Below are 72,089 nucleotides of genomic sequence, written 5' to 3' on the forward strand. Positions count from 1 at the left end.
GAAGCACTAGAATGCTGTTCAGCTCTAGCTAACTGTGGTGCTGGGGATTTAACCTGGGACCTCAGAGCCTCTGGCATGAAAGTCTTTTGCAGAATCGGTATGTTGTCCCCCCAGCACATATTTCACTTTATTTATTTATATTTATTTATTTATTTTCCCTTTTGTTGCCGTTGTTTTTTATTGTTGTTGTAGTTATTGTTGTTGTTACTGATGTCATCATTGTTAGATAGGACAGAGAGAAATGGAGAGAGGAGGGGAAGACTGAGAGAGGGAGAGAAAGAGAGACACCTGCTGACCTGCTTCCCCACTTGTGAAGCGACTCCCCTGCAGGTGGGGAGCCAGGAGCTCCAACCCGGATTCTTATGCAGGTCCTTGCACTTCGCGCCACGTGCGCTTAACCCACTGCACTACCGCCTGACTCCCTATATTTCGGTTTCTTAATGTCGTATCAGAGAATGAATCCAGGGCCTTGCACATGTGGGATATCCCTGCTGGGTGACCTACCTGACCCAGTTTGTTCATTGGTTATTCCTTTGAGGCGGCAGAAAGAGGGAGAGACATCACAGCACTACTTCATCATTTGTGGCGCTTCCCTGGTGCCATCTATGTTGCTTTCATGTGGTGCTGGAGGTGGAACCCGCAGCCTCATGCACAAAAAGGCATACTCTGCTTGCTTGACGTGAGGTATTCTTTCTTTTTAAATGTCTGTCTGTTTGTTTACCAGAGAGTACTGCTTAGCTCTGGCTTATGGTAGTACAGGAGATTGAACCTGAGACTTCAGAACTTCAGGCATAAAGTTTCTTTGCATAACCATTATACTCTCTCCCCAACCTCCACTCTCCCTTTCTAAATAAAAAAATGAAAAAGGGAAGTCAGGGGTAGCAGGTGGCGCAAAGCGCAAGGACCAGCGTAAGGATCCCGGTTTCAGGCCCCGTTTCCTCACCTGCAGGGGATTTACTTCACAGGTCGTGAAGCAGGTCTGCAGGTGTTTTTCTCTCTCCCTCTCTGTCTTCCCCTCCTCTTTCCATTTCTGTCCGTCCTATACAACAATAACGACATCAATAACAACAACAATAATAACTAGAGCAATAAAAACAAGGGCAACAAAAGTGAATAAATAAATATTTAAAAATTTTTAAAATGAAAAAGTCCTGAACCCAGGACTTTTGGTGCTTCAGCCATGAATATATTTTCATAAGACCATCACGCTATCTCCTCAGCCTCTAGTTTTGTTTTGAGAGAGAGAAATAGAGAGAGAGAGAGAGAGGCATCAGACGACCACTCTGCCAGTGATCCACTCATTGATCCACTCTACCATGGATCAAATCCAGGTCTGCATGTGTGCTAGCCTTACACTACTACTGAACTCACTCTCCTCACCCCACCTCCATTTCATTTTCTTAATAGTGTGTTTTGATGAAGTCTAATGTATTAATTTTGTCTGATTGTTTTAAATTCTACTTTTGGTAGCCAGCTAAGAAGTATTTGCTTATTGCAGTCCAGGAGGTAACACAGTGGATAAAAGTGTTGGACTCTCAGACATGAGGTCCTGAGTCCAGCCTCTGGCAGTGCATGTCCCAGAGTGATGTAGTTTTTTTCTTTTGTTTTTCTCCAGGGTTATTGCTGGGGTTTGGTGCCTGCACTATGAATCCATTGCTCCTGTGACCATTTTTTAAAAATTTATTTGGGTAGGACAGAGAGAAATTGAGAGGGGAAGGGAGATAGAAAGGAAGAGATAAAGATAAACACTTGCAGACCTGCTTCACTACTTGTGAAGCAAACCCCTTGCAAGTGGGGAGCTGGGGGACTTGAACCAGGATTCTTGCTTGGGTCGTTACACTCCCTACTATATGCGCTTAACCTGGTGTCCTACTATTACCCAGTCCGCAATGTACTGGTTCTCTTTCCTCTCTCTTCCCATCTCTCTCAAAAATAAATGAATGAATGAATGAATGAATAAATAAATAAATAAATCTTTGCCTCTGTTTATACCCAGATCATAGAGATTTTTACCATGATTATGTTTAAGTTTTATAGTTTTAGCTTTTTAAAAAATTTTTTGTGGACTGGGATAGATAGCATAATAGTTATGCAAATTGACTCTAATGCCTGAGGCTCCAACAGTCCCAGTTCAATCCTCTGCATTACTATAAGCCAGTATATATGTTGACGAGCTGAATAGTTCCAATAGTAATGGAGTCGTAGAAGGTGAAGAGGCCGTGTGGTAAACGTCCGCAAGACACGATTTGGCATAGATGGCTCGGCCGTGTTTAGGATGGAGATTATAGCATATTAAATTGAATCCACTGATGGTGAATCGAGCAGCTTCATTGACTGCTATATGTGTTTCTTGTAGGCAGATAACATCTGCCTGATGCTGTATCGCCAACATCTGCCTGATGCTGTATCGCCAGCTGTATCGTTTACCACATGGCCTCTTCGACCTTCTACGACTCCATTACTATTGGAACTATTCAGCTCGTCAACGTATATAAGCCTCCCAGTGCCTCATGGGATAATGAGGTCCTGCCTAGCCCGAATCACCCAGCCGTTTACGTTGGAGACTTTAATAGTCATCACCAAGACTGGGGATATTCCTCCACTCGTGCTGACAGCTCTATCTTAGCCGACTGGGCTTCAACGAATGACCTCTCCCTATTATATGATCCCAAACAGCCAAGCTCTTTTCACAGTGCTAGATGGAATAAAGACTCGTCACCTGACCTGTGCTGGATTAGCACAGTCAACGGCCAAGCCTTTCCCTCTACGAGACAAGTTCTCAAGATCTTCCCGCACAGTTATCACCGCCCAGCTATCATCCACATTGGTCTCCAGCTCCCACTGATTCTGTGCTCGGAGAAACTAAGATGGAACTTTCGGAAAGCAAACTGGCGTCTGTTCAGTGATCTTACCAACAAATCTATTCCTGCAATTCCAATTAACTCTATCCCCTCTGAAGATTCTTATAGGCGCTTCCGCCAAGCCATCTTCAAAGCAGCTTCCCAAGCCATTCCTCGTGGGAGACGTGCTAACTATACGCCTTGTCTTGATGCTGAATGCAAGCAACTACTAAAGCAGTATGATGAGTCGGGCGACCCAGATGTGGCTGACCATCTCATTGCCTCCCTGGATGCAGCACGCCAAGCCCGCTGGCAACAACTCACGGAAAGTCTGAACTTCACCCACTCAAGTAGGAAGGCCTTGAAGCTTCTTCACAGACTGGGTGCCGGTAGCCAACCCCCTCCCGTCTCCCATCCTCCCGTATCTCCAAACTCAGTGGCCAGTCACCTAACTCAAGTTGGACGTGCTAAGATCGACCCAGTCTGGAAAAGAGAAATTTCCCATGAGTGGTCATCCCACTTCCGGTTATCTGGTCCATCTCCAAAACTCTCTCCCTTTACTCTATCTGAACTAGAAGACGCTTTGAAGAGGGTTAAACCAGGAACAGCTGCTGGCTATGATAACATCACCCCAGAACTCATTCTTAACCTGGGTCCCGCGGCAAAGAAGTAGCTCGCTTCATTCCTGTCCCACATCTTGGAATCTGAGTCTATGCCCAAAGTTTGGCGTCGTGCGAAGATAATAGCAGTTTTGAAACCAAAGAAAGACCCAACACTGGCCGCCAGCTATAGACCAATTTCTCTCCTCTCCGTGTGTTACAAACTCCTTGAGAGGCTGCTTCTGTCACGTATTTCTCATCTTACAGAGAAATTCCTATCACCCGCCCAGGCTGGTTTCCACCCAGGAAGATCTACCTGCTAACAAGCCCTGGCCCTCTCAACTTACATTGAAAATGGATTCCAGAAGAATTTAAAGACGGGTGCTGTCTTTGTTGATCTCACGGCAGCCTATGACACGGTCTGGCACCGTGGTCTCCTAGTCAAGATCTCAAGATGCCTGCCTCCATGGGTGGCCAACACTATATCGTTTCTTCTCCAAAACAGAAGATTCCGGGTGCATCTGGGTGACAAGTCTAGCAGATGGAGACCTGTCTCAAGTGGCCTCCCCCAGGGCTCTGTTCTGGCTCCTATGCTATTTAATATTTACATCAATGACCTCCCAGAAACTTCTTCAAGGAAGTTCATCTACGCCGATGACATCTGCTGTGCAACTCAGGCATCCAAGTTCGACATCCTCGAGGAAATACTCACGAAAGACATGTCTTTGATATCTGATTACTGTAAAAAATGGTGACTAATCCCTAGCACTGCAAAAACGGTATCATCTGTTTTCCATCTACACCATGCCTCGGCCTCACGTGAGCTTAATGTGCAGCTTGGCGGTACGAGAATCCGGCATGATGCCCAGCCAGTCTATCTTGGCGTTACTCTCAATCGCACTCTGTCATTTCACGAACATCTCATAAAAACTGCAGCAAAGGTGGGTGCGAGGAATAACATCATTGCAAGACTGGCCAGCTCCTCATGGGGCGCGAGCACTTCCACACTACAATCATCCTCTCTGGCATTATGCTATTCCACTGCAGAATACTGTGTCCCAGTATGGTTCCGTAGCCCCCATGTCCACTTGGTCGATTCCAAATTATATTCCTCCATGAGGATAATTTCTGGAACCATCCGTTCCACCCCGGTTCCATGGCTGCCAGTTCTTAGCAACATCGCCCCGCCAGATATTCGTCAGGATGCGGCATCATCTAAGTTCATTTCCCACGTCTACGCTCGACCAGACCTGCCAATATACGTGGATATCTTCTCCCACCCTGTCCAACGCTTGACGTCTCGTCACCCAATCTGGTCCCCTACGCCTACACTGAACTTCTCTGTTCCAGTCTCTTGGAAACAGAGTTGGCAGTCAGCTGAGGTAAAGAACAAACACCTCATCACAGACCCCTGCAAGCGTCAACCTGGCTTTGACCTAGCACGTTATGATTGGGCCCTCCTCAATCACTATGGAACAGGCCATGGCCAGTGCGCGGCTATGTTCCATCGCTGGGGAGCCAGAGACGACCCGAATTGCCCCTGCGGCTCCAGACAGACTATGACCCACATAGTCAACGACTGCCACCTCTCCAGATTCAAAGGAGGTCTCCAAACTTTACATCAGGCTCAACCTGACGCTGTTGACTGGCTATGGAAGAAGGGCAAACACTAGAAGAAGAAACTATAAGCCAGAGTTGAGCAGTGCTCTGTTAAAGAAAAAAAGACTAAATTAAAAAAAAAAGAAAATTATTGCCACCAGGGTTATGGTTGGGGCTTGGTGATGGCACTACAAATCCAATCTACTGCTCCTGGCAGCCATTTCCCCCATTTTTTCTTTCCATTTTATTTGATAGGACAGAGGGAAATTGAGAGGTAAGGGGAGATAGACAGATAGATAGATACCACTTGTGAAGCATCCCCCTGTAGGTGGGGAACAGGGAGGGACTCGGACCCAGGTGCTTACACATAGTGATATGTGTTCTTAACCTGGTGTGCCACCACCTAGCCCCCTGGTTCTAACTTTTATCCAGTTTGAATTTCTCTCTCCCTCTCCCTGTCTCTCTCTCTCCTTCTCCCTCTCCCTCTGTCTTTCTTTCTCTCTCTCTCTCTCTTTTTCTTTTTACCAGAGCACTGCTCATCTCTGGTTTATGGTGGTGCAAGGGATTGAATTCGGGAATTTGGAGCCTCAGGCATGAGAGTCACTTTGCATAACCATTAAGCTACCTACCTCCTGCCCTGAATTCTTTTGTGTGTGCTAGCACATCGATGGTGAAATAAGAATCTAAATTGATCTTTTGGTTTGTGAATACCCACTTGTCCTGGCACCACTTGTTGAAAAGACCGTCATTTCCATGCTCTCTAGTCATCTTTGTTAGAAATCAGTGGGCCATAATATATGACTTTATCTCCTTGGTAGCTAAATATATATATATATATAATATAATATATATAATAATATATATTATATATATAATATAATATATATGATATAATATATAATATAATATATATATATTTAGCTACCAAGGAGATAAAGTCATATATATATATATATATATATATATATATATATATATTTAGCTACCAAGGAGATAAAGTCATATTATTAGTCATAAACAAATCATATATATGATTTGTTTATGACTAATAATATATATATGATTTATTTATTACTTTACTTGTGGTCTCTCTGTTCTATCTATATTTCTATCTTTATATTAGTATCAAGCTGTCTTAGTAATTGTGACTTTGTGATGAGTTTTGAAATAAGGTAGCGATACATCTTCCAAAGACTTCTTTTTAAAGGTTTTTTTTTTTTTTTGGCTATTCTGGATCCTTTTTGTTTCCCTATGCATTTAAGGATCAGCTTGTAAATTTCTGGGGACAAATGTCTGCGAGAATTTTATGAGGATGCCATTTGATTTACAGATCATTTTGGTCATACTGTCTTAAAAATATTGGGTCTTTTCATTCATGATATTTCATGAATTGCTCTCCATTTATGCATATGATAAATCTTTCTTAGCAACTTATTTTTTAATTTCTGTGTATAAATTAAAAATATTTATTTGTTTATTTTTTTTACCAAAGCACTGGTCAATTCTGATTTGTGGTTGTCCTGGGGACTAAGCTTGGAACCTTTGGTGACTCAGGCATGAAATGTTTTTACATAACCATTCTACGCTACCCTATTTATTAATTATTATTATTTACTTTTTAATTTGACAGGACAGAGAGAAAATGAGAGGGAAGGAACAACAGAGGGAAAGAGAAACAGAGACACCTTCAGTACTGATTCCACTGCTTGAGAAACTTCCCCCATGCAGCTGGGGACCAAAAGCTTGAACCTGGCTCCTTGCACATGGTAATGTGTACGCTCAACTCATTGCACCACTACCTGGGTATTTATTTATTTATTTATTTATTTATTTAATGAGAAAGAGGAGGGGTGAGTGGAACCAAAGCACCACTCTGGCACATGCAATGCTGGGGATCGAACCTGGGGCCCCAAATTTACAAGTCTGGTGTTCTTCCACTGAGTTAGCTCCCTAGTCACCGTGTATTAGTTTTTTATTATAAGTATATAAATACTCTTTGCTAAATCTGTCAGTATTTCTGAGTGTTTTGGATGATACTGTGAATAGAATTGTCTTTCTAATTTCACTTTTTTTCATTGCTAGCATATATCCCAGAAGCCTTTTTTTGTGGATTCCATTCCATTCTATTGTTTATGTTGATGATTTTCATTTGTCAAAAGTGGTCAGTGTTACTTCTTCCTTTTTTGTCTGGATACCTTTTGTTTCTTCTCCTTTCTGATCACCCTGGATTGGACTCTCTAGTTACAGTATTTAATGCAAGTAGCAAGACTGCACATTCTTTTCTTTATTAGCTATTGATTTACAAAATTATAAGATAACAGGATTATAATTCCATACTGTTCCCACCAGAGTTCTTTGTCCCCATTCCTTTCATTGAAAACTATTGCAGTAGTTCTCCCAAGGTCACAGATAAGGGTTGATAGATATATTCCAATTTTTATGCTTCTAAACTTTTATTTATTATTACCTTTATTTATTTATTGGATAGAGACAGCCAGAAATCAAGAGGGAAGAGGGAGATAGAGAGGAAGAGAAACACAGAGACAACTGCAGCACTGCTTCACCATCTGTAAAGCTTTCTCCCTGCAGGGAGCTGGGGGCTTGAACTTGCGTCCTTGCACATTGTAACATGTGCACTCAACCAGATGCGCTACAACCCAGACCCTATATTTTAATGTGACTATATATTTTTTGTTTCTTACCATTCCTGTCATCAAAGCTCTGTGTCCCTATCCCCATCAGTAACCACTATAGTTCTCCCACAATCTTAGATATAGGTTGACTTTTTTTCTTTTAACATTCATATGCTTAATTATCTATATATATTTTAAAGATTTAATTTATTTAATAATGAGAAAGATAGGAGGAGGAGAGAGAAAGAACCAGACATCACTCTGGTACCTGTGCTGCCGGAGATTGAACTCAGGACCTCATGCTTGAGAGTCTGATGCTTTATCCACTGTGCCACCTCCTGGACCACCAATTATCCGTATTTTGCATATGAGTGAAACCATTTTGTAGTCCTTTACCTCCTTACTTCACTAAGCACGCTCTTCTCCAGTTCCATCCATTTTATTCCAAAGGACACAATATCTTTTTTTTTTATTGCTGACCAATATTCCATTGAGTATATGTACAGTAACTTTATTTATTTATTTATTTATTTTTAGATAGAGACAGAGAGAAATTGAGAGGGGTGGAGGGATTGAGAATGAGAGTGACAGAAACACCTGCTTCACCACTTAAAGAAGTTTTCCCCCTGCAGGTAGGGACCAGGGGCTTTAATCCAAGTCCTTGCACACTTCAGTGTGTGTGCTAACCAGGTGTGCCACCAACTGTCCCCATCCCATATATTTTTTATTTTTTTAAATATTTATTTATTTATTCCTTTTTGTTGCCCTTGTTGTTTTATTGCTGTAGTTATTACTGTTGTTGTTATTGATGTCATCATTGTTGGATAGGACAGAGAGAAATGGAGAGAGGAGAGGAAGACAGAGAGGGGGAGAGAAAGATAGACACCTGCAGACCTGCTTCACCACTTGTGAAGCGACTCCCCTGCAGGTGGGGATCCGGGGACTCAAACCCGGATCCTTACACCGATTCTTGCGCTTTGCGCCATGTGTGCTTAACCTGCCGCACTACCGCCAGACTCTCTATCCCATAACTTTTAAAATTCAGTTATCTGTCAAAGGGCATTTTAGTTGTTTCCAAGATTTTGCTATTGTGAATAAAGCCACTATGAACATGGGGGTGCATATGTCCCTTTGAATCAGTGTTATTATATCTGGTGGATAAATGCCTAAGAGTGGAATTGCTGGATCATAAGGTATTTCCATTTGTATTTGTTTAAGAATTCTCCATACTGTTTTCCATAATGGCTGCACCAATTTGTACTCCAATCAGCAGTGTAGTAGAGTTCCTCTCTCTTCACATCCTCTCCAAAACCTATCTTTTCTTGTTTTATTGTTGGAGTCCATTCTCACAAGTATGAATTGGAATCTCAGTGTGGCTTTAATTTGCATTTCTCTAATGATGAGTGAATTGGGGAATTTCTGCATATGTCTGTGGGCCATGTGTATCCTTTTTTTTTTTTTTTTTTAGAGAACAGTCTATATCTTTTGCCCACTTTAAAAATATTTATTTATTTATTTATTTTCACTTTTGTTGCCCTTGTTTTTATTGTTGTAGCTATTATTACTGTTGTCATCGTTGTTAGGACAGAGAGAAATGGAAAGAGGAGGGGAAGATAGAGGGGGAGAAAAAGACAGATACCTGTAGACCTGCTTCACTGCTTGTGAAGCAACTCCCCTGCAGGTGTGGAGTGGGGACTTGAACCAGGATCCTTACTCCAGTCCTTGCTCTTGGCGCCACATGTGCTTAACCCGCTGTGCTATGGCCTGACTCCCTTTTGGCCACTTTTTATTGGACTGTTCCTTTTCTTTTTATTGAGCTGTTCTTAAAAAGACTTTTTAATCTTTGACTAACTAGTATTTTTAACATTTATTTATTTCCTTTTTGTTGCCCTTGTTGTTTTATTGTTGCAGTTATTATTGTTGTTGTTGGATAGGGCAGAGAGAAATGGAGAGAGGAGGGGAAGACAGAGACAGTGAGGGAAAGGTAGACATCTGTAGACCTGCTTCACCGCCTGTGAAGTGACTCCTCAGAAGATGGGGAGCTGGGGGCTCGAACCAGGATCCTTATGCTGGTCCTTGTGCTTTGCGCCATGTGCACTTAACCTGCTGCACTACTGTCCCATTCCCCACTAACTAGTATTTGATAGTACTGATCTATTAATCCCCTCCCCTTTCCTATTTTGTTGTTTTTTCTTATTTCTGTTGTGCTCTTAATTCGATTCTACTGTTCATCTCCATTAGAACATGTAATCCTTTGCTTCTTCTTTTCCCATGGGACCCCTTTCAGCAGTTCCTGAAAGGTGGGGTTGATGGTGACAAATTCCTTTAGTTTTTGAATATTTTTTATATTTTATTTATTTATTTATTTAAAAAGGGAGACATTAACAAAACCGTAGGATAGGAGGGGTACAACTCCACACAATTCCCACCACCAGATCTCTATATCCCATCCCCTCCCCTGATAGCTTTCCCATTCTTTATCCCTCTGGGAGTATGGACCCAAGGTCATTGTGGATTGCAGAAGGTGGAAGGTCTGGCTTCTGTAATTGCTTCCCTGCTGAACATGGGCGTTGAGTGGTCAGTCCATACTCCCAGCCTGCCTCTCTCCCTCCCTAGTAGGGTGGGTCTCTGGGGAAGCGGAGCTCCAGTACACACTGGTGGGGTTGTCTGTCCAAGGAAGTCTGGTCGGTATCCTGCTAGCATCTGGAACCTGGTGGCTGAAAAGAGAGTTAACATACAAAGCCAAACACACTGTTGAACAATTATGGACCTAAAGGCTGGAATAGTGCAGATGAAGTGTTGGGGGATACTCACTGCAAACTGTTGTGTACTTTTGCTTCAGGTATATATTTTGCCCTAGTTTATGAATACATGTGAACACATGCTCTATCTCAGGAGACCTGGTCTATATCTAGGTTTGGGACTTTGTTAGGAAGTGAACCACATGGAATGGAATTAGAGAATACTATGAAAGGAAAGGTCTCACCCAAGTAATGAAGCTGAAGGGTTGTCATTTCATACCTGAAGTCTCTGGACACAGTCTGAAGTGAAGCATGCTGAAGTGGCACTCGTTGCATTGATTAGGTTGTGATCGGTGGATGCAATATTATTTGATATGAATTGAGAGAAGCATGCAGGAAAGTGTGCCCCACCCTAAGGTTCCAGGACTGGGGGTAATATAGGTTCCTTCTGTGTTAGGATTCAAGAAGACAATGGATAGCTATTGTTATCATCACATTATTTGGTAATTGGGTTAACTTTGAAAAGTCCCTTTGTTAGGATTTGCTGTATAATACCCAACATCTTGTATATAGCTGTGCCACTGGTTGCTTCTGTTCTCCCTGGTCTAGTCTTTTGAGAGAGTCAACATATCAAAGATTCAGCCTATGTATTAAAAAGATTCAGTCTGTGCTTTAAAAAGTTTGAGACAATCAATTTTCCCCTCGCATATTAATTAAATAGTGATTTATATGACTACAATTTAATAGGAGTGTACATAAACACCATTCCCACCACCAAAAGACTGTCCCATACCCCCCCCATCACCCCGGGAAGCCAAATGTCCACCCTCCCCCTTACCACAGAGTTTTTACTTTGGTGCCCTACTCTAGATTTAGTCAAATCCTGCTTTTAGTTTCCCTTTCTGTTCTTCTCAACTTCTGTTGATGAGTGGGATCATCCCATACTCATCTTTATCTTTCTGACTTAGCTCACTTAACATAATTCCTTCTAGCTCCATCCAAGATGGGTCAGAGAAGGTGGGTTCATTGTTCTTAATAGCCGCGTAGTATTCCATTGTATATATATATATATATATATATATATATATATATATATATATATATATATATATATATGCCATAGCTTTCTCAGCCACTCATCTGTTGTTGGGCACCTGGGTTGCCTCCAGGTTTTAGCTATTATGTATTGTGCTGTTGCGAACATAGGTGTACACATGTTTTTTTGGTTGGGCATTATGAAATCCTTGGGGCATATCCCAGGAGGGGAATTACTGGGTCATACAGAAGGTCCATATCTAGCCTTGTGAGAGTTCTCCACACTGTTCTCCAGAGAAACTGGACCAATTTACATTCCCACCAGCAGTGCATAAGGATTCCTCTGTCCCCACAGCCTCTCCAGCATTTGTTGCTGCTATCCTTTTTGTTGTATGCCATTCTCACAGGGGTGAGGTGGTATCTCAATGTTGTCTTTATTTGCATTTCTCTGACAGTCAGTGACCTGGAGCAATTTTTCATGTTTGTTAGCCTTTTGGATCTCATCTGAAGTGAATGTTTTATTCATATCCTCTGCCCATCTTTGGATGGGGTCATTTGCTTTTTTGTTGCTAAGTTTGCTGAGCTCTTTGTATTATTATGGTTGTTAGTCTCTTGTTTGATGTATGGCATGTGAAGATCTTCTCCCATTCTGTGAGGGGTCTCTTTGTGTGATAGTTTCTTTGGCTGTGCAGAAGCTTTTCACTTTGATGTAGTCCCATTGGTTTGTTTCTCCTTTAGTCTTCCTTGCAATTGGGTTTGTTTCATCAAAGATGCCCTTTGGTTTAGGTGGGAAAGTGTTCTACCAATGTTTTCCTCTAAGTATTTGATAGTTTCTGGTCTAACATCCAGGTCCTTGATCTGTTTGGAGTTGATTTTTGTTTCTAGTTTTTGAATATTTTAAAAGTCCTTTATTTCTCCCTGACATTTAAAGGACAAATTTGCAGGATAGTGTATATGTGGCTGGCATTTCTTATCTTTTAGTATTTTGAGTATGTCATTCCATTCTCTCCTTACCTCTAGGGTTTATGGAGAGAAATATGATGAGAACCAGATAACTTTACCATGTCACTTCTTTCCTTTCCCTAGCAGACTACAAAATTCTTTCCTTTTCCTTAAGTTTTAATAGTTATACTATGGCATATCTTGGTGTTGGTCTTTTTGCATTTAGGTGACTGGGTGTACAGTCTGCTTCTAGGTAGTTTATGTTTTGAGGATTGCCCAGGTGAGGAAAATTTTCAGCTATAATTTCTCTGAAATAGCCTTTGTTCCCTTCACCCTATCCTTTACCTTAGGAATTTCTTTATTTGGAGTTGGGCAGTAGCGCAGTGGGTTAAGCGCAAGTGGCGCAAAGTGCAAGGATGTCATAAGGCATTTCTTTATTTCTTTAAATTCTCTTATTGGGGTATTAATGGTTTACAGTTAACAGTAAAATACAATAGTTTGTACATGTGTAACATTTCTCAGATTTCCACATTTCCAGTCAAAGGAATTTCTATCACTCTTACATTTGACCTTTTGATGGAGTATGTTGTTTCACAGAGGGTTGCTGTTTTTTCTAAACCTTTCTTTCCCATCATCTTTAAATTGAAAGAGTGGGCTGACTGTATCTTCTATTTTAGATATTCTTTCCCCTGCCTGAGTGAGTCTACTTCTGAAACTGTTTGCTTGAGCTTGTACAGTGTTCAAAGTGTCTTTCACACCCTGCAATTCTATTTCATGTTTTTCTTTCATGCTTCCTAACTGTTTAGGGAATTCTGATTGAAGTTATTTCATGTTTTATAATTTATTTTTTAAAATATTTTATTTATTTATTAATGAGAAAGATAGGAGGAGAGAGAGAGAAAGAACCAGATATCACTCTAGTACTTGTGCTGTTGGGGATTGAACTCGAGACCTCATGCTTGAGAGTCCAATGCTTTATTCACTGTGCTACCTCCAAAACCACATGTTTTCTAATTTCTAGGAGAACTGTTTAGAATTCTTCTTTTGTGTTTCCTAACTCTTTAACGAAACATTCTTTTAACTCTTGAGTATGCTTCTCAATACTGTGCTTAGACTCTTGGAGAAACTTCATAATGAATTTTCCGTCATTCTCTGATAGTCCCTCTATATCTAAATTTTCCTGGAGTCCTTCTGTTTCATTCTGTCTTTCTGAGTTGTCATGTTCTGACATATGTTTTTGCTATTTCTCTGCTGTTTGTGGATTTATTATGCTGCTTATTGCTGAGCCAACATGTGGTACTATTATTATAAATACTAGATTTCACTTTGTTTATATATTAGGGGGGTGGTATTATGCTTCTTGTTATTCCCTTGAGTTGTTTTATACTCTATATCATGTGCATATATGGCTTCTTTGTAGAATTTCAGTCTGAATTCAAGCCATGGGGGTTTGCAACTAGGTGGCAATTGTGTTTGAAGAAGCAGAGTTCAGTTTACTGTTTGGCCACCAATTACCACCTATTACCTTTTAGCTTCCAGCTGTTGCAAATTACCTTCCTGTATGTTTGCCTTAGTTTGGGGGCAAATCAGACTGGTCAGGCAAATCTGCTGCCACTGTGGTATGACCCCACTACCTGTTCAGCAGACTCTCACCCCTGAGGCCATGGGCCAAAGCTCGGAGGCAACCCCCACCTCACAGTCAGCACCATGAGCAGCCTTGACTGCTGTTGCTCAGATACAAAATAGTGTTGTCTGTATGTTGTCAGAGCTTCTAGCCTCCGTGTGCTTGGTTTCAACCCTGTGCCCTCTCTCACCCTGACCATGCACACCAGCACCCACCTGAAGTCTCAGTGTCTGCACATATCCCAGATGCAGTTTAGTGAGGTTTGTGGATTCGATGGTTGTCAATATTTGTTGTTCTGGGAGGACAGTGTTTGTCGTCACTGTTAGTCCACAGCCACGGCTAGAAGTCCTAGAAGTCCCCTGACTTTCCTCCTTCCTTCCTTCCTTCCTTCCTTCCTTCCTTCCTTCCTTCCTTCCTTCCTTCCTTCCTTCCTACCTTCCTTTCTCTTTCTTTCTTTCTTTCTTTCTTTCTTTCTTTCTTTCTTTCTTTCTTTTTCTTTCTTTTTTCCTTCCTTCCTGCCTGCCTGCCTGCCTGCCTTCCTTCCTTTCTTTCTTTCGTCATCACCAGGGCGACACTACCTCAGGCTGACTTTTTCAGATACAGAAAGGAAGACATCACAGCATTGAAACTTTCTTCAGTGCAATGAGTGGGGGCCAGGCTTGAATCTGGGCCACTTACATGGCGAAGAAGGCATGCTATCCAAGTGAGCTGTTTTGTTGGCCCTTTTGTAGACCCTCCTATAACACTGACCCAGGCCAGTGAAATAGCACACTTGCACTTTGCCATGTGCAAGGCCAGGCTTGAGCCCTGGCTCCACCACATTGAAGAAAGCTTTGGTGTGGTGGTCTCTTTCATGCATTCCCTCTGCCTCTGTTGCTCTTTGTCTCTATCTACCAAAAATAAAGCAAAAGAAATGAGTCCATTTGTAAGGGCTCCCTTATGACCTAATCATCTTGCCCTTATAGGTAGAGATGTTCACTTTTGGGTATTAGGATTTATTTACCTGAGCCAAATGTGAATTTCATGTGTGTGTGTGTGGGGGGCAGGAATGTATAATCATTGAGATCATAGCGCCACATTTCAGCTATTGTTGCTACTATGAGGTTGGGTGTATACCTGTCTGTTGGACTCCCTTATTTTAATTCTTTTGGCTTTATATACCAAGAAGTAGAATTGCTGAATTATATGTAATTATGTATAAATTATTAGGAAACCACCTAATAGTTGTACCAGTTCCCATTCTTACCAGCAATACACAAGAGTTCCATATTCTCTACATCCTGCCATCATTGGTTGTCTGTTCTCTATCTCTCCATATATACTCTGCGTATCTATATATTATAGTGCATGTATCTCAATATAGATCTCAGATAATATATAGTAATTATATACAACAGCCAACCTCATGGGTATTAAATTGTTTGGTGATCTGGTCCTGGATCTTAATTTATCAGAGTGGCTGAGCTAATAAATGGATATTGTTTAGAGCTACTAAATTTGTGGTAATTTCCCATGGTAGTAGAAAACTACTGCATTGGCACAATCACTGTAGCCCTCTTATGATTACTGTATGTCTACTATATAATTTCCTTTTTTTTATTTTTTGCCTCCTGGGTTACTGCTGGGCTCAGTGCTGGCACTATGAGTCCACTGTTCCTGGTGGCCACTTTTCCCATTTTATTGGATAGGAAAGAAATTGAGAGAGGAATAGGAGATAGTGAGGGAGAGAGAAAGACACCTACATTTCCAACTATGACACCATCTCCCCAGACAGTAGCTTAGGTCACCTGCAAATTAGATGTCAGGTGCAGGCAAAAAATAGTTGAGTCATGGGCCCCTTGGAATATACCTAAAATAGCTTCCAAAATGGAGACCCCAAATCTTCACCTGCAATATTCCAGCCGTTAGGTTCATGATTAGTCAACAATTTGTTCTGCATTATATCTTAACTCTTTTTCAGCCACCAGGTTCCAGATGATATCATGATGCCAAACAGAATTCCCAGGGCAGAGGACCCCACCATGTGTCTTGGAGCCCCACCTCCCCAGATCCCTGCCCCACTAAGGGAAAGAGAGAGACTGGCTGGGAGTATGGGTTAACCTGTCAATACCCATGTTCAGTGGGGAAGCAGTTACAGAAGTCAGACTTTCCACCCTCTGCACCCGATAATGACCTTGGGTCCATGCTCCCAGAGGGTTAAAGAATAGGAAAGCTATCAGGCGAGGGAATGGGATATGGAGTTCGGTGGTGGTAATTATGTGGAATTGTACCCCTCTTATACTATGGTCTTGTCAGTGTTCCCATTTGAGGAATAAAAACTTAAAAAAAAAAGACATCTGCATACCAGCTTCACCACTTATGAAACATCCCCTCTGCAGGTGGGGAACAGGGATCGAACCTGGATCCTTACAGGGGTCCTTGTGATTAGTACTATGTGCACTTAACTGGGTGCACCACCGCCCATCTCCCTACACTATATAATTTCCCATGCTTTCAAATTCGTTTTATCTTCAATATAAAGTATCTGCTCTAGGTAGCATTCAGTTAGATCCTGCTTTCTAATCTGATGGTCTCTTTTAAAAAGCATTCTGGGCAGGGGAGATAGCATAATGATTATTCAAAAAGATTTGTGTCTGAGGCTCCAAGATCCTAGGGTTCAACCCTGTACTGTCATAAGACAGAGCTAAATAGTGCCCTGGTAAAAGAAAAAAACATTATTATTTATATGTTTATTGATGAGAGGGGAGAGGACACTATAGGGAATCACTCTGGCGCATGTAATGCCTTGGATCGAACTCAGGACCTCATGCTTCCAAGTCCAACATTCTAGATACTTACTGTATCACCTCCTGGGCCACAAAAATATTATTTTTATTATGATTTAATACTGGTGTGCAAAATTGTAAATTTATATGGGTATAGTTCTGAACCCGCCACCAAAGTTCTGTGCCCCTTCCAGATAACCAGCATAGTTCTCACAAAGTCCTTTCTAGGCGTAATCACCTTAAGTTCCATCCCCTTTGCCCCAAAGGACACAATATTATTTCTTTTTAAATTGCAAAGTAGTATTCTATTGAGTATATAACCCATGACTTATCTATCTAGTCATCTGTCCATGGACATTGAGGTTGCTTCCATTCTTCAGTCATTGTGGATAATGCAGCTTTGAACATGGTAGTGCATATATCCTTTTGACTTAGTGTTTTCATGTCATTTGAATATATGCCTAAGTAAGCTGCTAGTTTATTTTTTCTCATTTTTCTCTTTATTGGGGCAGGATTAATGGTATACAGCCAACAATAAAATACAGTGAAAATAAAATAAAAATAAAATACAGTAGTTTGTACATGTATAACATTAACTGTTAGTTTCTTATTTTTTTACTGTAGCTCTTAATTTACATCAGGTATAATTATCAGTGTAATCTAAACATAATTATAACTGCCACTTTGCTATTTCCTATATGTGTCATATATTTCTCTCTTCTGTTTCTCTTGCACTGCTTGCTTTTGCATTAGCTAGAGATTTTCTGGTGTGCCTTTTTAATTCCTGTTACTTAGTCTATTTATTGAATTGGTTTCTTAGCGGTTGCTCTGGGAATTACAATATACATCTTAACTTAAAACAATATACTTCACATTAGTGTTAACTTCTTTCCGGTTGTATACAGCAACTGCTCTAATATAGCTCCCATTCCTATCCATTGTGCCACTTTAGCAGATACATTACATCTTTATATATTCTAACCCCAACAGTATTTTAATAACCATCATTTTATGCAGAAGTCTTTAAAATCAGCTGTGATAAGAAAAGAAAGATATATTCATATTTCATTTTGTTTTCTTTTGTAATTACCTTTACTGGTGTTCTAGTTCTCTGTGTGGATTTGTTATGATTTCTTTTAAGTCTGAAGTACCACCTTTTAAATTTTCTTATAAAGTCAATCTAATGGTGATAAGCTCTCTTTTGAGATTCCCACTCCTGCTTCCACCCCTAGAAAAGTCTTTCCTAGAGGCAGTTTTCATATTTTAAGTTTTTCTTTTTTGCATAGAATTAGTTTTTAATAACAGCATCATTGAGACATAAATCACATAAATACAGTTAGCCCACTTAAAGCATACAACTCAGTGTTTCTAGTATATTCACAGCATTGTGTAACCATCACCGCAACAACAAGTTTAAGCATTTTAGAGAATTCTCATCATCTTCAAAGAATCTTGTGCAGTCAGCCCTATCAGCCTTTCTCCTAACTGGTCCTCTAAGTCCTAGACAACCAACCACATATCTATTGTCTGTCATTATGAATTTACCCACTCTGGGTATCTCATATAAATTCAATTATAAAGTGTGTGGTATTTTGTGACTGTCTTTTTTCATTTAGGGAATTCTTTTGTTTATTGTTTCTTTTTATTTATTTTTAATTTTAAAAGCTGAAAGAGAGAGAGAGTGGGAAGGGAGAGAGAGAGAGAGAGAGAGAGATTGGAAATAATGTGAACCATAGCATCTCTCTGGCACATGTGATGCTGGTAATTGAACTCAGAACTTCACGCTTGAGAGTGCAGTGCTCTATCTACTGTGCCACCTCCTGGGCCACTGCTTCTTTTTATATATTTATTAATTTATTATGAGAGAGAGAATGAAGAAGGAGAGAATAAGAGGACCAGAACACTGCTCAGGTCTGGCATAAGATAGTGCTGGGGGTTGAACCTGTGGCCTTTGGTGACTTAGGCATGCAAGTGGTGCTCTAACAGACTGAGGAGATACCCCTAGCTCAAGGGTATTATTTTCAACACTCATACATGTCAGAGCATAGTAGAACTTTATTCCTTTTAAATGCTAAGTAGCATTTCATCATTTTGGTACAAATCATTTTATCAACTTATCAGCTGGTGAGTATTTGAGTTGTTCCACACTTTTCCGCTATTATGAAAAATGGTTTTTCACTTCTTTACTTATTTCACTTAGCATAATCACTCCCAGTTCCGTCCATTTTGTCCAAAAAGATAGAATATCATCTTTTTTTTTTAAATGGGAGAGTAGTGTTTCATTGAATATAGATACCACAACTTCTTTATCCAGTAATTTGTTGATGAACATTTAGGCTGCTTTTAGCCCTTGGATATTGTGAATAATGCAGTTATGAACATAAAAGTACATATGTCCTTTCTAATTAGTGCTCTAGTGTCCTTTGGATATATGCCTGGCATGGTGTTTCCACTTTTTCTTTGTTTAAGGTCTTTCCATACAGGCTGTACCAGTTTGCATTCTCATCAGCAGTGTACCAGATTGGATAAACAAGTTATGGGAGGGGCCAGGTAGTGGCACACCTGGTTAAGTGTTCACATTACAGTGTACAAAGACCCAGGTTCAAGCCTCTGGTCCCCATCTGCAGGGGGAAAGCTTCACGAGTGAAGCAGGGCTGCAGGTGTCTATCTGTCTCTTTCCTTCTCTACCTCCCCCTCCTCTATAAATTTATCTCTGTCTGTATCTAGTAAATAAAAAAATATTAAACATAAAAAATAAGTTATGGTATATATATATATTTAATCTAATTCTGCTTTCCAATTAAAAACAATATTGTATCAGCAAGAAAAAATGATGGAAGGTGAAAGATGACTCCTAGATAGTTTTGCTCTTCTGTGGCATATAGAATACTGAAGCAAGGGAGTTGGGCAGTAGCACAGTGGGTTAAGCGCACATGGTGCAAAGTGCAGGACTGGCTTAAGGAACCCGGTTTGGGCCCCTGGCTCCCCACCTGCAAGGGAGTGCTTCACAGGTGGTGAAGCAGGTCTGCAGGTGTCTATCTTTCTTTGCAGTTGTCTGTCTTCCCCTCCTCCCTCCATTTCTCTCTGTCCTATCCAACAACAAAATCAACAACAGCAGCAATAATTACAACAATAAAACAACAAGGGCAACAAAAGGGAATAAATAAATATTAAAAAAAAGAAAACTGAAGCAAATGCACTTATAAAGTCAATTGTAATCGAATTATCTCCAAGATTTTATGAGAACTTTGGTGATTGTCAGAGGGAGGGCACAAGACCTTGGTGGTGAATATGAGGAGATATATTTATGTTAAAATATAATATATTAGCATATATATGTAGAATATGCCTGGAAGATCTTGTGATTTTGTAAAACATTGTTGAACCCCTAACAATGAAGTAATAAAATCTGTGAAATAATAAAAACCATTTGAGAAACTAACAAATTGTTTTACCAACAGACTACCATTTTTACAATCCCATCAGCCGTTTATGAGGATTCCAATCCTCCACATCTTTTTCAACAGTGGCTACTATTTATGTTTTTGGCTGTAGCAATATTTATTTACTGACTGGCTGATTGTTATCACTGGGATCTCATGGCTCCCAGCTGACTTTTCAGATAGTAAGATAGAAACAAAATAGAGAGACAGAGAGAAAGACACCACAGCAACAAAGTTTCCTTCAGTGTGATGAAGGCCATACTCGAATCTGGGTCAAATCCATGACAAAATAAGTCCACCATTGCCCCCAACATACATACATACATACATACATACATACATACATACATACATCTATCTATCTATCTATCTATCTATCTATCTATCTATCTATCTATCTAATCTATTCATCTATCCCACAGGTGGGGACTGAAGGCCTGAACCTGGGTCCTTGTGCATGGTAATGTGTGTGCTTAGCAGGTGCTGTCCAGTCTCCAGTATTTTTTGTTTTTTATATTTTGTAATACACTTTTGACATTTTTTCAGTTTCAAATTAAGATTGTGTTACTGGATTTTTCCTTATTAATTCTTAACTTAAAAATATTGATATCAGTACATATTTCAGTATTAAACAACAAAGGACCCTAAGCTATCATTTTTTAAAAATTAAAAAAAATATTTATTTTGAATAGAGACAGAAATTGTGAGGGGAAGGGGAGAGTGCTGAAGAGAGACAGACACCTGCAGACCTGCTTCAACACTTGTGAAGCTTTCCCCCTGCAGGTAGGGCCTAAGTTATCATTTTTGCTTTAGTCATTGCAATAAATGATTGCATTTGCTTATAAAAACTCACATAAAAATTTATTTTCAGGACTTAGTCCTGGATTAAATTTTTGCTTTTACCTATATATTCCTACTAAAAATATGAGAGTTACTTAACTCATTTCTTTCTTTGTACTAGCTGCTCAGAAGCTTAACGTTAGAGGTTTTCTTATTCATGGAATCTCACAAAACTTTTATTTTCCTACCTGTAGACTTTGCAAAAGCCAACTTACATTCCTTTTAGAAGGAAATTAAATAAAAGATTACACAAACCCATAAATATTTTGTCAGTTTTGTTGCTCTCTATACCTAGTAGCTAAGAGTAAACATTTCCAGTGCTTATTTTTTATTATCTTTATTTATTTATTACACAGAGACAGCCAGAAATCCAAAGGAAGGGGGAGATAGAGAGGGAGAGAGTCAGATAGACACCTGTAGAGAGTCAGATAGACACCTGTAGAGAGTCAGATAGACACCACTCACGAAGCTTTCCCCTTGCAGGTGGGGAAGAGTAAATATTTTCAACTCTGTAAGTGATGAAAGTGAGCCAGTGAAAAGTGATTTACTTCAGATCAGAAACAGAAATGGAAAAATTGATATCACAACAGATTTTGAATCCCCATTTCAGTTCTTTATAGCAATATTCCATCACTCTGGGACACACTTTCTGACACCTAGAAAGTGTTCTAAAGTAAAATTTTGCAGAAACACCACTTAAATGTGATAGAAACCTCATGACAAAATGATCAAGTAAGATACCAGTGTAGTGATTGCGACAGTTTGAAATGTTTTTCAATGCAATCTCTATGGCCACTTCCCTATACATTTATTTATTTGTACCTATTTATTCATCACTGATGATTTTTGATGATCATACATATTAGTAATATTCAACTTATCAATTTACTGATAATGCTAAGGAAGATGGTACAAGCATCTAGTATTTGCTTAATAATATGGATTATGGTCTGGTATCTGTAGTCAGTTTGGTTAAAAACCTGGAGAATATTTTCAAGCAGTTTACATGTAATTTATAGGAAGTTACTTTACATTTCACTGCATTTCTTTCTTTCTTTTTTTTTTTTTTTGCCTCCAGGGTTATTGCTGGGGCTCGGTGCCTGCACTACGAATCCACTGCTCCTGGAGGCCACCATTTCCCTTTTGTTCCCCTTGTTGTTTATTGTTGTTATTATTAGTCATTGCTGTCATTGTTGTTGGATAGGACAGAGAAAAATCGAGAGAGGAGGGGAAGACAGGGGGAGATAAAGACACCTGCAGACGCTTTCCTGCTTGTGAAGCGACTCCCCTGCAGGTTGGGAGCTGGGGGCTCTAACCAGGATCTTTATGCCGGTCCTTGTGCTTTGTGCCACATGTGCTCAACCTGATGAGTTACTGCCCAGCCCTCCACTGCATTAAATTTTAAAGTAGGACATAATAATAATTTGTCTATATGATATTTATACGTTCTTCCTTAAAGGAAGCAAAAGTCTACAGAGAAACTATAGAAAAGTGTGGTCCAGGAGGTGGCGCAGTGGATAAAGCACTGGACTCTCAAGCATGAGGTCCCAGGTTCAATCCCTGGCAACACATGTACCAGAGTGATGTCTGGTTCTTTCTCTCTCTCCTCCTGTCTTCCTCGTGAATAAATAAATTCTTTAAAAGGGAGGGTGAGTTGTGGTACCTTGTTGAGTACACGTATTACAATGTGCAAGGACCCGGGTTTGAGCCCCCATTGTCACCTGCAGGGGGAAAGCTTTGTGAGTGGTGAAGCAGTGCTGCAGGTGTCTTTGTCTCTCTCCCTATCTCCCCTTTCCTTCTTGATTTCTGGCTGTCTCTATCCAATAAATAAAGTAATAAAAAATTAAGAAAAGAGAAACTATAGAAAAAATGTTTCTTATTCTTTACTGTTTCGAGATTATGTTTAAGTGTTAGATACTAGATGTGAACACTATTAGGTAGAAACTACATTCCCCATTGGGTAATTTCTGGCAATTCAAGTTCTAATCATTTTACTTATGAAGTAGAGCACATAAAGTATACAGACATCCCAGACTTATGTGACAGTTACAAAAACAGTGTAAACATGAATGGGAGAATTCAGTAAATTTTAGAAATGCCTTCAAAGACTCGTTTTCCTATCATCATCCTATCTCCACTTTTAGACATGAATGTTTTGTGCACTTGCCAAGTCTGACCCAGAGTTTGTCACTATGAATAAACATCACAAAAGGATGCCTCATTGTGTGCTAAGTGACATTATGCTGTAATCAAAGAAGTAATAGTTTTGTAGAATGGTAAGAGACCCTAGAATCTGTGTAGTTTGCCTCAGTCACTTTATAGATATGAGAAATAAAAATGTGAAGGAATTTATCCAAGCTCTCCTCAGTTCATAGCCGAGTATACTTAAAACCTAATCCATTCCCGACTGAAGGCTTTTAGTTAAAGTTTAAAATGCATTTGATTTTCTACTTTGCTTAAACCTTGGGCTTAAAAAAAAAACTGAACATAATATGGCTGAAATCAGCCAACAGCTGACTAGAAATCAAATATAATAACATTATTATCAGAGCAGAGCATGAATATATTACTAAAAACAAGTGTAATGATACCAGTCTACAGGTCTGCTAGGACATTTTTGTTGAACACTAAGACTGTTATTAGCTATTGTAAGGTCACTAAAATTACTTTCTAAAATCATTTTTTGCAACTAAAAGAAAATTACCTTCATGCAAAGGAACAAATAGTGGGAAGATGAGCTTAAGAGATTTAATAGCTCTTTCTTACCTATTTCATTCCCTGAAAAATATGTTGAACATTAACTTCACAAGATGAATAGTCCATATGATAAAAGGGAAGAAATAGAAATCTACCCAATTCTGTAATCACGGATTGAGTTTTGGAAGATGGTTTGCTCTTGTACTCTTTTTTGCTGAACCTTTTTTGACATTTGCTGTCTTCTGATGAAGTGGAGTATATGCTCCTGTTCTCAGTGGATTATCTTTCGTTCTGTGCAGTTGATCCATCTGATGCCTTTTAGAACTGTGGTGTGAGTCTGTGAGATGAGCTATTTCAGCTAGACATATACGTCGTTCATCATCTGCCTTGTGGTAGGCTTTTGATTCTTGTTCCAGTTTAAGTGCACAGTTTTTCACTTGATATTCAAGAATCCTTTTTTCTTTTTCTAACTGTCTAAGTATTGAAGTTAAAGATTCTGCCGTCATTCTCTCATAGACACGAATAGAAGATAGTCTATCTGAAGGATTTCCCCGCATTTTTTCCATTTTTTCTTTGAAAGCAGCAATTTGCTTTTCTAGTAGTTTGTTTACTTCGAGTTGTGTCTCATAACGGACTTTCCACTCATTGTTTTCATGTTGAGCTTTGATTTTCGTTTCCAGTTCTGCTATCTTTTGTCTTATTTCACGTATTGAAAGTTGTACTTTACGTTTCAAATGGATTTCTTTCTCTAGCTCCAGTTTAAGGCGTTCTATGCTCTTATTTTTGAAGTCATCCCTTCTTGCATCCCCCATATTTTATGTCCAGGGCTCTCCCACACCCTTCTCTTCAGCACTTAAAGCAGAGGATTTGAAGGGAGACCCAGAAACTGGGAAGTAATAAGTGTTGTTTGTTATGAGTGGTTGCCATGGAGAACTAGCCCCTAGAATTCTTGGCTGTCAGCATTATTTCCCTCGGCACTTTGAGTATGTCATGACTGCTTTCTGATCTGTTTCAAGTGAGAAGTCAATTGTTAAGTCTTATTGTGATTCCTGTGTATACGACACCTTAATTTTCCCTCTTGCTGTTTTCAAGTTTTTCTCTTTGGTTTACAGTGGTCTATGATCTTTCTAGCTATGAATATTTGCTTTTTGTTCTGTTGGAATTCACTGAACTTCTTGGTTATATCAATTCACATTTTCCATAAAAGTACATTTGACCCATTCTTTCTTTTCTTTTTAAAAATATTAATTTATTTATTCCCTTTTGTTGCCCTTGTTGTTTTATTGTAGTTATTATTGATGTCATCATTGTTGGATAGGACAGACAGAAATGGAGAGAGGAGGGGAAGACAGAGAAGGGGAGAGAAAGACAGACACCTGCAGACCTGCTTCACCGCCTGTGAAGCAACTCTCTTGCAGGTGGGGAGCCGGGGGCTCAAACCAGAATCCTTAAACTGGTCCTTGGACTTCGCGCCACGTGTGCTTAACCCGCTGCGCTACCGCCCGACTCCCCTAACCCATTATTTCTTCAAGTATTTATTATATTCCCATTTATGCTCCCTCTTTTCTGGGACTCTTCTTATGTACATGTAGTGTGTCTGATGGTTTCTCTCTGGCCTGTGAGGTTCTTCAGTTTTATTCATTTTTTTCTCCGATTTGTTAAATTGAATAATTACTATTGATCTGTTTGAGTTTGCCGATCCTTTCTTCTGCCAGCTCAAATTTGATGTACCCCTTGAATGAATTATTTGTGTGTGTATGTCTGATCTTTTTTTTGCCATTTTTTCCTTTTATTGCCCTTGTTGTTTATCATTATAATTATTATTTTATTGCTGTCCTTGTTGGATAGGACAGAGACAAATCAAGAGAGGAGAGGAAGACAGAGAGGGGGAGAAACCGACACCTGCAGACCCGCTTCACTGCTTGTGAAACGACCCCCCCCCACCCCTACAGGTAGGGAACCAGGGGCTCGAACTGGGATTCTTATGCCAGTCCTTGTGCTTTGCTCCATGTACGCTTAACCCGCTGCACTACCACTTGGACCTCATGTCTGATCTTTTAAGATCAGAATTTCCTTTATTTTCTTTGTTATACTTCATATTCCTTTATTGATATTATCTATGTGGTAACTATCACCATATATTACTTTTTAAATTTTTAAAATTATCTTTGTTCATTGGATAAAGACAGCCAGATATTGAGAGGGGAGGGGGAAATAGAGAAGAAGAGAGAGAGAAACCTGTAGCCCTGTTTTCACCACTCATGAAGCTTTCCCCTTGCAGGTGGGAACCAGGGGCTCAAACCTGGGCCCTTGCACACTGTAACTCATGCGCTCAACCAGGTGTGCCATCCACCCCCATGTTTCTTTAATTCTTTTTTTGTTTGTTTGTTTTTCCCTTTTGTTGCCCTTGTTGTTTTATTGTTGTTGTAGTTATTATTGTTGTTGTTATTGATGTCATCATTGTTGGATAGGACAGAGAGAAATAGAGAGCGGAGGGGAAGACAGAGAGGGGGAGAGAAAGATAGACACCTGCAGACCTGCTTTACCACCTGTGAAGCAACTCCTCTGCAGGTGGGGAGTCGGGGGCTTGAGCCGGGATCCTTACCCTGGTCCTTGCACTTTGTGCCACCTGTGCTTAACCTGCTGCACTGCCGCCCGACTCCCCTTTAATTCTTTTTTAAAATGCATTTTAATTTTTATTGTATTTTTATTTGCTTATTGGATAGAGACAGCCAGAAGTTGAGAGGAAGGGGGAGACAGAGAGGGAAGGAGACAGAGACACTTGCAGCCACGCATAGTCTCTTTTGGGAGTTTTGGATGGTCTCAAGGTCAGTCATGATTGAGTAGATAACTGAGACCATTTCTGGTCTCTGCTGAGCATATCTGTAGCCCTGTGTAAACTCATGACCTTTTAAATTTCTTGAAACAGAACTGGTGAAATCAGTCACTTGGATATTGCACTGCTTTGCCATGTATGCAACCCAGGTTTGAGTCCGACCCTCATTGCACTGAAGGAAACTTTTGGTGTTAAGGACTTTCAATCTCTCTGCCTCTCCATCTCTCCCTAAAAAATAAATAAAATAAAATTTAGAAATAAATAAATTCCCTGAAGTATAGGGAAACTTACTAAAGTCCCTTGTAAGCTATTTTGTCTTCCAGATAAACTTGCAAAAGTTTTGACTGGTCTCTTGCTTTTGCTAAATAGTATCCCAGGCTTAGGCCCCGAAAATTCACTTGCCCAAGCGATGACAGGTATGGAACTTTGCTGCAGCACTTCAAAATTTCAAATTGCATCAGCTCTCTTCAGCTACAGCAAGACTTCCAGCCTTCAAGTCTCCTCTATCATGGAGCTAGAAGTATGGAAAAGGCTCCAAGTCAAAATTCTATTTAGATGATGTTGTTCTGGCCAATGCTCTAGAGTTTCTTTTATACAGATGTTTGAGTGTGTCATGTGCCTTTTGTGACTTCCTGGGGCTTTGAAATGGTTGATTTTGAGAATTTTGCTCAGTTTCTTTATTATTTGTTTGATTTGATTTGATAGGACAGAGAGAAATTGAAAGGGAAAGGAGAGATAGAGAGGGAGAGAGGGTGGGGGTAGATAGCATAATGGTTATGCAAAGAGATTCTCATTCGTGAGGCTTCAAAGCCCCATGTTCAATTCCCAGCACCAGCATAAGCCAGAGCTGAGCTGTGCTCTGGTAGAGAGAGAGAGAGAGAGAGAGAGAGAGAGAGAGAGAGATCTGTGGCACTTCTTCACTGCTAGTGATGCTTCCCCACTGCAGATGGGAACCAGGGGCCTAAACCTGGATTTTTTTTTTTTTTTAACCAGCACTGCTCAGCTCTAGCTTATGGTGGTATGGGGAATTGAACCTGTGACTTTGGAGCCTCAGGCACAAGAATCTTTTTGCATAACCATTATGCTATCTACCCTCAGCCCTGAACATGGATTCTTATATATGTCCCATCTTTTTTATTTTTTAGTGGGAAGAGGATTTGCAAGGTCTTCACTGGGCCACTCCAGAAGTCCCACCATACCTAGTTTTTTTTTTTTTTGAACACCATTTGCAGATAAAATCCAAATGTCTCTCATCTGGCGCTTTCAGTATATTCCTAAGGTTGTGCAGCCATCATCAGAATCTATGTTTAGAACATGCTTAGTCAGCTCCCTCCAGTCAATGCTTAGGCCTGTGGTCCTGGGGGCAGAATCAGTACAGGGCTGGGCCTGGATAGGGGCAAGAACTCAAGAGTAGCCTAGTTGTGTCCTATGGGTAGGATCCAGCTGTCCTTCTCCTGACTCCCCTACACCTTCCCAGTTAATTATTTAACAAACATAGTTTGGGGGGTCGGGCGGTAGCGCAGCAGGTTTAGCGCAGGTGACGCATAAGGATGCCGGTTCGAACCCCAGGCTCCCCACCTGCAGGGGAGTCTCTTCACAGGCGGTGAAGCAGGTCTGCAGGTATCTCTCTTTCCTCCTCTGTCTTCCCCATCTCTCTCCATTTCTCTCTGTCCTGTCCAACAACGACGACATCAACAACAACAATAATAACTACAACAGTTCTTCTTCTAGTGTTTTCCCTTCTTCTGTAGCCAGTCAACAGGTCAGGTTGAAAGCTGTCAGGAGCTGCTTGTTGCTGGCTTTGAAAATGACTGGGATCCATGTGGATTCAGTCGGCTAGGAAGGATCGTCAGTTTCCCCAATGAATGGGTACTCACGGGATGCACCACGAGAAGGTCGATCCAAAAAACAAGGGCAACAAAAGGTAAAATAATAATAAATACATAAATGTATTTTGATGCCCAATTATGTGCCAAGAACAGAAGGGCTTGTCATGTGTAAATCCACCTGACCAGAAATAAGCATTGGGTTGCAGGATGAACCAAGGTCCCCACGAGTTTCCATGTCCTAGACAGCACCTTTAAGGTCTCTTTCCTCCACAGAGAGGCTGCAGTAACTATTTCTGGGTATGTCCCTGATACTCAGGTTAGGGAGCACAGAGAACACTGCCCTCTATCGGCCACTCTGCTGAAGGTGCGTTTTAGTCTCTGAGAAGGGATGCATTGGATCGACCTTCCCGTGGTGCATCCCGTGAGTACCCATTCATTGGGGAAACTGACGATCCTTCCTAGCCGACTGAATCCACATGGATCCCAGTCACTTTCAAAGCCAGCAACAAGCAGACATCAGGCTCAACCTGACGCTGTTGACTGGCTACAGAAGAAGGGCAAACGCTAGAAGAAGAAGAAGTCTCTGAGAAGGGATGCCAGGAGATACAGAAGGTCAAAAGAAACAGGAGACAGAAGGAGCAAGGCCAAAGGAGAGAATAAGGTGGAAAACAGAGTAGGAAGGAGAGAAGAAAACAAGGAGCCTCCACAGAGAGAAAGGCCTGAAGTGAATGAGCAGAAGACAGTAGAGAGAGAGAGACTTATAATTGCTAGGTCCTGGGTCCAGGTGGAAAGTTATGCCTTGTAAATAAAAAAAAAAAAAGTATGTATGTATGTACGGGAGAGAGACATGGAAAATGAGAGGGAAGGAGGAAATAGAAAGAGAGACTCCTGCAGCACTTTTTTTTTCACTTCCAGGGTTATTGCTGCACCATGAATCCACTGCTCCTGGAGGCCATTTCTCTCCCCCGCTTTGTTGCCCTTGTTATTATTGTTGATGTCGTTCATTGTAGGATAGGACAGAGAGAAATGGAGAGAGGAGGGGAAGACAGAGAGGGAGAAGGATAGACACCTTGCAGACCTGCTTCGCCGCCTGTGAGGCAACTCCAATGCAGGTGGGGAGCCGGGGGCTCCAGCCAGGATCCTTCCGCTGGTCCTTGCGCTTGGCGCCAAGTGCGCTTGACCCCCTGTGCTATCGCCCGACCCCCCCCCCTCCTGCAGCACTTTTTCACCACTCATGAAGCTTCTCTTCTGCAGGTAGAAACCAGAGGCTTGAAACTGGGTCCTTGTGCATCTTAACATGTCGGCTCAACCTGGGGCGCCACTGCTGAACCCCTGCCTAGTAAATTTTTGACTGCTTACCAGCTGCTAGCTGTAAAAGTTTTGTATTCTTATAACTATTCTTGAATTGCATTTTGGATGCAGTTTAGATAATTGGAAGAGTTTGATCCTTTTAGGCTTCATGCTTAAGATTATTTATTTTGACCAGAGCACTGCTCAGCTCTGGTTTATGGTGGTGCTGGGGCTTGAACCCTGCTCCTTGCATATGGTAATATGTGTACTTAATTGGGTGTGCCAACGTCCAAATCTCTCATAGACATCTTTGAGGGGTACCTTTTAAAGATTGCTCAATCTCTCTCTCTCTCTCTCCTTTTTAACCAGAGCACTGCTTGGCTCTGCCTTATGGTGGTGCAGGGGATTGAACCTGGGACTCTGGAGCCTCAGGTGTGAGAGTCTCTTTGCATAACTATTATGCTGTCTACCCCCACCCCTCTCTCTTTTTTTCTAATATTACTTTTGAGGAAATATTGAATTATAGGATTTTTGATGTTACAAGGCTATTTCCACAATTCCCTGAGATAGATATCCATACATTTCACTCTTAACCAATCCATCATCCTTTCCCACTGTAGGTTCCCAACTTCCCCCTTCTGAATTTTCAGATCAGCTGTGTAGACTATAATCCATAGAGAGCTCACCCTGTATTGTCCTTTACTTTAAAACTTTTTCATTTGTATTTTTTATTGTACTGTCCTTTTTTAGAGCTTATCTGTGAGTGAGATCATCTGGTATTCATCTTCCTTCTAGCTTATCTCACCCAACATGTTGTATTTCCATCCATGTTGTAGCAAAGGAAAAAAAAGTCATTCTTTCTTACAGCTGTGTAGTAGTCCATTGTGTATACATGCCATACTTTTTTAACCAGTCATCTGGTGTTGGACATTTGGATTGTCTCTTCCTTCCTTCCTTCCTTCCTTCCTTCCTTCCTTCCTTTCTCTCTCTTTCTTTCTTTCTTTTTAATTTTTAGGTATTATTTTTATTGACTGCATAGAGACAGCCAGAAATTGAGTGGGAAGGGGGTGACAGAGATGGGGAGAGACAGACACTTGTAGCCCTGCTTCACCACTTGTGAAGCTTTCCCCCCTGCAAGTGGGGACCTGTTGGGTAGTTGCCATCTCCCCCTGGCTTCTGCTTAACCATATGCCTATATAGGGATTTTACTGATCCAAAGCTTTGGTCTATTTACATAAATCACTTTTACATAAAGCACTCCAGGGCATTGGTGGTTCTATGATAGGATTCTCTCCTGCTCCACCCCCTCCTTGTCACACACTGATCCCTTCTTTGTCACACTCTGATTTTCACCAGTCACTTTTCTCTCCACCCTCTCTATATCACATCCTGTTTCCACCCTACTTGGAGAGTATAAAAACAGCTGCTCTTCTGATTAAAGACACTTGGAAATTGCTTTCCGGCTCCGAGAGTTCCAGAGTGTATCTCCTGCGGAAGTTGGTGCAGCACGAGTTCCTGATCCCTCTCCCACACAGCAGCCTAGATCAGCTGCAGTTGAGTTCTCTCCAACCCAGAGAGCACTAGCTCGGGAAGAAGTACCCTCAGGCTATCCCGGCAGGGACCGGGGTCTCGAACCCAGGTCCTTGTGCTTTGTAACATGTGCGCTCAACCAGGTGTGCCACCTGGCCTCTGGTGTCTCTTTTTCGGTCTCCCCTCTTGGTCTTTATTTCTATTTGTTTCTATATAACAAACAAAGTCAACCAACCAATCAACAACAGACCCTCCAGGAATGGTAGATTCATCACACAGGTATCAAGCTACAGTGATAACCCTTGTAGCAAAAAAGAATAGACTTATAATGGTCTCGGAGGTGGAACAGTGGTAAAGCTTTGGACTCTCAAGCATGAGGTCGTGAGTTCGACCCCTGGCAACACATGTGCCAGAGTGATGTCTGGTTCTTTCTCTCTCCTATCTTTCTCATAAATAAATAAAATCTTAAAAAAAAAGAACAGACTTATGATACTATATATAGATATGCAATCCTGAAATAAGAATGTAATGGTGTACTTACTGAGTTATTTATAGCATTTATTTATTTTCAGCTTCCCTACAATATTTTTCTCTTTTTTAATGTTTTATTTTAATGAGAGAGAAAGATCAGAACACTTCTCAACTTTGGCATATATTGTGCTTGGAATTGAACCTAGAACTTCAGGCATGAGAACCTTTTACATAACCATTATGTTATCTCCCCAGCAATGTTTTTCTCTTTTAAAAATTATTAGGGTCTCACTCACCGCAGCTGGTCTGTGCTTGCTGTTTCCTGCTGTGTTCTCTGCTCCGTTCCCGGTGGCCACCACCTCTGTAGATTGCAATGGAAGAAGAGATCGCCGTGCTGGTTATCGACAATGGATCTGGCATGTGCAAAGCTGGTTTCGCAGGGGACGATGCCCCCCGTGCCGTGTTCCCATCCATTGTGGGGCGCCCACGGCACCAGGGTGTCATGGTGGGCATGGGCCAGAAGAACAGCTACGTGGGTGACAAGGCCCAGAGCAAGCGTGGCATCCTGACCCTCAAGTACCCCATTGAGCATGGCATCGTCACCAATTGGGACGATAAGGAGAAAATCTGACATCACACCTTCTACAACGAGCTGCACGTGGCCCCTGAGGAGCACCCTGTGCTGCTGACCGAGGCCCCCCTGAATCCATAGGCCAACCGGGAGAAGATGACTCAGATCATGTTTGAGACCTTCAACACCCCGGCAATGTACTTGGCCATCCAGGCGGTGCTGTCCCTCCCTGTACGCTTCTGGTCGCACCACCGGGATCGTCATGGACTCTGGGGATGGTGTCACCCACACCGTGCCCATCTACGAGGGCTATGCCCTGCTGCACGCCATCCTGCGTCTGGACCTGGCTGGCCGGGACCTAACCGACTACCTCATGAAGATCCTCACTGAGCGCAGCTACAGCTTCACCACCACAGCCGAGAGAGAGATAGTGCGTGACATCAAAGAGAAACTGTGCTATGTCACCCTGGACTTCGAGCAGGAGATGGCTACCTCCGTGTCCTCCTCCTCCCTAGAGAAGAGCTACAAGCTGCCGGATGGTCAGGTCATCACCACTGGCAACGAGCACTTTCCAGAGGCGCTCTTCCAGCCCTCCTTCCTGGGTATGGAGTCTTGCGGCATCCACGAGACTACCTTCAACTCCATCATGAAGTGTGATGCCGACATCAGGAAAGATCTGTCAACAACAAGACAACAAATAACCCCATCCAAAAATGGGGGGAGGACTTGGACAGAATATTCACAGAAGAGATCCAAAAGGCCGAGAAACACATGAAAAAATGCTCCAAGTCTCTGATTGTCAGAGAAATGCAAATCAAGACAACAATGAGATATCACTTCACTCCTGTGAGAATGTCATACATCAGAAAAGGTAACAGCAGCAAATGCTGGAGAGGGTGTGGGGTCAAAGGAACCCTCCTGCACTGCTGGTGGGAATGTCAATTGGTCCAACGTCTGTGGAGAACAGTCTGGAGAACTCTCAGAAGGCTAGAAATGGACCTACCCTATGACCCTGCAATTCCCCTCCTGGGGATATATCCTAAGGAACCCAACACATCCATCCAAAAAGATCTGTGTACACATATGTTCTTGGCAGCACAATTTGTAATAGCCAAAACCTGGAAGCAACCCAGGTGTCCAACAACAGATGAGTGGCTGAGCAAGTTGTGGTATATATACACAATGGAATACTACTCAGCTGTAAAAAATGGTGACTTCACCGTTTTCAGCCGATCTTGGATAGACCTTGAAAAAATCATGTTGAGTGAAATAAGTCAGAAACAGAAGGATGAATACGGGATGATCTCACTCTCAGGCCGAAGTTGAAAAACAAGATTAGAAAAGAAAACACAAGTCGAACCTGAAATGGAACTGGAGTATTACACCAAAGTAAAAGACTCTGGGGTGGGTGGGTGGGTGGGGAGAATACAGGTCCATGAAAAATGATGAATTAAATAGTGGGGGTTGTATTGTTAAATGGGAATTTGGGGAATGTTATGCATGTAAAAAAAAAAAAAGAAGTAGAAACGCAAAGCAGAAATTGACTGAGTTTGGAGTATGGCACCAAAGTAAGAAAGCAGAAGTACACTAGAGTTTGCAGTGAGTACCTCCCTAATACTTCCTCTCCACTTTTCCAAGTTTTGGGTCCAGGATTGCTCAACAATTTGTTTGGCTTTGTATGTTAACTCTCTTTTCAGTCACCAGGTTCCAGATGCCATCAGGATGCCGGCCAGACTTCCCTGGATTGAAGACCCCACCAATGTGTCCTGGAGCTCAGCTTCCCCAGATCCCCACTCTACTAGGGAAAGAGAGAGGCAGATTGGGAGTATGGACTGACCAGTCAACGCCCATGTTCAGCGGGGAAGCAATTACAGAAGCCAGACCTTCCACCTTCTGCAACCCTCAATGACCCTGGGTCCATGCTCCCAGAGGGATAGAGAATAGGAAAGCTATCAGGGGAGGGGGTGGGATATGGAGATTGGGCGGTGGGAATTGTGTGGAGTTGTACCCCTCCTACCCTATGGTTTTGTTAATTAATCCTTTCTTAAATAAAAAAAAATGCATTATTAAATTATAAAAAAAAAAGGAAAGATCTGTATGCTAACACTGTGCTGTCTGGTGGCACTACCATGTATTCCAGGCATCGCAGACAGGATGCAGAAGGAGATCACCGCCCCAGCACGATGAAGATCAAGATCATCGCACCTCCTGAGCACAAGCACTCCGTCTGGATTGGTGGCTCCATCCTGGCCTCTCTGTCCAGCTTCCAGCAGATGTGGATCAGCAAGCAGGAGTACGACGAGTCGGGCCCTTCCACTGTCCACCGCAAATGCTTCTAAATGGACTGCAGGCAGATGCATAGCATTTGCTGCATGAGTGGCTCCAGTATAAATTTGCCTTGGCAAATGTATACACCTCATGCTAGCCTCAGGAAACTGGAATACGCCTTTGAAAAGAAATTTGTCCTTGAAGCTTGTACTGACATCAGCACTGGATTGTAGAATTTATTGCTGATTTTGATCTTGTATTCAAGTTAACTGTTCCCTTGGTATATGTTTAATACCCTGTACATATCTTTGGTTTAACCCTAGTCCATACGGCTCAGTCATTCTGTGACTGAGACCAGGTGTGTGGAAGGGAACCCCATTGGCTCCATTGGAGAGAATCTGTGAGGCCAGTTCCTTGGTCTGTGCAGGGTATTAATGTGAAGCTTCCTGATTAGGATTTCTCCAGAGGCTGGCATTTCTGTCTTGCCTGTCTGCCAGGATGGGGAGGTCTTCAATTGTAGGCCCCCCCATAACTCTCCCTCTTTAGCCAGTTTTCCTGCCAGAACACCTTGACTTGGAAAACAGTTTGCATTCACACCTGTAAATTTATTCATACTTTTAATTTATGTAAGGTTTTTTTTGTACGCAATTCTCAATTCTTTTAAGATGACAAATTTTGGTTTTCTACTGTCATGTGAAAACGTTAGACCCAGCAACTCATGTTGTGTGAGGAGAATAAAGTGCTGCAGTAAACTGAAAAAAATATTAGTGATTTAATAATGAATAACAATATTATAAAATAAAAGGGGTAAAATTCCACGCGGTTCCCACCATCAGGGTTCCATATCCCATCACCATCATTGGAAACTTCCCTATTCTTTATCCCTCTGGGAGTATGGACTAAAATTCTTTATGGGTTTCCAGCCATGACATCATCTCCCCAGACAATAACTTGGGTCCAACTGCATATCAGATGTCAGACTCAGAAAAAATAAAACGAAACACTAGTATAGTCATGGGCCCTTTGGATTATAACTAAAATAGGCCTACTAACTATCTACAAAATGGAGGACCCCCCCCCCCAAATCTTCATCTGTACTAATCTAGTCTTTAGGTTCATGATTAGTCAACAATTTGTTTGGCTTTATATATTAACTCTTCTTTCAGCCACCAGGTTCCAGATGCTACCGTGATGCCAAATGTACTTCCCTGAGCAGATGACCCCACCAATGTGTCCTGGAGCACTGCTTCCCTAGAGTCCCACCCCACTGGGTAAGGAGAAAGACAGGCTGGGAGTATGGATCCACCTGTCAATACCCAAGTTCAGCAGGGAAGCAATTACAGAGGCCAGACCTTCCACCTTCTGCACACCATAATGACCCTGGGTCCATACTCCCAGAGGGATGAAGAATAGGAAAGCTATCAGGGGAGGGGATGGGATATGGAGTTCTGGTGGTGGGAATTGTGCTGAGTTGTACCGCACTTATCCTAAGGTTCTTGTCAGAACCTTATAAAAAAGGTTTATAATAAAACTTATAAAAAATAAAAAAATCTTTATGGGGTGCAGTAGGTGGGAGTTCTGGCTTCCGTAATTGCTTTCTCACTGGACCTGGATGTTGGCAGGTGGATCCATACCCCCAGCCTGTTTCTGTCTTTTCCTAGTGGGGTAGGGCTCTAGAGAGGTGAGGTTCTGGGACACATTGATGAAATCCTCTGCCCTGGGAAGTCAGAATGACATTATAGTAGCGTCTGCAACTTGGTGGCTGGAAGGTGGTAAGATATAACACAGGACAAATGGTTTAATAAACAGGAACCCAAAGGCAGCAATAGAGCAGATGATATTAGGGGTCTTTGTGTGAGAAGAAGCTAGAAAGTCTATTTTAGGTATGATCCAAGGGGCCCATGACTTTAGTAATTTTTGCCTGAGCCTGATAGCTGACATGCAGGTGGATTAAAAAATATTGTTGGGGGCAGGGGTAGATAGCATAATGGTTATGCAAAGAGACTCTCATGCCAGAGGCTCTAAAGACCCAAGTTCAATCCCCTGCACCACCATAAGCCAGAGCTGAACAGTGCTCTGGTAAAAAAAAATTGTCTGGAAGGATGGTGTCACAGTTGAGAATAAGGCTAGAAAGCTGGATTAGGGCAGAGAGTAGCTCCCAAACATGAGGAAAATACATAAATACCATTAACTGTTTACCCCATTGATCTGACCTGGGGCCCATATATATTCCTACTTAGCACAGTTCACATTCCATGATCATAGCTAGGAACGTTCTAGGATGCATTCATTTCAGGACCAGCCTCCCTCAAGTTCCACAATGTATTTTTTAAAAGATTTTATTTATTTATTCATGAGAAATGATAGTAGAGAATGAACCAGACATCACTCTGGTACATGTACTGCCGAGGATTTGAACTCGGGACTTCATGCTTTAGAGTCCAAAGCCCCATTCACTGCGCCACCTCCCGGACCACCCACAATGTATTTTTGAATGCTTACTTGTCATCATCTTTGTACAACTTGTTTTAAAATTTCTTGCTTTTTTCCTCCTTTGGCTCATGGGTTATTTGGACATATATTCTATAAATTTCCTGTCATTGGAATTCTCAGAAGATTAAGATATTGGAATTCCCTGTGTTTGTTTTCTGTTTATTGCATCCACTCTTTTTTTTCCTTCCTTCCCTTTCTTGTCTACTTTTTTGATTTGTGAAACTTCTTTTACATAAATTATTTACTTAAAAATGATTTTAGATTTACAATTGAAAAGATAAAACAGGGATTTCCTTTGTACCTCTCACCCAGTTTCCATTTTCCCTAAATTAATTTTTCACATGTTATCATTTAGTTGACATTTGGAAACCAACATTGTCACATAATTAGCAACAGGCCTCATATTTTATTTGCATTTCATTACTGTTCTTTTTTTTAATTGGGAGGTTAATGGTTTACAGTACAGTTGTTGAAACCTGAGTATAATTTCTCATCTCCCCATGATAGCTGTCTGCAAAACTCTCTCACCCTAATTAAGGTCCTTTTCTACCATCATGCACCAACCAGGATCCCACAGTTCCTCCCCCATCCTTCATCCCCAGAATCCTTTGCCCCAGAGTCCTTTGCTTTGGTGTAATATACCAAACCTAATCCAAAGTTTACTTTGTTTTTCCTCTTTCTGTTCTTGTTTCTTTTCTTTTTAAAAATATTTTTAAAATTGATTTTACATAGAGACAGAAATTGAAATGGAAAGGGGGAAATGGAGAGGGATAGAAAGAGACAACTGAAGCACTGTTTAACCACTTGTGAAGCTTCCCCCATGGGTGGGGAACAGGGACTTTAACCCAGATCCTTGTGCACTGTAATGTGTGCACTCATCCAGGTGTTCTACCACCTGGCCCTTCTGTTCTTGTTTCTTAAGTTCTGCCTATGAGTGGAATCACCCCATATTTATTCTTCTCTTTCTTGCTTATCTCACTTAACCTGATTCCTTCAAGCTCCATCCAAGATGAAGTGAAGAAGGTAAATTCATCATTCTTAATAGCTGAGAATTATTCAATTGTGCGTATATATCATGACTTTCTTAGCTACTCATCTCTTGCTGGAAACCTAAGTTGCTTCCAAATTTGGGCTATTACAAATTGTGCTACTATGATCACAAGGTATACATTCTGTTTCAGAGTCCAATTCACAAATACCAGATTGTATTTAGTGATCCTCTCTCTTTAGTATCCTTTGATTTGTGACAGTTTTTCGGTCTTTTTTTTTTTTTAATGAATCTTAGCAGCATTGAGCAGAATTTGTCCAGTATTTTAGAGAATGTCCTTTAATTGTGGTTTGCTTGATAGTTTCCTCATGATTGGATTATCATTCAGAGTTTGGAAAAAGAACCACACAGATATGGAGTGTCTTCTCATCATGTCAAGTGAGAGGACACATGCTCTCGACACTGGTCATATTCACTTTGAATAAAGTGGTACCTCACAGGTTATTCTACTGTAGAGGTATTAGTTTTCTCTTCTTTTTTTAAATATTTATTTATTTATTCCCTTTTGTTGCCCTCGTTGTATTATTGTTGTAGTTATTGATGTTGTTGTTGTTGAATAGGACAGAGAGAAATGGAGAGAGGAGGGGACAACAAAGGGGGGGAGAGAAAGATAGACACCTGCAGACCTGCTTCACCGCCTGTGAAGAGACTCTCCTGCAGGTAGGGAGCCGGGGCGCGAACCGGGATTCTTCCTCCTGTCCTTGCGCTTTGTGCCACGTGCGCTTAATCCGCTGCGCCACCACCCGACTCCCTAGTTTTCTCTTCTTATACTCTATTATTTAGAAGTGAGTCACTAAGTGTAGTATGATTTTTATTATCCTTTTTTATAATTTTTAAATTTTCATTTATTTATTATTGGATAGAGACAGAGAGAAATTGATAGGGGAGGGGGAGATGTACATTTGAGGAAAGAGACAGAGAGACACCTGCAGCCCTGTTTCACGACTCCTGAAGTGTTCCCCCTGCGGGTGGGGACCAGGGGCTTTAACCCAGGTCCTTGTGCACTGTAATGTGTGCACTTAGCAGGTGTGCCACTGCCTGGCCCCTTATTTTTATTATTCTGTTTTCCATCTTTGTATATACTAGCAATAAATTGTTTATTTCTTCTTTTAGTTGTTGCTCATTAATTATAACTTGCATTCTAGATATAAATCTACCTGAAATTAGTACATTTGACACTGCCTAATGTAAGGGCCTTTCAGCCCTTCAGCTCAATTGCACACTGAGCTTCAGTTGTGTGGATCTTGATACGTCATGTATATTTTTTTTATTATTTGTTTGTTTTATAAACCAGAGCACTGCTCAGCTCTTTCTCATGGTGGTGTGGGAGATTGAACCTGGGACTTCAGAGCCTTAGGCATGAGGGTCTCTTTGCATAATCATTAGGCGATCTACCCCCATCATGAATTTTTTGAACCCCACAAAACATTGAAAAATCTTGAAAAACTACTGCACAGTTGAGAGGGATGAGATTGTGTCATTTGGAACAAAATGAATAGAATAGTGTGTGATTATGGTAAGTGAAGTATGTCAACAGGTACAGGACAACTCCCTGATGGGTTTCATTCACATGTGAAAAGTAGATGAACAAAAAAGAAAAAGAAAAGTAGATGAAATAGCAAAAAATTGGTAATAAAACTGATTATTGTACTTTGTGAGAGCTGAGATGGTGGGGGGGCACAGAACTTTGGTGGAGGATGTGGTGACTTATCTGTACCTTGTATATGTGTGAAAATGTACCCTTGAAACATTACAAATTTGTACTTTTTTTGTGGTGTGAGGATTGAATCTGGGACTTTGGAGCCTTGGGCATGAGAATCTATTTGCATAACAATTATGCTGTCTTTTCAGCCCAGTCTTTCTCTCTTTTTAAACCAAGGCACTGCTCAATTCTGGCTTATGGTGGTGCAGGGGATTGAACCTGGGACTTTGGGACTTCAGGCATGAGAGTCTGTTTGCATAACCATTACACTATCTACCCCTGCCCCAGCCCAGTCTCTCTCAGTTGAAAAATAGGAAAAAAATAGTTGGGCTGGGAAAGTAGTTTAGAGGTAATCTGGAGGAGACCTTGAGTTTGAACTCCCATTCTGAATATTTTATTTTTTTAACGGGGGGGGGGGGGAGGGGAATTGAACCTGGGACTTTGGAGCCTTAGGCATGAAAGTCACTTTGCATAACCATTATGCTATCTACCTTTGCCCTCTGAATTTTTTTATTTTTATTTATTTATTTTCATTTATTTATTCCCTTTTGTTGTCCTTGTTTTATTATTGTAGTTATTATTATTGTTATTGATATCGTTGTTGTTGGATAGGAAAGAGAGAAATGGAGAGAGGAGGGGAAGGCAGAGAGAGAGATAGACACCTGCAGACCTGCTTCACCGCCTGTGAAGCGACTCCCTTGCAGGTGGGGAGCCGGGGCTTGAACCGGGATGGTCATTGTGCTTTGCGCCATGTGCGCTTAACCCGCTGTGCTACCGCCTGACTCCCACCCTCTGAATTTTTTAAAAATCTGGGTTATTGTGGTTTGGGAGGTGGCGCAGTGGATAAAGCACTGGACCCTCAAGCATGAGGTCCTGAATTCGATCCCCGGCAGCACATATACCAGAGTGATGTCTGGCTCTTTCTTTCCTCCTTTCTCATTAGTAAATAAATAAAATCTTTAAAAAAATCTGGACTATTCAGAGACTTTTGGACAGCTTTAATTAATTAATATTTATTTATTTATCTATCTATTGGATAGAGACAGAGAAACATTGAGAAGAGAGAGAGAGGCAGAGAGAGAGAGATATCAAGGGACACTTCCAACTCTGTTTTACTGCTTGTAAATCTTTCCTCCTGTAGTTGGGGAGTGGGAGCTTGAACCTGGGACCTTGTGCCTGGTAATATGTGCTCTCAACTGGGTGTGCCACTGTCTAACCCCCAACCGATGAAAAGTTTTCAGGACAATTCAAAAAACCTTTTCCATTGAAACTTTTCTGAATAAGTCTGTGGCATGATGCTCTATTATTTCCAAATGTTTCTCTGTGTACTTCCTAGGGAACATGGGCTTTCTTTTCCAAAGCTTCAATATAACCAGTTTAAGAAATTAACATTTTGCGTCTCCACTATCCAAAACGCAGATCCCATTCATTCTGCAATTTTTCCAGTAATGTCCCTTTATAGACAAAGAATTTAAGAATCTAATTCAGAACTAAGCATTGGTTATCATGCCTATTTAGTGCCCTTCAGTCTGCAAGAGTTCTTCTGTTTTTCCTTGACTCTCATGGACTTGGCACTTCAAGATTACAGATCCATTATTTTGTAAAATGTCTTATAACTTGGGTTTATCTGATGTTACCACTTAGTACTGTCCAGGATATATGTTTCTAAAAAAAAAAAAAGTGTGAGAAATAGATGAAGAGAGAAAGAATGAGATATCACCCTGGTACATGTGCTGCCAGGGATTGAACTCAGGACCTCATGCTCGAGAGTCCAGCACCTTATCCACTGTGTGCCACCTTCCAGATCATTTTTTTTAAAAGCAATACTACAAAAATGATATCACACTCTCGAATTGTGCTAAGGCGGTGTTTGCCAGATTTCTTCACTGTAAGGCTAGTCTTTTTTCCCTTTGCAGTTGATAAGTATTTTTTGTAGACTAGCACTTTGAAGAACATCTGTTATCAGATGTTGTCACATGAAGAACTTCTTTTGGTATTTCTCACGGTCAGCCTGTATGGGTATGCTTCTGACCAAATCTCCTACCTATCATGCATCTGAACATTTCTTTTTTAAATTGTTGTTATAGTTATTATTGTTGTTGTTATTGATGCCGTTGTTGTTAGATAGGACAGAGAGAAATAGAGAGGGGGGAGAGAAAGATAGACATCTGCAGACCGGCTTCACCGCCTGTGAAGTGACTCCCCTGCAGGTGGGGAGGCTCTAACCAGGATCCTTACTCCGGTCCTTGCGCTTTGTGCCACCTGCACTTAATCCACTGAGCTACCGCCCTACTCCCTGAACATTTCTTAATTTCAAGCTTTGTGCTCCTTCTTGGTTTTCTTCTCTCTGTATCCCTGATCCTCACTAAACTTTTCATTCATTCATTTTATTTTATTATTATTAATTTTTATTCCCTTTTGTTGTCCTTGTTTTATTGTTGTAGTTATTATTGCTGTTATTGATGTCGTCATTGTTGGACAGGACAGAGAGAAATGGAGAGAGGAGGGGAAGACAGATGGGAAGAGAAAGATAGATACCTGCAGACCTGCTTCACCGCTTGTGAAGCGACTCCCTTGCCGTGAGGAGCCAGGGGCTCAAACCCGGATCCTTATGCCAGCCCTTGCACTTTGTGCCACTGTGTGCTTAACCTGCTGCGCTCATTAATTTTTTAACCATGGCACTGATCAGCTCTGGCTTATGGTGGTGCGGGGGATTGAACCTGGTACTTCAGAGCCTCAGATATGAGAGTCTCTTTGTATAACCATTATGCTATCTACTCCCACCATTTTTTTTGCCACCAAGCTTATTATCATTGGGGTTCAGTGTCTGCATTGAGAAATTCACCATTTCTGTTGGTCATTTTTTTCCTGTTTCTTCCCCCTTTCTTTTGACAAGTCAGGGAGAAATTGAGGTGGAGGGAGAGAGACACCTGCAGCATTGCTTCACTGCTCTTGAAGCTTCCTCCCTGAAAGTGGGGATTGGGAATTTGAACCTAGGTCCTTGTGCATGGCATCGTGTGCTCTACCGGGTGCATCACAAGCTGACTCCTCACCCATTAGTTCTTATCTGTGGAGACACATGGCTTCTTACTTTAGTCAATGAATTTTAATCAGTTACTATCATTTGCTTACCATGATGCTTAAATTTAGCCAGTGGGAGCCTTTTAAGGCTGACTTCTGTGTTCCTCTGTTATTTGTCCATTATTCCTTGAGCATTCCTTTTGCAGACAAAAAATTATTTTCCTTCTATCTCTCTTCTTCTCTCTCCCTCCTCTCTCCTTCCTCTCTCCTCCCCTCTCCCTCCCTCTCCTCTTTCTCTCCTCCCTTCCCCTTCCCTTTCCCCTCCCCTTCTTTCCTCCCTCACCACTCCAGGCTGATTTTTTCCGACAGTGAGCAAAGATAGAGAGGCAAGAGAAACAGAGGGAAAGAAACCACCAAAGCTGCCACCACTGCCTCTGCCTCCCCGCTTTTAATTTTTTTTTTTTTTTTTTTTTTTTTTTACCGAAGCACTGCTCAGCTCTGGTTTATGTGATGCAGGGGATTGAATTTGGGACTTTCGGTGTCTCAGGCATGCAATTCGTTTACATAACCATTATGCTATCTCCCCACCTCCAAAGCTTCTTTTAATATGAGGGAGGTCAGGCTCAAACCTGTGTGGTGTGCAAGGTAAAGCTGTGCAGTATCCAGGTGAGTTACTTTACTGACCTGACCCCCCCAAAGAAAAGTTTTAGTAACTTCTCATGCTTTCTGTGCCCCAGTTCTAGAATTAACCTTTGTCCAAGGAGCACTGGTTCATTTTAGTGGAGAATAGTATTTAAGACTCAAGATCTGGATTCTGAAAAATGTTAATTGTCTTCAGGTTTATTACAGAACAAATGGTTATTGCCCCCCAAATTTAATGTGTTGAAGCCCTGACCTCCAACGTGATGGTAGTTAGAGATGGGGCCTGGTGGAAAAAAAAATAGAGCTTAGGGCTGAGAAGACAACAGAATGGTTATGCAAAAAGACTCTCATGCCTGAAGCTGCACAAGGTGCCAGGTTCAATCCCCAGCACCATCATAAGCCAGAGCTGAGAAGTACTCTGGTGAAAAAAAAGTAAAATACAAAAATAAAGTTTAAATAAGGTTAGCAGGTGAGGACCCATGGTGGCTTTAGTGCTCTTACAGGAGGAGGAAGAGACCAGATATCTTCTCATCATGTGAGCACACAGTGCAGAGGAGGTGATTTGCAAACCAGGAAGGACCCCTTTCCCAGGACTTGGTCATGCTGGAGGTCCTTGGCCTCCAGAACTCTGGGAAATGAGAGTTTCCGTTTAAGCCACCCATTCTGTGGCGTTTGGTTAGAGCAGACTGGGCTGACTAAGACAAGGGCAGTACTGCTCCTAGGCTCTCTCTGTTGAGGGACAGTAAGGAACTTGACTCATGTTTTATTCTTTTATTTGTTTATTTTTAATTTGAGAAGGGGCTTGATGATTTACAGTGCAGTCACTGACACATGGGTGCAATTTCTGTTATGCACCAGGATCCCAAAAGTTCTCTTCCATCGCCCCTCCTTTACCTCCTTCCCAAGAGTCCTCGGCATGGGTGTAACACACCATTCCCAAGTCCACATTTCATTTTGTGTTCTCTTTCTATGTCCCTTTTTATTAAGTCCTTCTTATTAGTGAGATAATTTGATAGTTGTATATTATTTTATTTTATTTTATTTTATTTTATTTTTTACTGCCGTGAATGTTATAAAGAGAACTTGGTACCTGCATGACAAATTCATCACTCCCAGTGACCACATTTTCCCTCTTCCTTCTCCTCCACCTCTTCCTCCTTTTCATAGAGATAGAGAGAAATTGAGAGGAAAAGGGAGGTAGAGAAAGAGAGAGACACACTCCTAAGGGAGGCTGGGTCATCCTGCTCTGTCACTCATGGAAGACTGGTCCTGAGTGCAGCCTAGAATGTTCCCAGCTGTGATCGTGGACTGTGAGCTCAGACTGGCAGGGACTCAGAGGTTACACAAGCCCCTGTGCTAATATGAATATACATGGACCCTGGGTCAGATTGAAGTAGTAAACAGTTATATATATATATATTTTTGAAAGATTCTCTCTGCTATAATCTGGTCTTCTAGTTCTGTTCTCAACTCTGACACCATCTTCCCAGACAACATTTTTAGTCACCTTCTTCTTCTAGCGTTTGCCCTTCTTCCGTAGCCAGTCAACAGTGTCAGGTTGAGCCTGATGTAAAGTTTCGAGACCTCCTTTGAATCTGGAGAGGTGGCAGTCATTGACTATGTGGGTCATAGTCTGTCTGTAGCCGCAGGGGCAATTTGGGTCGTCTCTGGCTCCCCAGCGATGGAACATAGCGGCGCACCGGCCATGGCCTGTTCGATAGCGATTGAGGAGGGCCCAATCATAACGTGCTAGGTCAAAGCCGGGTTGACGCTTGCAGGGGTCTGTGATGAGGTGTTTGTTCTTTACCTCAGCTGACTGCCAGCTCTGTTTCCAAGAGACTGGAACAGAGAAGTTCAGTGTAGGCGTAGGGTACCAGATTGGGTGATGAGACGTCAAGCGTTGGACAGGGTGGGCGAAGATATCCGCATATATTGGCAGGTCCGGTCGAGCATAGACGTGGGAAATGAACTTAGATGATGCCGCATCCCGACGAATGTCTGGCGGGGTGATGTTGCTAAGAACTGGCAGCCATGGAACCGGGGTGGAACGGATGGTTCCAGAAATTATCCTCATGGAGGAATATAATTTGGAATCGACCAAGTGGACATGGGGGCTACGGAACCATACTGGGGCACAGTATTCTGCAGTGGAATAGCATAATGCCAGAGAGGATGATTGTAGTGTGGAAGTGCTCGCGCCCCATGAGGAGCTGGCCAGTCTTGCAATGATGTTATTCCTCGCACCCACCTTTGCTGCAGTTTTTATGAGATGTTTGTGAAATGACAGAGTGCGATTGAGAGTAACGCCAAGATAGACTGGCTGGGCTTCATGCCGGATTCTCGTACCGCCAAGCTGCACATTAAGCTCACGTGGGGCCGAGGCATGGTGTAGATGGAAAACAGATGATACCTTTTTTGCAGTGCTAGGGATTAGTCGCCATTTTTTACAGTAGTCAGATATCAGAGACATGACTTTCGTGAGTGTTTCCTCGAGGATGTCGAACTTGGATGCCTGAGTTGCACAGCAGATGTCATCGGCGTAGATGAACTTCTTTGAAGAAGTTTCTGGGAGGTCATAGTCACCTTCATGCTAGCTATCAAGCTCAAGCAAAAAGTTCTAAAGTCAAGGGGCCCCTAAGAACATACCTAAAATAGACTTCCTAACTTCTCTCTACCCTAAGGCCATTATTTTTATCTGCTCTATTCCCATGTTTTGGTTCCTGTTTACTAAACATTTTGTCCTGTTTTATATCTTACTACCTTTCACCCACCAAATTGTATATACTATCATGAGTCTATCCTAACTTCCTTGAGCAGATGACCTTGCCAATGTGTCCTAGAATCTTATCTCTCCAGAGCCCTACCCCACTAGGGGAAGATAGAAACAGGCTGGAGGTATGGATTGACCTCTCAACATCCATGTCCAGCAGAGAAGTGATTTCAGAAACCAGAACTCCCACCTTCTGCATCCTAAAAAGAATCTTGATCCAAATCTCCAGAGGGGAGAAGTATGAGGTGAATATAACCAGAAGGTTCTGGACCCTAATTCCACCAGGACCCGGAAAGTTTATCACCAGAATATTTGTTTTTATACCACCACTGAAAGAGAATAGAATCTGGAAAACACCAGAGAAAGTCAGGTACTGTTTCACTTATCTGAAAGAAATGAGGAAAAAAGAAGGACTCTTAGAAGTAATAATAGGCATAGATGTGATTTATAAAAGAAGTGAAGGTAGGACCATAGAAATTAATAAAAATGGATATATATATATATTCAACCCATATCTGTGACCTGGGGACAACTATTACGATTTCCAGTGGAGGAGATGGGGACACACAATTCTGTGGGAATGATGAGGAATTATACCACTATTATCTTATAATTTTGTAAGTAAATATTAAATCTCTAATACAAATTTTAGAAGGAAAAATAAGAAAGAGAAAGAGGGAGAGTGACACCTGCAGCACTGTTTCACCACTCATGAAGCTTTCCCCCTGCAGGTGAGAACTGGGGCCTTGAATCTAGATCCTTGCACACGGTAACATGTGCCGCTGTCCAGCCCTTCTGAATTGTGGGATTTTTCCATCCCCCCACCAACTCCCCCCTTTTTATTACAATTCTAAATGTAACTGATATACTCTTTTTAAAAGTTTTTTTAAATCTTTATTTATTTATTGGATAGACACAGCCAGAAATTGAGAGGGAAGGTGGTTATAGAGAGGGATAGAGACAGAGAGACACCTGCAGCCCTGCTTCACCACTCATGAAGCTTTGCCCCTGCAGGTGGGGACCAGGGACTTGAACCTGGCTCCTTGTTTACTGTAATATGTGTGATCAACCAGGTGTGCCACAGCCCAGCCCCTAACTGATATTCTATAGTTACAATTCTTCAGTGTGTCACTTAGTTTGTATTTATTTATTTATTTATTTATTTATTTATTTATTATGAAAGAGATGGAGAAAGATCAGAGCACCACTCAGCTCTGGCATATGGTGGTGCTGGGGAAGGAACTTGGCACCTCTGACACGTAAATCCTATGCTTTAACACCTTGAGCTATCGCCTGGGTCCTAATTTCATAAATATATGAATTAGGATGGGGTAGATAGCATTATGCAGAGACTCTTGCCTGAGTGTCCAAAGTCCCAGGTTCAATCTCCACGATACCATGAGCCAGAACTGAGCAGTGCTCTGGTAAAAAACAAAACAAACAAAAAACCAAAAAAACCCAATAGAAGTCGGGTGGTAGCGCAGCGGGTTAAGCACATATGGCACAAAGCACAAGGACCGGCATAAGGATCCCGGTTTGAGGCCCCGGCTCCCCACCTGCAGGGGAGTCGCTTCACAGGCAGTGAAGCAGGTCTGCAGGTGTCTCTCTTTCTCTCCCTCTCTCTGTCTTCCCCTCCTCTCTCCATTTCTCTCTGTCCTATCTAACAACGACGACATCAATAACAACAACAGTAATAACTACAATAACAATAAACAACAAGGGCAACAACAGGAAAAATAAGTAAATAAAAATAATAATAAATAAGCAAATGGATTATAATTATTATTTATTTTTTAAAAGTTTTTAAAAAATATTTATTTATTCTTTTTTGTTGCTCTTGTTGTGAAGGGACTCCCCTGCAGGTGGGGAGCCTGGGGCTCTAACCAGGATCCTTAAGCCAGTCCTTGCGCTTTGCGCCACCTGCGCTTAACCTGCTGCGTTACCTCCTGATTCCTGGATTATAATTATTTTTAAGTCTGTGTCTCCGAATTCCAATATCTCAATCTTCTGTGGGTCTCAAGATTCTTCATTCCTTTTTAATATAATTTTATTGGGAGGTTAGTGGCATACAGTACAGTTGTTGACAAATGGGTACAATCTCTCAGCTCCCCATGATAGGTGTCTGCCAAACTGTCTCACCCCCAACTCAGATCCTTGTCCACCATCATGCACCAGGATGCAATTCGAGGGAATGAACTAGAACCTTCCACATGAAAGATACCACTGAATGAATGGCCTTCTGGATACAACTTTTTTTTTTTTGAGAGAGAGGAGCAACTTCACAGCACTACTCCATCCATGGAGCCTCCCCACTGTGTCTGTCCATAATAAGGTGTGAGTGCTGGATGAGCTGTCTCCCAGCCCTTATGTCATCTAGTTTTTCTCCTGAGTTTCAAACAGTGGCTGCATTTCTGGATACTTTATCACTAGCAGTTGACGGTTGAACACTGTATACATGGCTAAAGAGATAATTTGAGACGTGCCATTATCTTCCGTAATGCTGGCAAACAAACAAACAAACAAACAAAACAACATATAATGGCTAGGTCAACTTATGCCATTATAGATTGAGACTGCATTTCAGTTTTTTTTTTTTTAAGGTTTGTTTTATTTGCTTGCTTCCCCCCCCCATGTTTGCTTATTTATCTTATTTAATTGGACAGAGAGAAATTGAGAAGGAAAGGGGGGAGATAGAGATGGAGAGGGAAAGAGACACCTGGGGGGCTGGGCGGTGGCAAAGCAGGTTAAGCTCACATAGTACAAAGCATAAGGACCCGTGCAAGGATCCCTGTTCGAGCCCTGGGCTGGCTCCCCACCTTTAGGGGATGGGGCTCATTTCACAGGTGGTGAAGCAGGTCTGCAGGTGTCTATCTTTCTCTCTCCTTCTCTATCTTTCCCTTCTTTCTCATTTTCTTTCTGTCCTATCCCCTCCCTCCCCCCAAAAAAAATGGCTGCAGCAGCAGTGGATTTGTAGTGCAGGTACAGAGCCCCAGTGATAATCCTGGAGGCATAATAATAATAACAACAACAACAATGACACTGCTTCACCACTTCTGATGTTACCCTACTGCAGGTGGGGCCTGGGGGCTTGAACCCAGGTCCTTGCACACGGTAACTTGTGTGCTTCACCTGGTGCACCACTGCCCAGCCCCCTTTTTGCAGACAGATCAGAGTACCATCTTGTCACATGCAGTGCTGGGGATCAAACCCAGGACCTGATCTACGCAAAGCATACATATTACTGAGGAAATCCCTTGCCCCCAGCCTGTTTTTTTTTTTTTTTTAATAAAGCACTGCTCAGCTCTGGCTTATGGTGGTGTGGGGATTGAACCAGAGACTTTGGAGCCTTAAGCATGAGAGTCTTTTGCATAACCATTATGCTATCTACCCACACCAGGCTTTTGTTTTTATGAGGGCTGGCCTGTTGCCTATTCTGTCTAATTCTTAGTATGTAGCCCCTTTGGGGATTCAGCAGAAAATGTCCCATCTTTCCCATGGTCCCTTTCGTTCACCTCCATTTCCCTTCTGAGTTTCATGAGATGTCTGACAGCTTTTCTCAGTTCCTCAGACTTTCATCCGCTATTTTTCTGTTCAAGTTCTCTCCTTAAAAAATATTTTAATGAGAGAGGGAAAGGGAGAGGGAGAGAGAGAGAGAGAGATAGACAGAGACCGACCAGGTGGGGATAGATAGTATAATGTTTATGCAAAGAGACTCTCATGCCTGAAACTCCAAAGTCCCTGGTTCAGTCCTCCACACCACCATAAGCCAGAGCTGAGCAGTTCTCTGGTTTAAGAGAGAGGTGTGTGTGTGGGGGGAGGGAACTGCAGCATTGTTCCAACTTGCATGAAGCTTTCCTCCTTACAGGTGGGACTGTGGGCTTGAACCCATGTTCTTGCACATGGTGCTGTGTGTGTTCAACTGCCCGACCCTTCCCTCCCTCTCACCTCATTTTTTTTTAAACTAGAGCATTGCTCAGTTCTGGTTTATGGTGGTGCCAGGGATTGTGCCTGAGACTTCAGAAGCAGCCTAAATGCTCCACTTCACTTATTACTAGAGAAATGCAAATTCAAACTACACAGAGATACCATCTCACACTTGAGAGGATGGTATCCATCAACAAACCAGGAAATGACAGGTAGTGATGAGGCTGTGGACAAAAAAGGATACTTCTGTACTGCTGGTGGGAATGCAAACTGGTACAGCCCCTCTGGGAGACTGTATGGAGAGTCCTTTAAGAAAAAACATGAGCAGGGAAGCAATTATAGAAGCCAGACCTTCCACCTTCTGCATCCTACAATGACCTTGGGTCCATACTCTCAGAGGGTTAAAGAATAGGAAAGCTATCAGGGGAGGGGATGGGATATGGAGTTCTGGTGGTGGGAATTGTGTGGAGTTGTACCACTCTTATCCTGTGTTTTTTTTTCAGTGTTTCCTTTTTATAAATAAAAATTAAAAAAAGAACTAAAATAAGCCAAAAAAAAGAAATAAAAATGAGGGGGTTGGGCTGTAGCGCAGTGGGGTAAGCGCACATGGTGCATAACTTGAGGGCCAGCATAAGGATCCCAGTTGGAGCCTCTGGCTCCACACCTGTGGGGGGGGTTGCTTCAAAAGGGGTGAAGCAGGTGTCTATCTTTCTCTGCCCAACTGCCTTCCCCTCCTTCTTCATTTCTCTCTGTCCTATCTGGCAACAACAACATCAATAACAATAATAATAACCACAACAATGATAAAAACAAGGACAATAAAAAAGAAAATAAATAAAATATTTAAAAAAGAAATAAAAATGAAATTACCTTATGATCCAACAATACCACTTGTAGGCATTTGTCCAAAGGACACTCACACACTAATTTGAAGGGACATATTCACCACTATGCTCATAGTTGCATTATTTACAATAACCAAGTAGTGGAAGCCACCTAAATGTCCATCAACAGTTGACTGGCTAAAGAAGTTACAGGATATATACTTGATGGAATATTACTCTGCAATCAAAAAAGATGACATTGGACAAAATGGATAGAGCTGGTGGTGACTATACTTAGTGAAATAAGAGATGAAAGCCAACTGTCGAATGGCTTCACTCACACGTGGAATGTAGAGATCTGATACATACGGATTTGCAAAACTAACAACATAATGAAACAAACTGTCTCTAAGACTTTGGGAGAACTATGGTGGTTATTGTTGGGAGGGTTGGGACACAGAACTTTGGTGGTGGGTGTGGTGTGGAACTATGCCCTGTAATTTGACAGTCTCACAAACCAATATTAATCACAAATAAAATTAGTGAGATAAGCTGTATTGGAATGAGATAGGAGTGGACATAATATTAATATCTAAAACATTATCGTCAAAAAAGGAATGGAGAGGAGGAGAAGACTATTTAGGGGTGAATTTTGCAGGATTTGATGATTTAATATAGGGAATAAGAGAGAAGGAAGAGGCGATTCCCAGGCTTCAAGCTCTCAAGCTTGAGTGACTTCATGGATGTAATATCAAGGCCATGGTGAAGAATACGGAAGAGGGGACCCAGTAAAGTGTGCACTTGGCATGTACGGAGTCCTGGGTTTGATCCCTGGCACTGCAAGTGACAAGATGGTACTCTGGCTTCCCTCTCTTATGAAAGTAAGCAAAGAGGGACTGGACAGTGTTGTACCTGGTTGATCGCACTCCTTACCATGTGCAAGGACCTGAGTTCAAGCCCCTAGTCCCCACCTGCAAGGGGGAAGCTTCACAAGTATTGAAGCAGGGCTGCAGTTGTCTCTCTTTCTCTCTCTATCTCTTTTCCTCCCTTCCAAAGTGTTAGCCCTGAAATGAAAGAAATAGAGACAGAGAAGAAAGAAAGAAAGAAAGAAAGAAAGAAAGAAAGAAAGAAAGGAAGGAAGGAAGGAAGGAAGGAAGGAAGGAAGGAAGGAAGGAAAGGAAACCCCAGACAGCTCCCTTGTCCCCCCCTTTGTCAAGTTGAGGACACAATCAAGTAGTAGGCTCTCACAGTCGCTGACTATGCTGCTGTTATGATCTTGAGTTTCCAAGCTTCCAACTCTGTAAGAAAATAAATGTGCATCATTTAGAAGTCATCCAGCTTATGGTATTTTTGTTATAGTGTCATGAATGGACTAAGAAAACTGCAATGATCATTAGTCAGGATTTTGGTACCCAGAGTGGGTCGATGAGAAGCTTTTTTCTTTTTCCTTCTGTAGTGCTGTCTACAGGAGGCTCAACTGTGTCTAGCTGTGACTTCCATTTCATTTTGTCTGGCATTCATTTATATCCCTCAGCAACAAATCTCTCTCCTTCAATACCTTGATAAAAAGTGGCTTCCTATTCTAACAGAACTGGAGAATGTTGATATGATCAAACTATGGTATCCCTATGTTTCCATAGTAACTAATGCACACCCAGGAGGGAAAGATGGGGAATAAATGAGAATGGTGTTTTAACAAAATAAGTGAGGGGCGAAGAGGCTTTAGACGAGTGATTACCTCTTGCTAAGGAATATGAAGATATTCATCTCCTTAATAATGGGGTTATAAAAGTTGTTACAATGAAACTTGTCAGTAGCCATTTAGATTCCATTTTGGCTCTATAATCATAACTATCAAGAGCATTTAAATGCTTCTTTGCCCAACAATACCTCAGAGAATGAGTTAAAGGGACACTGTTGCCATTTTCCTTCTAGCTGCATCCAAGATGGGACAGGTTCAGCCAGTGCTCATATTGCAGCCTGTCAGACAGCTCTGCCCTGCGGATCTTCATGAGGAATGGGGATTCAAAGCAGCCTCTTCAGTTCTGTGGAATGTGTTTGCTGGGATGCATGACAACTGGTCACACAACCTGATGAAACACTACCAGGATGGGGTGGGTGGGTGGGGCACTGCTCCTCCTCCCTTCTTCCCTCCCTCCCTTTCTTCCTTCCTTCCTCTCTTTCTTTCTTTCTTTCTTTCTTTCTTTCTTTCTTTCTTTCTTTCTTTCTTCTTTCTTGTATCTTCTTCTATTCCCATTTTTTGGGTAGTATTTTGATCATGAAAGGGTGTTGGCATCTTTGCCTGCCATCTGATTTAAAAAAGAAGGAGGAGGAGGAGAAGGAAGAAGAAGAAAAGAAAAACCTGGAGTGTTTTAAAAATTATTTTGTCAAGTCACAAAAAAAAAAGGTGTTGGATTGTGTCAAAGGCAGACTCTGCATCTATTGAGACAATCATGTGGTTTTTAGATTTTCTTTTACTGATGTAGTGAATAATATTGATTGATTTACATATATTGAACCAGCCTTGTATCCCTGGGATAAATCGCACTCAGTTGTGATGTACAATATTTTTACTATACTGTTGTATCTGGTTGGCTAGGATTTTGTTCAGTATTTTAGCATCTATATTTATTAGAGATATAGGTCTTTAGTTTTATTTTTTTCCTTTTTTCTTTTCTTCTTTTTCTGTTGTGTCCCTGTCTACTTTTGGTGTCAGGGTGATGTTGGCTTCATGGAAAGTTGAAGGGAGTAAAATTGTGATATATATTGCTCATCTATAGAAAAATAACCAATTTATCTTCTTCACCTCATGCTGGATGGAGCTTGAAGGAATCATAAGCCAGAAAGAGAAGTATGAATATGGGATGATCTCACTCATAGACAGAAATTGAGGAATAAGAACAGAAGGGGAAACATGAAGCAGAACTTGGACTGGGTTTGATGTATTGCACCAAAGTAAAGGACTTTAGGGTGGAGGAGGACCTAGGCTGGGGGTGAGAGTGTTCTGCAGAAAATAGAAGTTTTACACATGTGCCAATAACTGTGCTTAATGTCTACAGTAAATCATTAATCCTCCAATTAAAATATAAATATTTATTTATTTTGGATAGAGAGGGAAGGAGGAAAAAGGAGAGAGAGGGAGAGAGAGAGAGAGAGAGAGAGAGAGAGAGAGAGAGAGAGACCCTGTCAGCAGTGCTGCACTGCTCATGAAGCTTACCCCACCCCGCAGGCGGGGAGCTGGGGCTCGAACGTGAGTCCTTGATCTCAACTGAGGAGCACTGCCCCCTCCCTGTTTCTTCTTTACTCTTCCACCAGTTGATTGAATTCTCCCACTCATCCATCCATTGTTGATGTCTTTTTCTTCTCCCCACCCCATACATTTTATGTACCAGCCACCTCCTGTGGCTGGATGTAACTGCCTGTCTAAATGGAAGTGGGAACACACTCCCATATACAACTCTGAGAACTTGTTTTACTATTAAATTAGTTGTTATGAGTTGAATTGTGTCCCCTCCCTGCCCCCACCCCCATGTATTCAATCTGTAATTTGCATGTGACTGTTAGGAAATAGGAGATCATAGGGGTTAAGTGAGGTTGTAAAGGAGGGCCCTTAATCTGATAGGACTGGTGGCCTAATAAAGAGAGAGATCAGATGTCTCTCTTTCTCAGGCCACAGAGGAAAGGGCATTATATATGAGGATGCAGCAAGAAAGTTGACATCTAGTCAGTAAAAGGGCTCTCACCAGGAACCCAATTAAGCAGCACCTTGATCTGGGACTTTTCGCTTCAAGAACTGTGAGAAAATAAATGTTCATTGTTTTTGTCACGGCAGCTTGGGCAGACAATAATAGATTAATGTATCTGGTGAGATAAAGTGGTTCAATTTCATTCTTCTGCATGTTACAACCCAGTTTTCCCAGCACCATTTATTGAAGAGAGCCTCCTTTTCTCATTTAATCCTTTGGGCCTCCTTATCAAAGATTAGATTCCCATAGGTGTTGGGATTTATTTCTGGGCTTTCAATTCTGTTCCACTGGTCTGTGTGCCTATTTTTGTTCCAGTACCATGCTGTTTTGATGATGATGGCTTTATAATATAGTTTAAGGTCTGGGAGTGTGATGCCTCCATTTCTGTTTCTTTTCCTCAAGATGGTTTTGGCAATTATAGGTGTTTTCAGGTTCTAGATAAATGATTGTACTGTTTGTTCTATTCTCTTAAAGAAGCTTGGTGGAACTTTGATGGGTATTGCATTAAACTTGTATATGGCTCTGGGGAGAATATTCATTTTGATCATATTAATTCTTCCAATCCATGAGCATGGGATATCTTTCCATTTCTTGGTATCAGTTTCTATTTCCTTGAGTAGCGACTCATAGTTTTCAGCATACAAGTCTTTCACTTCTTTGGTCAAATTTATTCCTAGGTATTTGATTGATTTTGCTGAAACAGTAAATGGGAGTGATTTCTGGATGTCTTCTTCTTCTTCAGATTTAGTGTTTGCATAAAGAAATGCCAACTCCAAATGGATCAAAGACCTAGATGTCAGACCAGAAACAATCAAATACTTAGAGGAAAACATTGGTAAAACACTTTCCCACCTACACCTCAAGGACATCTTTGATGAATCAAACCCAATTGCAAGGAAGACTAAAGCAGAAACAAACCAATGGGACTACATCAAATTGAAAAGCTTCTGCACATCCAAAGAAACTATTAAACAAACAGAGAGACCCCTCACAGAATGGGAGAAGATCTTCACATGCCAGACATCAGACAAGAAACTAATCACCAAAATATATAAAGAGCTCAGCAAACTTAGCACCAAAAAAGCAAATGACCCCATCCAAAAATGGGCAGAGGATATGAACAAAACATTCACCTCAGAGGAGATCCAAAAGGCTAACAAACATATGAAAAACTGCTCTAGGTCACTGATTGTCAGAGAAATGCAAATTAAGACAACACTAAGATACCACCTCACTCCTGTAAGAATGGCATACATCAAAAAGGACAGCAGCAACAAATGCTGGAGAGGATGTGGGGACAGAGGAACCCTTTTACATTGCTGGTGGGAATGTAAATTGGTACAGCCTCTGTGGAGAGCAGTCTGGAAAACTCTCAGAAGGCTAGACATGGACCTTCCATATGATGCAGTAATTCCTCTCCTGGTGTTATACCCCAAGGACTCCATAACACCCAACCAAAAAGAGGTATGTACTCCTATGTTCATAGCAACACAATTCATAATAGCTAAAACTTGGAAGCAATCCAGGTGCCCAACAACAGATGAGTGGCTGAGAAAGCTGTGGTATATATACACAATGGAATACTATGCAGCTATCAAGAACAATGGACCCACCTTCTCTGACCCATCTTGGACAGAGCTAGAAGGAATTATGTTAAGTGAGCTAAGTCAGAAAGATAAAGATGAGTATGGGATGATCCCACTCATCAACAGAAGTTGAGTAAGAAGATCTGAAAGGGAAACTAAAAGCAGGACCTGATCAAATTGTAAGTAGGGCACCAAAGTAAAAACCCTGTGGTGAGGGGTAGACATGCAGCTTCCTGGGCCAGTGGGGGGTGGGAGTGGGTGGGAGGGATGGGTCACAGTCTTTTGGTGGTGGGAATGGTGTTTATGTACACTCCTAGCAAAATGTAGACATATAAATCAGTAGCTGATTAATATGAGAGGGGGAAAATCAATTGTATGTCTCAAAGTTTTTCAAAACACAAACTGAATCTTTTTAATATATAGGCTGTTTATTTGATACGCGGGCTCTCTCAAAAGCCTAGACGAAGTAGATTAGAAGCATCCAATAGCACAGCTATATACAAGATACTGGATACTGTACAGCAAACCATAACAAAAGGACTTTTCAAAGTTAACCCAATTACCAAATAATGTGATGTTAACATTAACTATCGATTGTCTTTTTGAACCTTAAGACAGCAGGAACCTCACATCTCCACTATAGAGCCCCTACTTCCCCCAGTCCTGGAACCCTTGGATAGGGCCCACTTTCCCATATGCGTCTCCCAATCCATACCAAATAATATTGCATCCGCCGACCACAACCTAACCAACGCAACGATTGCCACCTCAACATGTTTCACCTCAGACTGTGTCCAGAGACTTCACGTGTGGAATGACAACCCTTCATCTTCATTACTCGGGTGAGACCTTTCCTTTTATAGTACACTCTAATTTCATCTCAGGTGGTTCACTTTCTAACGAAGTCCCAAAACCTAGATATACACCAGTTTCTGTGAGAGAGAGCATATGTTCACAGGTATCCATAAACTACTGCAAAATATATACCTGAAAGCAGAAGTACACTAGAGTTTTCAGTGAGTATCCCCCTAACACTTCCTCTCCACGATTCCAACCTTTGGGTCCATGATTGCCCAACAATTTGTTTGGCTTTGTATGTTAACTCTCTTTTCAATCACCAGGTTCCATATGCCACCAGGATGCTGGCCAGGCTTACCTGGATTGAAGACCCCACCAATGTGTCCTGGAGCTCAGCTTCCCCAGAGACACACCCTACTAGGGAAAGAGAGAGGCAGACTGGAAGTATGGACTGACCAGTCAACGCCCATGTTCAGCGGGGAAGCAATTACAGAAGCCAGACCTTCTACCTTCTGCAACCCTCAATGACCCTGAGTCCATGCTCCCAGAGGGATAGAGAATGGGAAAGCTATCAGGGGAGGGGGTGGGTTATGGAGATTGGGTGGTGGGAAATTGTGTGGAGTTGTACCCCTCCTACCTTATGGTTTTGTTAATTAATCCTTTCTTAAATAAAAAAAAATAGATCAATGTACTTGTACAAGAAATTCTTATCAGATGAGAACAGACTCAGTAAGGTTGAAGGGATGACTTTTCCTTTTATAATAACAGAGATTAAAATTTGCAGATGACTATAATAACTGATGGCATGTCTAGTCAACCCTGCATAGGCATGGAATAGAGAGGACAGAGGTAGGCAACTAATGCCAGGCGGAGAGATAGTCTGACTTAGATGATCCAGCTTAATGTGATCCTTTTTCAACTTACAAGAGGAAGTAAGAAGTACATTCATTTTAAATATTCTATTTATATTTTAATGATATATACGTATGGAGATAGTTAAGGAGGGAGGGGAAGAGAGGAGAGAGGAGAGAGGAGAGAGAGGGAGAGAGAGAGAGACCTCAGAGTACTACTCAGCTCTGGTTTATGGTGGTGCTGGGGAATGGAACCTGGGACTTCAGAGCCTGAAGCACAAAGACCTTTTGCATAGCCATTATGCTGTCTCCCCAGCCTCAAGAAGCACATTCTTTCTGTTTTTCATTTTTCCCCAGAGCACTATAAGCTCAGACTTACAGTGTTGCCAAGGATTGACTTCTAGTGTCTCAGGATCCCTCACCCTTTATTATTATTATTATTATTATTATTATTATTATTATTATTATTATTATAGTTTAAACATACATAATCATCTTTTGGAAATTGTTTATCTTTTTTTAAAAAAATATTTATTTTACTTATTTTGGATAGAAAGAGAAATTTAGAAGGGAGTGGGAGATAGCAAGATATATATATATATATATATATATATATATATATATATATATATATATATATATGTTATGCCCACAAGTTCGAGTCTCGATCTCACACAAAGGCCAGAATCACATGCAATAGCAAGAGCCTTTATTAGTAAGATTAAGCTTGGGCCACCGACACCCTTCCATGCAAGGAGAAAGTCTGCGACCCCGATGATTTTTCATTCCACCTTTTTATAGTTATCACAGGGTGGGTACAGGTGGAAATATTTACACGGAATAAGGAACAGTTGGTTTCGGGTTAATGGTTGTTCTCAATATTCGGGGATTTTCTCTAACCTCCATATATATATATATATATATATATATATATATATATATATATATATATATATATATATATATATGGAGAGAGAGAGAGAGGGAGAGGGAGAGGGAAAGGGAGAGGGAGAGGGAGAGGGAGAGGGAGAGGGAGAGGGAGAGGGAGAGGGAGAGGTTTCTGTAGCACAGTTTCACCACTCATGAATTTCTCCCCTGCAGGTGGGGGGCTGGTGAACCTGGGTCCTTGTGCATGTTAATTGACCACCACCCAGCCTCTGGTTTATCTTCTGTGCAAATGAGTTCAGAGATTAGAAGCGAGGTGCTTAGATGGCAAGTGCTTGAAGGTGGAGGTTCATCAATGGAAATTCACGTTGATTTTCTGGAGTCATTTGGGAAAGATATATCAGAATGATAACCTTTTCCCTTGTGTGACCAGAGGTCTGGTAGACAGCTTCAAGTTCGGGAGGCTCTTAGAGGTCAGGTAAAAGAGAGTAGTTTCGTACTGGAGACTCAGTTTAAACAAGAGACATTTCCATATTTATCCCTTAACATTTGAAGTTTAGCCTTATAATCTCTGGGGAGAAGCAGAAAATTGAAGAAACAGAACTTTCAATAAAGCAGTCTTTCTCCTCCAAAGAATTCCATCTCTACCATTATTACACCCAAATTAAAATAAGACAAGAAACTATTTATTCCTGGGTAGAATGGTCTTTTCTTGGCTGGGGAGGTAGCTCAGTGGTAGAGTATAGGACTGACGTGCATGGGGTTCAGAGTTTGAGCCCCAACACTGCATAAGCCAGAGTGATGCTCTGGGTCTTGTGCTTATTAAATCAATAAGCATGTCTTTGAAAAACAGGATGGTCTATTCATGTCTTCTATAATTCAGAGTGCTTAAAACTCCTTGTCAGTTAATTTTGTATCGTATATTAAAAGATGATTATAATTTTGTCACTGCATTTTTACCTCCAAGTATTTTTTAATTTAAAAATTGTGATTGGTAGTAGGTTACAAGACTATAGGGTTATAGGAAATAGTTCTACACTGTAACTACCATCAAAATTGTGTACCTCTAAGCAGAACTTGGACTGGAGTTTGTGTATTGCAACAAAGTGAAAGACTCTGGGGTGGATGGGAGGGGGGGGGTTTGGGTCCTGGAACATGATGGCAGAGGGCATAATGGGGGTTGTATTGTTATGTGGAAAACTGGGAAATGTTATGCATGTACAAGTTATTGTATTTACTGTTGACTGTAAAACTTCAATTTCCTAGTTAAAAAAAAGGAAAGAAAAAAAAAAAGAATATGTGCCCTTATCCTCCCAATAGTAACCACCATAATTATTATTATTATTATTATTATTATTATCTTTATTTATTTATTGGATAGAGACAGTCAGAAATCAAGAGGGAAGGGAGAGGTAGAGAGGGGAAAAAGACAGAGACACTTGCAGCCCTGCTTCTCCACTTGCTAATCTTTTTCTCTGCAGATGGGGACTCAGGGCTTGAACTCAGGTCCTTAAGCATTATAACGTGCAGCCAGGTATATCACCACCTGGCCCCAAACCACTACAGTTCTCACAAAGTCCTAGAGAGAGGGTCATGTATTCCAGTACTCTAGATTCCACACGTCGTGCCTAGGGAAGTCAGGATGGAATCATGATAGCATCTGCAACTTGGTGGCTGTAAGATGGCAAGATACAAAATGAGACAAAATGACTAATGAACAGGAACCACAAAGTAGGAATAGAGCAGGTGAAAATAGGGATCTTAGGGTGGGAGGAAGCTAGGAAATCCATTTTAGGCATGTTCCTAGGGACCCAAAACTATGATAGTTTTTGCTTAAGTTTGATAGCTAACGCGAAGTTGGATGAAACACTGTCTGAGAAAATGGTGTCACAGCAGAGAAAAGGGCTAGAAAGTTGGATTAGGACAGAGAGTAATTCCATTCTTCAGGAAAAAAATCTATGAATAAAATTAACTACCCGTAACCCCATCCAAAAATGGGGGGAGGAGCCTTCAGGATCCTTTCTTTATTCTTTTTTTTTTAATTTTTTTTCCTCCTCCAGGGTTATTGCTGGGCTCGGTGCCTGCACCATGAATCCACCGCTCCTGGAGGCCATTTTTCCCCCCTTCTGTTGCCCTTGTTGTAGCTTTGTTGTGGCTATTATTACTGCCCTTGTTGACGCAATTCGTTGTTGGATAGGACAGAGAGAAATGGAGAGAGAGGAGGGGAAGACAGAGAGGGGGAGAGAAAGATAGACACCTGCAGACCTGCTTCACTGCCTGTGAAGCGACTCCCCTGCAGGTGGGGAGCCGGGGGCTCTAACCGGGATCCTTATGCTAGTCCCTGCGCTTTGCGCCACATGCGCTTAACCCACTGCGCCACCGCCCGACCCCCTTTTCTTTATTCTTATTCCTTTCCATTCTAAGTATGATATGTCTTGGTGTCTTTAGGTCTGGGTTAATTCTGTTTGGGAGGGTACTTGTTTTCTACGGTAATCCAATGGTTAGCCTCTACAGTAATATACTTGACCTCACTGTGCTTTGTGCCCTCTGGTAGTATCTGAAAAGCTCTATATGTTAGATACTGACAGGGCCAAATGATTTTGATCTATCTGGCCTAAAGTTGTAGTCAACTTAAACTTGAATGTTTAAAAAGTTATTATATACAGATTTATTTTTAGAGCTCCTTGAACAATTTAAGCCCAACATCTCTAGTGTTCTGTTTTTTTTTTTAACCTAGTTTTATTTTTCTAGCACCTTTTGCTGAAAAAGACTTCTTTTCCCCATTGAATGGTTTTGGCCTCCTTTTCATATATTAGGTGATTATATATGTTTGGGCTTACTTCTTGGCTGTCAATTCTGCTCCATTGATTCTAGTGCCCATTTCAGTATCATGTTGTTTTAATTACTAATGCTTTGTAATATAAACTGAAGTTGGGAAGGGGTGATACCTCCATTTTTTATATTTTTCCCCTCAGAAGTGCTTTAGCTATTTGTGTGTCTGTGTGTGTGTGTGTTTCCTTCAGTTATCCTTAAAACTGTTGCTTCATTTACTTTATTCTTTTTTTAAAATTTTATTTCCACCAGGGTTATTGTTGGGACTTGGTGCTGACATTATGAATCCATTGCTCCTATCAGCCATTTTTTATTTCTATTTTGTTTTATAGGACCAGGGAGAAATTGAGAGGGCAGGGGGAGACAGAGAGGGAGAGAGAAAGATCCTGCAGATGGAAAATGGGGCTCAAACCTGGATCCTTGATCATGGTAAAATATGCGCTCAACTGGGTGTGAAGCCACATGACTCCCTTTTACTTTATTCTTTTTCCTTCCTTCCTTCCTTCCTTCCTTCCTTCCTTCCTTCCTTCCTTCCTCCATCCCTTCCCTCCTGAACATGGTTTTTCCTCTGCCAGGTCAGTATCCTTCCTTCCTTCCTTCCTTCCTTCCTTCCTTCCTTCCTTCCTTCCTTTTCTTTCTTTCTTTCTTTCTTTCTTTCTTTCTTTCTTTCTCTCTCTCTCTCTCTCTCTCTCTCTCTCTCTCTTTCTTTCTTTCTTTTTCCCCCTTTTAATCAGAGCACTGCTTAGCTTTGGCTTATGGTGGTACTGGGTACTGAACCTGGGACCTTTGGTGCCCACAGGCATGAAAAACTTTTGCATAACCATTATGCTCTCCTCAATCCTATTTATTCTTTTTTATTTATTGGTTAGAGACCATAAAAGATCAAAAGGGAAGGAGGAGATCGAGAGGGAGAGAGATAGTACTGGGGAGACATTATAATGCAAAAAGACTTTTATTCTTGATGCACCAAAGGTCCCTAATACAGTCAATATAGTCCCCTGCACCACCATAAGCCAGAGCTAAGCAGTGCTCTGGAAAAAAAAAAGTGTGTGTGTGTGTGTGTGTGTGTGTGTGTGTGTGTGTGAGAGAGAGAGAGAGAGAGAGAGAGAGAGAGAGAGAGACTTACAACACAGCTTCACCAGTCACAAAGCTTTCCCCCTGCAGGTGGACACTGGAGTCTTGAACCCAGGTCCTTGTGCATTGTAAAGTGTGTGATCAGCCAGATGCACCACCACCTGGCCCCCTGCTATTTATTTTTTATGTGCCACTGAGGTGTGAACCCAGGACTTCATGCAAACATGGTACCACCACTGAGCAATGAGAGACAGAGAGAGAGAAAGAGAGAGAGAGAGAGAGAGAGAGAGAGAGAGAGAGATGACAGACATATAAAGACACTGTAGAACTCCCCCACCAGTTATGAAGTCCCCTTTTTGGTGCTGCATATGGTGCTTCCACATGATTCCACGCCTTGGATCCAGGGTCTCATACATGATCCGGGTACCACTCTAGTGGATGAACTATCTCCAGGTTCAAAATTGTCACTTTAGTGAGATATAAGAACATAATAGGTGAAGTCAATTTCCTTCTGCTTTCTCCCTTTCAATGTAAAGAAAATCATATCAGCAAAAAGCATATTCCAGACACTAATTTCTTTTTAATTTGTTTTTTCTTGGTGTGGGATTCAAAGTCTAACAGATTGTCAGAATGCATTTAATATATGCATATTTAATATCTCAGTTTTGAATATAGGGAATGTGATATTTTTACACCCATTTATAGTTGGGTAGAGATTTGACTTCAGATCCAAATACTGCAGTTTTGTACAGTATAGTGACATAAAATTAATGCATGCTTTTGAATAGCTAATATATGCACATGGAACAAAAACCTAAGGTTATAAAAGGGTAGACACTGAAAATAGGTCTCTCTTCCACCCTGAACTCCAAATTCTCTGGTTTCCTCCCTTGGAGGCAACCCACTATTACTAATCTCTTGTGTTTCTGTTTTATTTTATACCTACAGTTTTTCTCATTTTATTGGGGGGCGGGTAGTGGTTTATAGTACTGTTGCTGAAGGATAGGTACAGTTTCTCATCTCCCTGTGGTAGGTGTCTGCAGAACACTCTCACCCCCAACTTAGGATCTTTAATATCATCACACATAAAGACTTCAAGGCCCTTGGGTATGCTGCCCTGCCAATCGAGGAAGACTGGTCCTGAAATGAATGCAGCCTGCAATGTTCCCAGCTGTGGCCGGCCAAGAACTGTGAGGTCGGGCCAATAGGCACTCAGAGGTTACACAGTCTCCTGTGACACACACACACACAAACACACACACACACACACACACACACACACACACACACACATATATATATATATATGAAATATATATGTGCCCTGGGTCAGGTGGATGACGTAAACATTTTATTGTATTCATATATTTTTTTTTCAAGAATGGGAAATACTCTTGCCCTAGTACAATTTTCTGTCCATTTTCTCTACTCTGACACCATTTTCTCAGACAATGTTTTTGTCCAACTCCGTATTAGCTATCAAACTCAAGCAAAAAACTATGAAAGTTGTGGGTTTCTAGGAACATGCCTAGAATGGACTTACTAGCTTCCTTCCACCCTAAAATCCCTATTCTCATCTGCTCTACTCCTACTTTTTGTTTCCTATTCATTAATCATTTTATCTCATTTTGTATCTTGCCTCCTTTCAGCTATTAAGTTGCAGACACTATCATGATTCCATCCTGACTTCTCTGGGCAGATGACCTCACCAATGTGTCCTGCACCCTCACTGCTTCAGAGCCTTGTCTCACTACAGAAAGGCAGAAGCAGGCTGGGGGTATGGATCCACATGCCAAGGCCCATGTCCAGCAGAGAAGCAATTACAGAAGCCAGAACTCATACCTTCTGTACCCTAGAAATAATTTTGACCCATATTCCCAGTGGGGGAGAAATGGTAGGGAGAAGATGACCAGAGAGCTCTGAACTCCAACTCAATCAGGAACTGGATGACTTCTAGCTCAGGCAGATGAGGATTTCTCTTGCTCACTTACACTGTACCATCACCCCTATTGTTCTCCCCCCCACCTCCCGCCTTTTAAACCAGAGCATTGCTTAGCTCTGGCTTATGGTGATGCTAGGGATTGAACCTAGGACCTTAGAGCCTCAGGCATGAGAGTCTTTTGCTATTATTATCATTATTTTTAACCAGAACACTGTCCAGTTCTGGTTTATGGTGGTGTGGGGTATTGAACCTGGGACTTTGAAAGCCTCAGGCATGAAAGTCTCTTCGCATAACCATTATGCTACTTACCCTTCTCCCTTATTTTTAATTTTTTTTAAATTTCTTTATTGGGGGATTAATGTTTTACAGTTGACAGTAAGTACAATAGTTTGTACATGCATTACATTTCTCAGTTTTCCACTTAACAGTACAACCCCCACCAGGTCCACTGTCATCCCTTTCCAGGACTTATTTTTAAATTTTTAAAAAAGTTTTTATCTTTATTTATTATTGCATATAAACAGAGAGAAATTGAGAAGGGGAAAGGAGATAGAGAGGGAGAGAGACAGAGAGACACTTGCAGACCTGCTTAACCACTTGTGAAGCTTTCCGCCTGCAGGTGGGGACCTGAGACGTGAAGAATCCCGGTTCCTGAGCACTATAGTGTGTGCGCTTAGCCAGGTGCACCACCACCTGGCTCCAGGCATGAGTCTTATTTGCAGAGCCATTGTGCTATCTCCCCAGGCTTCCTCTTCCTGTCTTTGTAATTCCTTTCTCTCTAGATAATCCTTCCAACAGTGCTTCTTCTTCTCCTCCTTCTCCTTCTTCTTTTCCTTCTTCTTCCTCATCTTCTTTCTCCCCTCCTCCTCCTTTTCCTCCATCTTCTTTTTCTTATACATCTTTGGGTTATTGATATACCTTTATATGAGACACATACAACTCATGATTCTGCATCTTCCCACATCAGTTTAGTGCTTCTACACCTCCTCCCTCCCTCCTTCCCCTAACAACCTGCTTTGCAACTTCTGTAAGCTGAGCGTTTGCACTCAGCTGGTTAGCCTTTACTTTATGCTCTGTAATCATAATTAAGTTTCCTGTGATTTATCTCTAGATTGGATTCCCCAGGTTGAAAACCAATAAAGATAGTGTTTACATTATTATGATCATATAATTTTTTCAGTGTCACAACCTCCCCTCCGCTGCTTTTGATCATTCCATGTTTGAGGGGCTTTCCTTATTGGAAAAACAACATTTTTGAAGGGGTTGGTAGTTTCATTTTCTTGAATTTCTTATTGCTCCCCCCACCAGGGGTAGACTGAGTATATGTCTTCTTTACCATGACTCTTGTTTTTTCTTGTTTTCTCATTTTTTTATTGCTCAGAACACACGCTACTGGAAGTCTACTTACTATGTTCATTAGAACCATGTCTTCACATTTGATCCATCCATGAGCTTTTTGTATAGCTTTTTTTTTTATTATTATTTTATTTTATTTTATTTTTTTACACCGCTTTTTTTTCTTGGTGTTTCTTTGTTGCCCTCTTTTTGGTTTATTTCTTATAGTCTGTGTTTTTATATTTATTTATTTATTTATTTTCCCTCTTGTTGTCCTTGTTATTTTATCGTTGTTGTGGTTATTATTATTGTTATTGATGTTGTTGTTGGATAGGACAGAGAGAAATGGAGAGAGGAGGGGAAGACAGAGAGGGGGAGAGAAGGATAGACACCTGCAGACCTGCTTCACTGCTTGTGAGGCAACCCCCCTGCAGGTGGGGAGCCGGTGGCTTGAACCAGGATCCTTATGCTGGTCTTTGCGCTTTGCACCATGTGTGTTTAACTCTCTGCGCTACCACCTGACCCCCAGTTTGTGTTTTTAATGCATCTTTGATTCTGTTTCATTTTCTTTTTTTCTTCAACAAGTTGGGTCCTTGTGCATATGTAGTTTTTCTGCTCTGGACTATATTTTCATTCAGCCAGAGAGAGAAGAAGGGAGAGACACGATAACTCTGGAGGTTCCCCCCATTCCATGGCACTCCCCCATGTGGTATTGAGCTTCAGACCTGGGTGTGTGCATGGCCAAGGTACATTTCCCTATTTGATGAAATATATTTCTAGTCACTACCTTCCATTTTCTTTTTTTTTAATTATCTTATTATCTTTCGTTATTTATTGGATAGAGACGGTCAGAAGTTGAGAGGGAATGGGGAGGTAGAGAGGGAGAGAGACAGAAAGACACTTTCAGCATTGTTTCACCACTATCAAAGCTTTCCCTTGCAAGTAGGGACTGAGGACTTGAACCTCATTTTTGTGCATTTTAACATGTGCGCTCAACCAGGTACGCAACCAACAGAGGACAGAGAGAACAGACACCACAGCACTACTTCCCATCTCATAGGCTTTCCCTCTGTATGGTGCTTCTGTGTGGTTCCAGGGGCTTGAACCCAGGTCTCATGTATGGGAAAGTGTGTGGATGAGGATGTTATCTCCTAACCCTTGATCTTTTTTAAAGATGAAGATTTTATTTATCTATTACTGAGAAATATAGAAGGAGAGAAATAAGAACCAGATATCAGTTTAGTACATGCAATGCTGAGGATCAAACTCAGGACCTCATACTTGAGAATCCAACACGTCTACGGCCATACCATCCTGAATACGTCCTATCTCGTCTGATCTCGGAAGCTAAGCAGAGTCGGGCCTAGTTAGTACTTGGATGGGAGAATCCAACACTTGTATCAACACACACACACACACACACACACACACACACACACACACACACACACACTTTTTTTGCCTCCAGAGTTATCACTGGGGCTCAGTGCCTGCACTGTGACTGGAGGCCATTTTTCCCATTTTTGTTGCCCTTGTTATTGTTATTGCTGTTGTTCTTGTTGGATAGGACAGAGAGAAATCGATAGAGGAGGGGAAGACAGAGAGGGGGTGAGACTTGCTTCACTGCTTGTGAAGCGTCTCTCCTGCAGGTGGGGAGCCAGGGGCTCGAACTCAGATCCTTGTGCTTAGTACTGTGTGAGTTTAACCGAGTGTGTCACCTCCTGCCCTTATTTGTTGTGGTCTTAAACCTTTGTGAGTCCTTTATTGCAATTACTAGTTTTACTGAGTGCCAAGGTTCAAGTGCTACCACTCTGCTTGAAAGCCTGCATTTGAGAGGCTAGGGTTGGTAGCATGAAAGCAGGTTTATTAAGGTGTCCTACCCTGAGAATATGGTAGCCGCATATCTCTAGAAGCCATCTCACTCCCGGGCTGCGCGTTCAGGGTTTTACAGGATAGAGAGGGTCAGTGTAGGAAAGAGCTGAGGAGGTTAAAGGGCTGAGTTGAGACGTTATGTCTGTCACGTGTCCAGTATGTTCAGTACGGCTTGCTAGTTTGCTAAAAACACATCAAAGATAACATGACTGTGTAGGGCTTGGATCTGGAGTCTTTGTACTGAGGATCAGGTTCCTGCCTCCCTGTGAGACATTCCTTGTCTGTTCTCTCTTTCCATCTGTGGGGCCCCTGGTTTAGTCGGGACATACAAACGACAAAACCATTTCTTTATAGTTGTTATGGCAAATTAAAGATAGTGTGGGAGAGCATGAAGTGGCGACAATGCTCAGTGCATGGTAGTTAAACTAGAAAGTGAAATAGTAATTCAGGAGGTGGTGCAGTGGTTAAAGCACTAGTTTTCTCAGGCACGAGATCCTGAGTTTGATCCCTGGTATTGTAGGTGCCAAAGTGTTGCTCTGGTTCCCTCTCCTCTCTCTTTCATTAGTAAATAAGTAAATATTTTAAAAAATAAGTGTTGGTGTATTGCACCAAAGTAAAGGGCTCTAGGGTGGGGAGGAGTGTTCAGGTCCTAGAACATGATGGTGGAGGAGGACCTAGATGGGGGTTAGAGTGTTATGTGGAAAATCGAGAATTGTTTCACATGTACCAACTACTGTATTTTACTGTCAACTGTAAAAAGTTAATTCCCCCATAAAGAAAAAACAAGTGTTTTTAAATTAAAATAAAGTGTCCTGCTCCATTACAGGAGAAATGGAGAGGAGATGAATGCATGTAGTCCTTCTGCCATACTGAACAAGAAGTATAGAGGCTTAAAATAATATATATATATTTTTTATTTTTTCAAGTCCTTTTTTGTTATTTTTAGTTTTTTATTACCTCCAGGGTTATCATTGGGGCTTGGTGTGGCCATTTTTCCTATTATTATTAATTAAAAATTTTAAAATATCTTTATTTGATAGAGACGGTCAGAAATTGAGAGGGAAGGGGGAGATAGGAAAAGAGACAGAGAGACACCTGCAGCACTGCTTCACCATTCTTAAAGTTTTTCCCCCTGCAGGTGGAAGACTCTGGGCTTGAACCTGGGTTCTTACACATTGTAACATGTGCACTCAACCCAGTGCACCACCACCTGATCCCTTATTATTATTTTTATTTGATAGGACAGAGAGAAATTGAGATGGGAGAGGGAGATCGAGAGGGAGAGATACAGATAGACACTTGTAGACCTGCTTCACTGCTCATGAAGCATCCCCCCTGCAGGTGGGGAGCTTGAACCCCGGTCCTTGTGTCTGATAACATGTGGGCTCAACTGGGTGTGCCCCTCCTTGCTGCCTTTTTTCAAGTTCTGATATTACTAGTGAACCTTGTAACAAATTCACCCATTAAGGAAGTGTACAGAGGTGCTGATAATGCCACCAGGAGAGCCACCATCTTGTGGGTGACTCTGAGGCCTAATCTCAAGGCCTAGTTGGAAGCAACACCCACAGTACCTTGACTGCTGCTGGGACTTTCCCAAAGTCTGTATACACCAACCCTGTTGTCATGGGAACTGGTACTTTCATGCCATCTACACTAGATTGGAGATAGGATCTATGAGGGCTGGGACTGGATCTCCAAGCAGCTCCAGAAACAGAAGTCAGCCAGCACTCCTCTCTCTTTGCCTACTCTCTCCCTTGTCACTATTTTCTCCTGTGGCAAAGGTGTGCCCTGTGAGTGTGGGTCCGAAGCTATCTCCACTCTGGGTCACAGTGTACTTCACCAGGCCAGAAATGTGCAGATATGGCCTGAAATCCACTTTTGTTTTAATTAAAAAAAATATTTATTCCCTTTTGTTGCCCTTGTTTTATTGTTGTAGTTATTACTGTTGTTGTTATTGATGTCATCATTGTTGGATAGGACAGAGAGAAATGTAGAGGGGAAGGGAAGACAGAGAGGGGGAGAGAGAGATAGACACCTGCAGTCCTGCTTCAGGCTTGTGAAGCGACTTCCCTGCAGGTGGGGAGCTGGGGGCTCGAACCGGGATCCTTACACCAGTCCTTGTGCTTTGCGCCACCTGTGCTTAACCCGCTGTGCTACCGCCCAACTCCCGCAATCCACTATTATAAACTGAAAATAGTGTCCGTCTTTAAAGAGGCAGTTTCTGTTCTCCTATTTAATATTGTTCAACTTTTTAATTTTAATTTTATTTTTAAATTTGTATTAGTGATTTAATAATGATTAACATGATTGTAAGATAACAGGGGTATAACTCCATACAATTCCCACCACCAGATTTCCCTGTCCTAACCCTTCCATCAGAATCTTCCTTATTCTTTATCCATCTGAGAGTATAGATCAAAATTCTTTGTGGAGTACAAAAGATGGGAGGTCTAGCTTCTTCTGTAATTGCTTCTTTGCTGGACATGGGCATTGGCAGGTCAATCCGTAACCTCAACCTATTTCTGCCTTTTCCTAGGTGAGATTTTAGGACACGTTGGTGGGTCGTCTACCCAGGGAAGTCAGGATGGATGCTAGTGTCTGCAATTTGGTGGCTAAAAGGCAGGCAGTAAGATACAAAGCAGGAAAAACTGTTTAATGAACAGGAACACAAAGGTAGGAATAAAGCAAAACTAGAGATCTTCTGATGGGAAGAAGCTAGGAAGTCTGTTTTAGGTATGTTTCAAGGGGCCCATGACTTTTGTCTGGGCCTGGTAGCTAACATGCAGGTGAACTAAAAATATTGTCTGAGGAGATGGTGTCACAGTTGAGAATAGGGCTAGAAAGCTGGATTAGGCTCTGAAGTCCCAGGTTCAATCCCCCACACCACCATAATCTAGAGCTAATCAGTGATCTGGTACCAAAAAAAAAAAAAGGAGGAGGAGGAGGAGAAGGAAAGGAAGAGGAAGATGAAGAAGGAGGAGGAGGAGGAGGAGGAGGAGGAGGAGGAGAAGAAGAAGAAGAAGAGGAAGAAGAAGAAGAAGAAGAAGAAGGAGAAGGAGAAGGAGAAGGAGAAGGAGAAGGAGAAGGAGAAGGGGAAGGGGAAGGGGAAGGGGAAGGGGAAGGGGAAGGGGAAGGGGAAGGGGAAGGAGAAGGAGGAGAAGGAGGAGAAGAAGGAGAAGAAGGAGAAGGAGAGGAGAAGGAGGAGGAGGAGGAGGAGAAGGAGAAGGAGAAGGAGAAGGAGAAGGAGAAGAAGAAGAAGAAGAAGAAGAAGAAGAAGAAGAAGAAGAAGAAGAAGAAGAAGAAGAAGAAGAAGAAGAAGAAGAAGAAGAAGAAGAAGAAGAAGGAGTCTGGATTTGGGCAGAGAGAAGCCCCCAAACATAAGGAAAGTATATAAATACTATTAACTGTTTGCCACATCAATCTAACCCAGGGCCCATGTATAACCATATTTAACACAGGAGCCTGTATAACCTGAGTCCCTGTCAGTCTGAGCTCACATTCCATGGTCATAGCTAGGAAAAGTCTATGCTACACTCATTTCAGGACCAGTCTTCCTCGAGCAGCAGAGCAGGTTGACCCAGCCTCCCTTCAGAGATGGGGCAGTTTTTACCATTGCTGCTCTACAGTAAAGGTAAGCTCCTGGAGAGGCCCACAAGAGGGTTTATGGTGATGTTCTTGATGGAAGTGACTAGTGATGGTGGAGAGAGGAATTTTTCAAGTATAATAAAGAAAATCAACCCACTGTTTAGTACTGAGGAGGGATTCCAGGCAGGTAACAAAGCTCACAGAGAGATCCTGTGTCAGATGAACTGGGTCATGCCTCCTCTGAACTTCAGATCAGTGTAGAGATCCATTTTGGTGTTGGTTCTTTTCTTACCTCAAGCTCTATACTTTTATTTATTTTTATTTTTAAAATTTATTTAATTTGATAGGACAGAGAAAATTTGAAACAGGAGAGAGAGAGAGAGAGAGAGAGAAGAGAGAGAGAGAGACCTGCAGCACTACTTCACTACTTATGAAGCTTTCCTCCTGCAGGTGAAGACCAGGGTCTTGAACATGGGTCCTTGCACATAATAACATGTACCCAGGTGCACCACCACCAAGCCCTTTCCTGCTCAGTACTTTTCTAAGAATTGCTATGAATACGAGACAAGGAGAACACTTGGACACAGAAGGGAAATGTGCCCAGTG

At 41.6% G+C, this 72,089-nt stretch overlaps 1 protein-coding gene and 1 pseudogene across 1 annotated transcript; one reads left to right on the forward strand and one right to left on the reverse strand.

The window, feature by feature from the left end:
- Nucleotides 1–23,795: 23,795 nt before the first annotated feature.
- LOC103117558 (coiled-coil domain-containing protein 169-like) lies at nucleotides 23,796–24,610 on the reverse strand. The gene has a single exon (XM_060182788.1). It carries the CDS (start codon nucleotides 24,568–24,570, stop codon nucleotides 23,926–23,928), a length of 645 nt encoding a protein of 214 aa, XP_060038771.1. The 5' UTR covers nucleotides 24,571–24,610; the 3' UTR covers nucleotides 23,796–23,925.
- Nucleotides 24,611–31,998: 7,388 nt separating this feature from the next.
- Nucleotides 31,999–35,315, forward strand: LOC103117559 (actin, cytoplasmic 2-like; annotated as a pseudogene).
- The last annotated feature ends 36,774 nt before the right edge of the window (nucleotides 35,316–72,089 follow it).

The sequence above is a fragment of the Erinaceus europaeus genome, chromosome X, assembly GCF_950295315.1.
Source record: "Erinaceus europaeus chromosome X, mEriEur2.1, whole genome shotgun sequence".
Taxonomy (NCBI): domain Eukaryota; kingdom Metazoa; phylum Chordata; class Mammalia; order Eulipotyphla; family Erinaceidae; genus Erinaceus; species Erinaceus europaeus.

What these genes read in the sequence shown, in the direction of transcription:
- LOC103117558 (XM_060182788.1), bottom strand. Translation starts at nt 24,570, where the DNA reads ATGGGGGATGCAAGAAGGGATGACTTCAAAAATAAGAGCATAGAACGC.